Source organism: Phodopus roborovskii, unplaced genomic scaffold, assembly GCF_943737965.1.
Source record: "Phodopus roborovskii unplaced genomic scaffold, PHOROB, whole genome shotgun sequence".
Lineage (NCBI taxonomy): Eukaryota > Metazoa > Chordata > Mammalia > Rodentia > Cricetidae > Phodopus > Phodopus roborovskii.
Genome location: NW_026126571.1, coordinates 27,776,900 through 27,843,363, shown reverse-complemented (window position 1 = coordinate 27,843,363; position 66,464 = coordinate 27,776,900). Strand labels below are relative to the sequence as shown.

The 66,464-nt window shown below is 46.6% G+C and overlaps 1 protein-coding gene across 1 annotated transcript; it reads right to left on the bottom strand.

The window, feature by feature from the left end:
• Positions 1–23,125: 23,125 nt before the first annotated feature.
• On the bottom strand, positions 23,126–29,332 carry Cnpy1 (canopy FGF signaling regulator 1). Its single transcript, XM_051203162.1, has 3 exons — positions 29,078–29,332; positions 27,254–27,350; positions 23,126–23,517 (listed from the first exon to the last, which is right to left on the bottom strand). Exons 1-3 carry the CDS (start codon positions 29,225–29,227, stop codon positions 23,480–23,482), a joined length of 285 nt encoding a protein of 94 aa, XP_051059119.1. The 5' UTR covers positions 29,228–29,332; the 3' UTR covers positions 23,126–23,479.
• Between the last annotated feature and the right edge of the window lie 37,132 nt (positions 29,333–66,464).

The following is a 66,464-nucleotide window of genomic DNA, read 5'->3' as shown; positions in this document are numbered from 1 at the left end:
TCTGCCTTGAGTTGTGGTTACTTGGGGTGAAGTTTGTAATGAGGCCAACCTCGAACCAAGCACAGAAAGGGGAACCTCACATCTGCAGGCCCCAAACCAAGTTGCATGACTGAAGGTCACCTCCAACCCTTGTTTGTGGGTGGCAGTCTGTGCACACCCCTTGCATCTTGTGGCTCTTCCCATCTTCCCACAGAACGAATAGGCTATTCAATACAGAAAGCTCTAACTAACCTTTTTCAGTTAATTGATGTTCCTATAGCTAAAAGCATAACAGGCTTTGATTACATGCTAACTAGAATGAAGCATAATCCTGAGTTAATTATGTGGAGATAATTTTATAATTATATCATTCTGTTTAAGAAGCAATGTGTTGTTAACTTCCAATTTTAACAGAAGTGATATTCAAAAGAAAACAACCATAAGCCTGTAGCTATCAAAAGGCCTCTTGGGCTGGCTGTGCCTTGGCTAACAGTAAGCTGTGGTGACTTGTCAGAGAAAGTGGAAATCACAGAAGATGCTTGTCTGAGCAGAGTAAAGCCCAGCATTGCCCTTGCCTGCTCCCCAATGCTCACAGCTTGGATGTGCAAGTGATGCCCAAAGGGCTGGCGAGTCCTAGGGAAGTCAAGCCTTTGAGGTTCTCCAGTGGGATATCGGTAGATTATGAGCATGGCTTGAAGGTCAATGCCCAGGCACCCCATAAGTTGTCTATTTCCATTTGTTGCAGAGAGTAGCTGCCACAAACTCTAAGGCCAGGCTGATGGGTACTCTACCTGAGATATTTCTCTTCCTCCTGCATACCCTATGTTACTACCCTTCAACTATACTGGAAGAGGTTTCTGGTGTCATTGGAGGAAGGTGACTGTATCAGGTGTCACTCCGGGGTGATGTGGGGCCTCCTCTGATGACTGTGTAGCCTTCCTAACAGCCCTGCGGGATATGTGGTAGAATGCCACAATATGGTTAATGTCACTTGTGAGTAAGAAAAACTAGAAAATACTTGCTGGGAGATATGTGTTAGCTGAAGGTTTGTGTGAGGAAAGCCCAGCTAGCCCCTGCTCCCAATGCTGAACTGCCCACTTTGTTTCTAGTGTGTGTGTGTGTGTGTGTGTGTGTGAGAGAGAGAGAGAGAGAGAGAGAGAGAGAGAGAGAGAGAGGACCTGACTTAGTTGATTTTTTTTCTTTCAAGGTGATCAAAGACCAATTAGACTCAAGGAATTTTCCTTAGCTGACTGCACTTTCTAATCAGGGGGTAGCTGGGGGGAATCTCACTCCACATGTATGTGGAGAGAGCCTTCTCGTATGCTGAGATGGCAATGCCACTTGGACATGAAAATAGCTTATAGTGAAAAAAAGTAAAGCTAACATGCAGGAGTCACATTCCCAAGAAGCTCTTGCACCTTGCACCCAAGGCCCTGTGGCTCCAGAATGGACATAATATCTACCTCCTGGGGCTGGTAGAAGTCACAGACACCCTTCCACAGGTAAGAACAGCTATGGGGCCAAAGCTAGGACCACTCATTGCTTCCACTCTATGAAGATTTGCACCCTGTCCCAAAACCCTCCCTTCCCCCAATCGGGATATTTTCATTCGTACTTTTTAAAGAAATGCTTCCTGGTCAAACTTGAATATGCAATGAGGTGCTGGAGCTTTGTGGCGGAAATATAATTAAACTGGTGAAAGATGTAAAAGATGGAGAATAGGGATGACATCAGGCTGATTTCACACTTGGCAGTCGGATAGCCGGGCCCAAGCCGCTCTTGCCACGCAAGGCAGATCAAAGTGCCCTGCCACCACTAAAAAGGCAAAAGGAGACTTAAGTATGCTAATCCCCAGGACAAATATATTTTAATCTTGTTAGAATACAAGTTAATGCTGCACTGCAGTGGCTGAACTTGGTCAGGCAGTAGAGACCCATTTTTATTTTAGCTATCAGTAAGATGGACCTTTTAGTTTTATTCATCAGTAATAAAAGTCCATTTATAAAAGGAACCCCTCTTTGGACTGTGTTACCCCACTTTAAGCCTCCCTGGCCATCGGCAGGGATTCTGGAGGCCCTGGATGGGCCTGGTCCTTAAATGGGATCACCTCTCCGTAGTCTTTCTGCAGAGGGTCCTGACAGCTCAGCTCATTTGGTGGGAGAGAAACAGGGAAACTCTGAAATTAATTAAAAGATCCTCCTAAGCCATTCGTTTCCCTTTAGGCCCGTGGTTTGACAACCAGGCCAGTTCCTTCTCTCAGCCCTCTCACTTTAATTTTTACAACGTCAATTTTCATTACTATTAATTATTTGCTGAGCTCCAACTGTATATTTGGTGTGGCCTGATTAGTAGGAAGCTCTCAGGTTTAACCTTCCAGTGATGGTGAATGTGAAGGTGTGTGTGTATGTGTGTGTGTGTGTGTGTGTGTGAACTCCCAGTCACACAAAACAGAAAAAGATCACTTGTAATGCTCCCTTTGAAATACAACCATGGGTAGAATACTGTACAGAGTCACAAATGTATCTGAACAGCTGCCTGTGAGCCAGAGCGTGTGTGTGTGTGTGTGTGTGTGTGTGTGTGTGTGTGTGTGTGTGTGTGTGCAGTGCCCTGCGCAGCTGAGCTGTGAGGTCACCGAAGGTTAAACTGCCCTGCAGAACCTGCCTGCTGAATATTGCTGATGGCAGCCGTCTAAAAGGCAATTTCTGTCTCTCTGCTCCAGGGTGTGTTAGAATTCCATCCGCCTCAGGCAGAAACCTGGCTTCCCTGACTGGGAGCATCTCCTCCCCACACCCTACAGCTGCCTGGGCCCCCAGCATTGTAGTCGGGCTGGCAAAGCTGAGGCGCACAGTCTCCAGGACCTGGTGTAAAGGGGCTATTAAGCTGCAGGGAGCAGTATCTCCCCCACCCATCCCACGCGTGTACAAAGCACAGGATTACCTAAACACTGCACTGAATGGCAGAATTCAAAGTCTTCAGGAGGGAAGCTAAAGGAAGCTAAGCAATCAGCAAGCAGAGAACCGGAAGAGCAGCCCACAGTCCTAGTCCTGTCTGTATCCTCAAACCCGCAAGCATTCTGTCACCTTTAAAGACACCTTAATGCTTCCTTCCTGTGTCTGCTCCCCAAGCCAGGATTTTCAGACACTTTTCACATCCTTCTGATTTATTTGCTGTTTATGTGCTGGGGTTGAAACGCAGAGCATCATACATGCTAAGTAAGTGCTGTATCACTGAGCTACAGCCTAGCCCTTTCTGTCTTAAATAATAATACCTAAAATGTAGTGAGTTCCTGCTATGTGCTAGGCTATTCACTCACTGGGACCACTATAACAGAGCTACAGGCTATGAAACTTAAAGACCAAAAATTCATGTCCTAGGTCTGGAAGTGGAGTGGAGGTCAGCCTCTCTTCCTGTCTTCTGCTGTTACTGACAGTCCTCTGTGTCCTTGGCCATGAGACACACTGCTCTAGGCTATGTATAATTATGTGGCCACATAACCTTGTACCTAGTGTGTCTCCTTCATATAAGGACACCTTCTTAGGACACCAGTCAGCCCATTTCTAACCTCCCCTAGTTTGATCACATCATTCACTAACCACACTTCCAAATAAAGTCATATTTTCGGGTTCATGAATGTGGAGGACAATATTGTGCCTAGGGAGGCCAGGACCAAGCACCTCCTGGAGATTTTTCCCTTCTCACAGTACATTCTGATGTTATTCCCATCCTGTCCCATGAGGGTGACTGAGCTAGGAGGTGGGAACTTATCTGGTTAGCCGACGTGAAGCCATCTGCTGTGACATCACTCAGACTCTGTCTGGGGTGTGGGGAGGAGTTGTTATGTCACCAGTGACATGTACGGACCCAGCTACTCTGCATACATGAGTCCTGCCAGAGACATTGTCCTGGATCTTCCAGAAAACAACCAGTGCCCTTAACTGCCAAGCCATCTCTTCAGCCTTCATTTAGCACCATTTTTTTTTCATCTTGTGAGGATAATAAAATGTTGAGAAGACAAGGCAATGCGGTACTGTTCCCGTGTGCCTGTCCAGGTGACTAGTTAAAATCTAGCTATGTCCCTGTACAAGGCTGTGCCCACTCCAAGGAAGAAATGTGTTCCTCTACCCTGCACTAAAGTTCCTCTCACTCACCAAGGCTTGTCTCAGCTGTGACCGCCCAAAGGGGAGACTTTCTCTAATTTGCACAGAACTATTCAGGATGCCAGAGAAGACTAGCAGAGCTCAGAAGGGAAGGCAGAGAAGATGCAGCTCTGCACTGAAGAGACGTGAAGGCCAGTCCCTTCTTACTGAAGGCAGAACCAAGTCAAATCAAAAGCGAAAAAAAAAATTAAAAGTTGTGATGGATGCTGGAGAGACAGCTCAGTGTTTAAGAGTGTTTGCTGCTCTTGCAGAGGACCTCAGTTGGGTTCCCAGCACCCATATCAAGGTGCTCACAACTACCTATTATGCTAGCTCTAGGGAATCCTATACCACTTCTGGCCTCTGTGGGCACCTGCACGTATGTGCTCATAATCACAGACACAGATGTGTGCACACATACACACACAAACACACATGCCTGTGTGTTTGTAATTGTAAAGCTTAAACAAGGCAGCGGTGGTGCACACCTTTAATCCCAGCACTCCTGGAGGCAGAGGCAGGCAGATCTCTGTGAGTTTAAGGCCATCCTTAGTTCTAGGATATCTAAGACTCCACATAGAAAAACCATGTCTCGAAAAACAAAACGAAAGCTTTAAAAAGATGTATATGTCAGCAGTTGTTAATAACAGTTATTTTTACAGAAAGAGTATGTATAAATATTTATAATAGGGTGTGTGCACTTGTGTGTGTTCCCTTCTTCCCACCTCCACTTTTGAGACAGGTCTCATGTAGCTCTGGCTGACCTGGAACTTGCTGTGTAGGTCAGGTTGGCCTCAAACTCAGGAGATCCTCCTGCCTCTGCCTCCTTAGTGCTGGGATGAAAACTGTACGTCACCATGCCCACCATGTTCCTCCTTCTCAATATTGTTTTGTTATTTAGCCCAGGCTGACTCTGAACTTAAGATTCCTGTCTCAGCCTCCTGAGTGCTGCAATTACAAGGGTATGTCACCATGTCTAGTTATGTGTGTGTACATATACACCTACACATATATGTGTAAAAGCTCTTTGTAGTACTGAATGTTATATGTGTGCTTGCATAAATGTACACACACACACACACACACACACACACACACACACGCGCGCGCTCCCACATGCTCTTTATAGTACTGAGCACTGTAGAACACTATTCTGTGAGCAAAGAAGCCACTGTCTTTGTCATATTATCTGTGCTCACTTGCAAGAGCCCATCAGGGTCATGCTTGTTCACGGTCAACATTCTCACAGGGGAGGTGAGGGGGTTCAGTGGACCCTCACCTGATAGTTCTGCTCCTCCTTTTTGCCATTTGAGTGCCATTCTGCCCTGACTGCACATGTCTCAGAGTCTGAGAACATGTAGGGGTCTGTAACAGGAGACGCCACTACACAGCCACAAGGAAGCCATCTTCCACACTGGTGTCCTTGCCCACCCACATTCCCGTTAGCACCCCCTCACCCACACTCTGTAATGCCAATAACTATATTGGTTCCCCAGGGAGAGCTTTGGGGAACCCTGCTTTGCTTTGGTTGGTTGTTTCCCCAGGGAAGGAACCCTGGACCAAGACCAGAGCATGCAGTCCGCATGCAGCTATGCTCCAACTCTGGGGCAGTTACCCCTCCGTCCTTACCTTGCCCTGGAATGAAGTTTATTGAGGCGACCGATTTCCCTCTTGCCTGTAGACTTGCTCTGGCCACGGTCCTGTATCACCTCTGCTCTAGTTTGCTTTCTGTTGCTGTGATAGAGACCATGACCAAAGGCAGCTTAGGGAGGAAAGGGCAATTTGGCTTACATGTCTGACCACAGTCTATCATAGAGGGAGGGAAATCAGGCCAGGAACCTGGAGGCAGGAACTGAAGCAGAAGCCAGGGAGGAAGGTGGCTTACTGGCTTGTTCGTCATGGTTTGTTCACCTTGCTTTCTTACACCACCCAGGACCACCTGCCCAGGAGTGGCACATGGCACCTCCCATGGTGGGCTGGACACCCCCATTAATGGAGAAGACACCCCCACAGACTTGCCTTCAGGCAATGTGATGAAGACAGTTCCTCAGCTGATAATTCCCTTGTTCCAGTGTCCTGTGTCAAGTTAACAAAAAACTAAGCAGCATTCTGTGCGTGCGTGCGTGCGTGCGTGTGTGTGTGTGTGTGTGTGTGTGTGTGTGCGCGCGTGTGCGCGCGTGTGCGTGCGTGTGTGTGTGTGTGTGTGTGTGTGTTGGTAACCAGTGTAGGATAGAGAGGATGCTTGGGTGGCCCAGATGCTGTGATGATGACTGTGACACACACTTTGGCCTGCCTGTAGATGGGTTGCCGAGGTTTCACCTACCACTGTAGCAGCTGCTATCCCTCATCCTCAGCTCTGAGGACACTGGGAGGCAGTGAGCCCTCCTTTAAAACTCACTTTTTGATGCATCTGGGTTTCGGAGGGTTTGAAATGATCACATGACATGGCTGTTGCTGCCACGAACATGCCACGCTGTGGCTGCTTATGCAAGACCTGAACACAGATAAGAAAGGTGTGAATGTAGGAGGAAGGCTGACTGGGAGGCAGAAGGGAGTGGGAATCGGAGGGAGATGAGCAAAGATAAAGGGAGCAAATTTGATGACAATGCACTTGATACAAACATGAAGCTTACAAAAAATTGAAATAATGAGAAATAAGCACCCCGTGTGAGCTTGATGCTTGCTATTTTGAATATTCTGATTTCTCCTTAAACTTGGCTCCTGATGTTGGATGCAGCTACGAGGACACTCTGGCAGATTTCCCATCATCCTTCTCTGCTGAAGACAGTGGGTTCTCTTGGCTGTTCTATGAGTTAGAAGAGCCGGATGCTGGGGTCTCAGCCCTGCACTGCTGAGCGAAGGTCAGAGAGATGTGAACTGCCAGGATCAGGACCTAGAGCCGTGTCCAGGAAGGTCCAGGAGTTGATCCTTCTGGGTCATTTCAAGACAAAAGAGAGCTTTGTCCTACATGTGTCACCCACACTGAAGCTGAGATTCCTTGGCTTCTTTGAAGCCCAGGCTGAAATGAAGGGTGAGGTCTCCTTGCCACTTTTTATGACCGTTCTTGTCACGCAGGCGCCACTCACGCCAGGACATTGATTTCCCGCCTCTCCCTACGCTGTTCTGGGACCAGTGGCATCTGCCATCTCTTCTTTCTTCAACGCATGTGTTTTTCCTTCAGTGAGGACTTCTGTTTGTGACATCTTCCCAGTGAGGGAGGCTAAAGGCAGCTCCTTCTGTGGAGCTGGGGCTAGGCCAAAAGGCATCCTACAGATGGGCTCTGTTCTGCGAGTCTTGCTCAAACTCACAGGTCTCTTAGGAAGAGACCCGACAGGGAGGTGACTCCTGTCTTCCCTCATGTAGCCTTTTGCATCTAGTGATTATATCCATGGGGGAACCAAGGATGTGGGATGTTGTGACAAAGATTATCTCTCCCCTCCACCAGCCCAGCCCAGCCCATCAACATGCAGTATGGACAGCCCTCCTGTGACATCAGTAGGAATGCATGGTGAGGACAAACGTGGCTGTGCTACCCAGAAATCCTTCCCAGGACATTCAGCCTCTAGAACTCACATAGAACTGGAGCATCTCCCTGGGGGTCAAGATTAGATACATCTCTAGATACCTAAATACATCACCCTCCCACAATGTGCTGCCCCACTATGCCACCATCCACCTAGTAGAAGAGGGTGATCTGCAACGTGAATTCACCCAGACATTCATATGATCTAGGCCACACTGTGCCACGGATTTGCTAGAAGAGGCCAACTCTATCTGAGGAGCTGTTTGGATGCTGTTGTATAAGGCCTGGGCAACAGGGACTGGCTGAGGCAGGACAGATTGCCAACCAACCAAGCCTTGTTTGCTTTCTGGGACATAGCCACCTAACGAGCTGACTGTTCATACATGGACCTACCCTGGCCTTGAGTATAGGTAATATCTGGCCTATGAGCCTTGGAAAAATCACACGTTACAGAGGGAGAGAAGCTTGGGAGCTTCTGGAATACCTGCTGGGACACAGAAAGCCCTCCCCAGAGCAGAGCCTGGAAGACAGGCTGAGCGTCCCCTTCTTGAGAGGCAGATAAAAGGGGGTCAGATGGTGATCAGATGTGTCTTAAGGACCCTGTGGTGTGGGCTGCACTCAGGCTAAGAAGTGAGGTCCACAGAGAACCAGTAAGCCAGCCTGGGCACCCTCAGTATTCTGTGCCTGAGCTGGTGGCCAGTTGCACAATTGGATGGGCTGTGTGCAGACTGGCCACCAGGAGAGCCACTTCTTGCAGACTTCAGAACGAGGCCACACAATGAAGCTGGTGGCTGTGTCTGGCATGGCCCAGGTGGTTGACAATGACTGCCATACTGTCAGGGTCTCCTTTGTTATTACTGCCACCATTAGAGCCCCAGATAAATTTCGAAAAGTGTAAAGCCTCTCTGCCTCATAGCCTGCACCTGAGTTTGGGCTCAATTTAAATGAAACTGCCAATCTGTGACATTTGTCTAACCAGCACTCTACCCTCTGTGACTGTGTCTGGGACTTGCCTTGGTGTTAGGAAGCCAATGGGTCAGTGCCTATCCTGAGGCTGACTACCTCTCTCCAGAAGGCTCCCCGGTTCTTACCAAAACCCAAGCCACACTCTCCTGTTCCCCAAATTATGATTTCTCAGAATAACTCACATAGGCCTCCAGCTCAGGATACAAAGTAGAGGAGACCAGAGTCCCTATCTATTTACAAAATTCTTCTGGACAGATGCTGGCTCTGTTCCTGGTGTGCCCACCACTGAGGTTCAAGGACACGTTATTGTCACTTAGCAAAGGTACTTAGTGACCTTTACAAAATTAATTTCTTGGCTGCTGCTGTGAATTCCCAGGAGATGTGTTCCTATATCAGGCCACCATCCCCAAGCTAAAGCTACTGGGGGAAGGGCTGAGCATGGGGTTGGGGTGGGGAGAGAGAATCTCCCCAGTGAGCTGCTGAATCTCTGAGAAGCAATACACACATCTGTTCACCACCCTTCACTGGTCCTCACCTGCTGGCAGTGAGGCTGAGAGGGGCACCAGCATCAGAATCCGAAAAAGAGCTGTGTGACTCCAGGAGAGTTCCTTATCCTATCTGTGCCTATTTTCCCGTAGGAAAACAGGAGGAGTATTCATGTTAGGGGTGTGTGTGTTGGGGGGTCAGAAGACAAACTCGGGTGACCTTGTTCAGACACATTCCCCTTTTTTATTTTTTTTTTTAAAGACAAGGCTCCAAACTCACCAAGTAGGCTAGTTTGGCTAGCTAATGAGCCCAAAGGATGCCCCTGTCTCCACCTCCCCAGGGGGATGTGTCACATGCCCAGCTTGGGTTCTGTGGGTTCTGGGGATTGAATGCTGGTCTTTGGGCTTGTACAACATGCACTTTACCCACTGAGCCATCTTCCAGACCTCATTTTGCATTGCTACAACAAATACTTGAGAAAAATAAGTTAAAAGAAGTATTTATTTAAGCTCATGGTTTATAAGGCCACAGTCCTGGCTCTATCGATTCTGGTAAGGCATGGGTCTTGTAATTCATGGTGCCAGAAGTACGTGGAAGGAGAGGCTACTTTTTACCTTATGGTAGACAAGAAGCAGATTGTGGTGGGAGACCTCCTTCCACCCACAGACCATCCCCATACCCCCATTCACGCCTCTGTTCCCTCAGATGTGCAGGAGGGTAATGGTGCCTGTAGGGGAGACTATAGTAGTGTTCTCTCTCTCTCTGTGTGTATGTGTGTGTGTGGTGTATATGTGTATGTGTATGTATGTGTGGTGGGGTGTGTGGGTGTGGGTGTGTGGTGTGTGCGCGTGCCTGCATACATGTGGAGGCTGGAAACAGACATACTGTTCCCTTTATAATGCTCCCCTTGCTTTTTGAGACTGAATATCAGCTTGTCTGCTTTCCCATCACTGGAGTTACAGGCCTGAGACTGTTTTTTATACAGATGCTGGAATCTGAACCCGGGTTCTTGTTACATAGCAACCATTTCACTGACTGAGCCATCTCCCCAGCCCTTAGAGTAAGGTATTTCCTTAAAACGCCTCAGACAGCCCCATCCAGTCTCCTGTCACCTTTGCCCTCCCGAGAGCCCTGAGCACATCTCTGGAACTGCCACTGCACAGGGACTCACTCCCCTTCCCCAGAAGACTCTCCTGCAGCCTTCCCTGCCCTGGACTAAGGGGGCATCATCTGCCATCTGCACCCCCTACCCACCCAAGTCTCTGCACACACACTGCCAGGACTTTGGTCCTTTCTCTAACACTCAGGGTGAAGGACCCATCTCCACTGGAGCTTCAGTTTGCTTCCCAGGACTTCAGTCTGATGTGTCATACAATGCCTGTGACGTAGAGGTCAGTAAGGGGTCAGGCCCCTTACGCACATTCACCTGTGCGGATCTGCTGGGCTGCGACTCTCTGCGGAGAGGTCTGTTCCAGGAAGCCCCACACCGGGGGCGGTGTTTGTATAGGAATTGGCCTTGAGCAAGGTATGCTGGTCATTAAGGTGAACTGTCATCTTTTCTGAAAACCAACCTTTCTGTCCAGGCACATGATGCTGTGAGGAGTGGTGGATGGTCTGTGGCTCTGACTGGTATCACTAAGGCTCCTACCCACCTGGACAAAATCCCCACACTGTCAACAAGTGCTCACCCATCTAGGCTTCCTGCCACACGATCCAGCTGCTTTGGGTCCTACCCTGGGTCCTATCCCTCTGAGGCCTGCGCGGCATCCCCCCAGATACACACCTAGGCCCCCTCTGAGATCTTCCTGTGTGATAGATCCTTTCATTTTCAATAGCCTTGTTGCTATCCTTCCTCCCTGCTGTTCCTCCTGGAAACCCAACGGGTGCCTGTCCCCTCCCTGATGAGGGAGGGCATAGGTGTGGCTGCCTGGACAGTGCAGGCTACACCCTTTGGAACTGTCCTGGACCCCCAATGCTCCCCAGACATGTCCCTCCTTCTGATGACCCACCTTTTCCATCCATCCCACATCCACTGACTCTGCCCATCTCTGGTTCTCCCTCACTCACAGAGGTGTTGGGCTCCTCCTCCCCTCCAGAATCAGGCCAGCCAGACCTGAGAAGGATCCTCCCCATGTTTGTGCTAAGAGCCCCCAAGGTCTTGGGTCAGCTCCTTGGTTTGGGTAAGGAGTCCCAGAGGCATCAGAACACCAACCTTGTAGTTCCTTTGTGGTAAGTGTTCAGCAGCTTGGGATGGACTTTCTCCTGCCCCTCTACTAGCATTGGAACAGGCCAGTCCTGGGAGGGATTTAAGGATAGATTCCTGAGGAGGGATTCTGGCACTTATGCAAAGCATGCAGGGGTGGAGCAACTTACTGGAACATCCTGAGATTCTAAACACACACATCCATGCTTAGGATCCTCTTGCCAGGGACAGGTCTTGCATCGTTGAAATGGCAGAGCTTGGGGACCCCCTGCCCCCCACTGTCTTGGCAAACTCCGGAGAAGTCCCTTGAAACCATGGGTGGATGAGGGTCTGCATCGGTAGAAGTGGCTGTAAGGTGAGGAGGGGGCACTTCTGGGCTTCAGGACAGCCATTTAGTGGACTGGAATACCAGATAACCTAAGGTGACATATGAAAGCTGGGATGGAGAATGGCTTATCGGATGACACCCAGAGCCACGGGCTGTATGAGGTCAGGGCCAGAGGCCTGCTTCTGGGGACCATAGCAGCAGATGGAAGAAGCATGGTGACTGAATTCGGAACAGGAGACAGAGTGGGGCTCTTTGGCTGTTGTCTCTGGGCTTGGCTGTGCCCTGCTCCTCAGCTGGGGAGAGGCCGTGTCAGGTGCCCCTTCTCATTTGCTCAGGGAGTAGCATGGGACACTGGGCACCCTGGCAATGAGCGAGGACAGGGGTTTGTGCTGTGTCAATGGTGTTCAGAGCTCCACGGTCCTGGATGGTTGGGACACTGAGGGCCGGTGTGGGGCGGACTCTGTGGGGTAGGGAGCTGAAAGCTCAGGGTTCCGTTCCCACACCTTGACAAGCTGCACCGTCAGTACTCATGGCTAAGACATCCTCAGGGAGGAGGAAGAGGTGCCTGCTCACAGGGGCTGTGCAGGACCCTGGGAAGAGCCAGTGCTGAATGGCGGCTGGCCTGCATGCATGGTTGAGTCTTCTGTGTACTGTGTGTGACTTTAACAGAGGAAACGCCACTGCCCAAAGAGAAAGGGAGGCCATCTCTGGAAGTAGTTGCACCCGCTCTCACTGTTCTCTGCTCCCCCCCCCCCGCCCCACTCTCCACCTGCATGCTTAGTGGTGACAGTAAGGCTCAGGACAGCAGTTCCAAGGTAGGAAAAGGCTAGGACATCCATGCTGGGGAAGAGCGGGGAGGCAGTCTGACCGTAAAGGATGGTTACACCAGTTGAGCAGAGGCCAACATTCTCCCATTTGCCTGGGATCAAGCAAACCACTCTTCATCCGGACATTGGCACCTGGCATCTGTGTTCTGTCCATCCTCAGATCCAGGTGTCACCAATGGCAAAGGAGGTGTTGCTCCATGTATCTGAAGCTCTCAGTTGTCCCTTGGGCCTGTCCAGCTTTACAGTCGTGGGGGCTCAGTACCTGGGACTCTGAAATAATCTTCCTTTGTCTCCTGGGAGTCCCAAGCTGCTCCTTATTGCCCCTTCTCCAAGGAGGGGAAGCTGAGGCAGAGGCTGAGCTATAGACACGGAGCCCCCCCCCCCCTCAGCACCCCGCCGCCATGTCTGCGGTTGCCATGGCGGTCTTCAGGCATCTGGCACTCACAGGAAACAGGGCTGTGGACTCTGTGCAGAGGCCAGAATGGCTAAGGTGAAAGACAGAGATTGCTTTAAGTGAGCAAACAGTGTAGAGAACGCTGCAGAAACAAAAGCCTGCAGAGGGGGAGCAAGACTGGGAGCAGTGAGGACCAAGCAGCAGGAACCGGGAGGCTAAAACACTTGTAGACGGGGTTCCAGGGACTGGGTGTGAACCCCACTAAAGGATGCAACGGCGTGATATAGGGGGCAGAGGTGGGAGGACAGGGTGCCAGAGCTGAGGGGGAACACAGGAGAAGTCAGAGTGTGACGGGCAGTTCGTACAATCTACACAGATGAGTAAGGGCTAGTCTCAGAAAACCCACCATTGGCAGGTCAATACCTGCTCAGGGAGAGTCAAATACTGCTCCTGGAGGAGCAAGGGGCAATGCAGAGAGAGGGACAGTCCAGTGGGACACAAAGAGTAGGGCGCAGGTGAAGGTGCAGCACTCTGAGCTTCGGGTGTCCCATGGGCTTACTGTCCTCACTCTAAAATGGCCACACATCTGGGGGAAGCGATGAAGACGCCATCTTATCGCTGGTAGGAAGATGGAGAGTAACAGAGTCACATACAGTAGGGCCACAGCAAGTGTCCTCTGGGAACAGGAGAGCCGTGGAAGTGGCTTGGGAAGGAAGTCTCACACTACAAAGGCTGCGGAACATAATGCTGGGACTATGGGGAGGGCTCTCCTAGAAACGGTGAGAGCCTTGCCAGGTTGCCCATACCAGCACCACAGAAACTGGGCATGGTGCTGCATGCTTGGGAGGAGGAGGCAGGAGGCTCAGAAATTCAAGGTCATCCTTGGCTACATACAGTTAAGTAATTGGTTGAGGGAGTAACTCTCACGGGCAGCCATTTGTTTTTGCAGACCTTTCTAGAAATGTATAGTCTTAAAATCTGTGTTTTAGGAGCCTGCTTTCTTCAAATCCTTTTTTCAGAATATTGGTTAGAACATTTTTTTTTCTTTTTGAGAACAGTGGCTAACATATGACTCCAGGGCCCAGGGTCACACTTCCCTTTGCACCTGACTGGAGCCCACTGTTCACTGGTTAGAAATATAATTTTCTTTCCCAGCTGGCTGCTGGCCCGAGTCCTTCCTTCCAGTAATCCATTTCTTATTTATTGCCCTCTCCAAAAGGAGCACTGTGGGCCAGACTTCCACAGCTTCTAAGTCCCAGTAATTAGACAGGTCTGTGTGCGGTGTGGATGCTATAGTATCCGTTATTCTTGGGTTTCCTAAGTCTTTCTAGAACAGTGCATTTTACCAGCAGTCTTTGTCAGGGCAGCAAGGGTATTGTTAATTCCATTAGCGGCTTTTGGGAGCAGTATCTCTGCACCCCTGTTTGTTTTAGGATGGGCAGCTCCTCAGATCTCATCCAAGGACTTTCTTTGTGCAGCGGACAGTGCATAACACAGAAACTGAACTGGTCACAGCACAGGGGGTTAAGGGACTGTGGAGAACTCAGCCACTGTATCGCCACTTCCTCTCAAGTCAGGGACCATTGTAGGAGATGAGACTGAGAGATTGTAGGAACCAGATAGATACTGGGGAGGACTTGAATGAAACGGTGTCTTCTGACCATCACAGAACTGCTGCATTCATGACCGGTCAATATTTCAGTGTGGAGGGGAGAGGGCCTCCCCAGCTGCCACCCCCTAGCTGAGGAGCTATCAACAGTTGATGGCTTCTGGGTGACAGCAATATTCTTTAAGAGTGTGTCCCCCCTGATAAGTGGCCCATTCTCTAGGAGATGGTCCCACACGCAGGAATGTATGGGCAGCACCGATTGGATTCAATGGGCTATTTAAAAAAAAGAAGAAGAAAAAGACAAGGATTTGGAAAGGATAAGGAGGTATGGGATGGATCTAGAAGGAGGTAGGGAGAGAGATGGGAGTAATTATGACCAAGTCACATTGTATGCAAGTATGAAATTCTCCAAGAATTAATACAAATGTATTTTAAAATGAAAACTAAAACAAGATGCAAAGCTCAGGGAGAAGTCTACGGATGGTGTGCAGATAGAAGCCTGGCTTGCTGTGTTAGCCTGGACAGTGACAGATGGCCTCTCTATGCCAGGGCATCACATAGGATTGCTAACCTCTAATAATTCAGAACGAGGCTCTTAACGTAGGTGGTCTTTTCTAATTGCTCTCTGACGGATCCAAACAGCCTTTTTCATGTGAAGGGTATCAGGCAGAGGAAGGAATCATAACACCTGTGACTATGATCAGGTTTCTTCATGTCCCATTGCAGATGTCCCGGAAGGTCATTTTTATTCAACTCCAGTTAGAAGTTTGTTAACAGATGGTGGCTAGATCTTGTTCTGAGGTATGGGAGTAGAGAACGTCAAGGAAGGGCTTCTCCATGCTGCCATGAGGAACCTTAGTATTCAAAAGGGTTGAGAAGATTGGGTGTAAGGGACTGCTGAACAGCAGAGGGAGGTTTGCCAAAGGGATGGTAGGTTCTCTGCTGCAGAGAAGGAGAGAAGCCAGTTCAAAGGAAAGTGCTACCATGTAAGCAGAAAATCAATAAGAGAGAGACATCATTTTATTCAGACTGGTCTATCCCTGTGTCACCAGGTCATATAGAGTCCCAGTGACTGTAGCCCTTCTGCATGTTCCAACCAATCATGGAGGGCTACAAGTGGCATTATCTACAGATCATGTCATCATCTTTAAGAGAGATGTCACCTGATCTGTTTTAATGAGTGTTAGTTGTACTGCAGACTCCCTTGTGTTCTCAAGGAAAACCACAGAGCCAACACGATGACTCCTGATGTCTCAGTGTGGGTATTCTGACATCAACAAGTGTTAGGGACTCCAAAGTTGCACTGCATTTACAGGGCTGGGACCCTAGAGGTGAGGTATGTGGGACCCCAGGTCTGGAGTCTCTTTCAAAGGACACCCAGCTTTGACTGTGGCTGCTTGTCTTGCTCCAGACCCTGGACTCTGTGTCCACGAGATGATTTTCGGGATTTTTCCACACAACGTTGTCACAGGGATTAATTGGGGGTGGTGCCATGGAAGAATGTGAATACCTGTAGGTGCTCAGACCCACCTGATGGGGGCTCAGGGCCCAGTGGCAGAGCTGGGCTACCAAGGGTTCCTTGTCCTTGGGCTGAGGACAGATTTCCCAAACAAGAGAGGATTTGTCTGGGATCATCTTACATGGGTGCTCCACACTTACAGGGTACCAGGTACACTTGGGGGACTAGAATGACATCATGGTTTGACCTCAGGCTGGGTCTCCTGAGAGCTTTCTAGAAAATGAGGACCCCAAACAGGACAGCAGGACCTCACCTGCCACACACTTCCAGGAAGTCTCTTCCTTTACAATGACATCTGGGAGAACTTGCTGAAAATCTGGGAACAAAACATTAATCCCTTCATTGTTCATAAGAAGAAAATATTGAAAGCGACCAAAGTGAATGAAGTAAGTATGTCAGAGCCATTGACGTTTGCATTGTAGATGGCACTGAGAATGAATTTACATGCCCTGAAGAAACGGTAAGAAATGCAAATCTAATTCACATGAGCACACACGTGTGCCTTCATCTACAAGAACATGGTGGAACATTCTTCTGGGTTGTGGGATTTAGCAACAATTTTTTTTTCTTCTGTTCAAAATCAGCATTTTCTAAATACACATATCACTTCTACAAAAATAGGTGTCTGCTTTTATATTTTTCATCTTGTTTGGTCTGGTTCTATTCATGGTTTTTTTTTTCTTTTTTGAGGAAGGGTTTCAGTCTCATATTTGAAATACTGCTGCTTCAGCTTCCTGAGTGCTGGGATTAGAAGTATGCACCATCATGCCTGGTGCTTAGTCTAAGTTTCTTTGTGTTTAAGATTTTGTTATTACTTTTTAAATTTTGGGTTTATTTTATTTTATGTGTATGAATGTTTTGCCTGCAAGTGTGTATGTGCACTATGTGTGTGCCCAGTGCTGGTGGGGTTGGGGGTGATGTCACATTCCCTGGAACTGGAGTTTCATATGGTTGCAAGCCATCATGTAGGTTCTGGGAACTGAACTCAGGTCCTGCAAACTCATTCCCCATGGTGAACACTCTCATGCAAGGCCTCAAGAAGGACAAAATGACCAGAGGCCAATTGGTTACAGGTCACAGACATGGACAGCAGACAAGCTCATGTCCTCCCCACTACAAGGCTGCCAGAGTCTTAAATCAGCAATGAAACTACCTTCATCGCAAGTGGCAGAAAGGGATTTCAGTTTGGAATTCAAGCAGTGCCCATTCTGTACCTATGGGCCACCAGGAGTACAGCCTATGGGACAGCCAGCCCTGTGGGTGTTCCCTGCAGAGGCCTGGAACACAATGCTCCTCATATCCTGCATCTGGTGTTGGAGAAGCCTGTCACAGAGCTCAGAGGCAAGCATGTGCCTTGGCTCCTCAGCCAGTATGAAGCACATCAAAGACAAGGCCCGAATAAGGCATTCAGGGTAAAAGAAGGGGTTGGGGTGCCTCTCTTCAGTTGTAGCCCATGATTTTTCTGGTTCCCACCCTGCTCCTTACCAGAACCCAAGATGCCAAGGGTTCATCATCTCCCTGTCCTGGTGCTCTTCCCTCATCCCTACTGCTTGCCCCTGGCCAGGAACCAGGGTTTCCTCTGAAGACTCATCATGGCATTCCAGCTGGCCTCTGCCTTCCTCTTCTATCTGTCACATCCACAACAGATCTGGATCAAAACCAATTCAGGGAAGTTCCACCATTGCTGGGTAGCTCCCCATGACCCCGCTCCTGCCTGCCATCACCAGCCACAGCAAGGCTGGCATGCTTGGGTTAACCAGGAGGCTCCTGACCCCTGGAGATCTTTTCTCATCCTGGACCTGGCATGGGCCTGGATGTCTTTGTGATCAAGGAGCTGTTGGGACAAATGGTACATTTTATATTTTGGATGGTGGGCAGATGAAGTTTGTATGTGTTGCGGGTTGGATGATGAGGGGAGATGCAGCTATTCTGAAGCAGCCACCACCCACCATGAATATCGAGGTCCCAAGGTGAGCTTTCTAACACCTTGAGATGCTGAGCCCCTTCACCGCTAGCTTCTGTAGGGTAGGTTACACTCACAATTTTCATGAGACACCTTTCTTTAGATGTGGCATAGTGAAGCTTGGATTTACAGTCCAGCCAATGAGAGTTGCCAGAGCTGTATGCTGGGCATTCGAGGTATAAATCAATGAGAAAGTAATGGGAAGGGACCCAGCCCCCAGCTCATCATTCATCACTCAGATAAGGCTTTGTCTAAGCCACACTGTTCCCATGGGATCCTTATTGACTGCCCAGGATAGCCCCTGCTCAAGGTCATAGGCTGCTCAAAGGGGCTGAGGGTTGGTGAAGGAATCCAGATGGGCCAGACAGCAAAGGGGCTGACCTCACTCCCTGCCTGCTGTCCCAGCTCTGCCTGTCATTGGTCTTGGCTCTGTGCTGTGGGCAGGGCTGTGACAGATCTCTGGGTATCCTGACTTCTTGCCCTGACAGTGGACTAGAGCTGCTAGCTATAGGAGGCAATGTCCTTGTGTGGGAATCAATCGATGGGAACTATAAAGAAAGAATGGGGGTGGGGCGGAGCAAGACACAGAACCATGTCATTTAGTCCCCATCCCCACCCTCATCCTGAGCTGCTGTGTCTTTGCTTAAGAGTGGGAGTGTCTGCACCCAGCCACTCATTCCTTCCATCCAGCCTTGTGCTGTTCATCGCAAGAAGGATTTCTCCATCTCACTAGTGGGTACCCACAAGAAGCTTGAGCCTCCTTGTTGGCTAAGAGAGAAGCACCACTGACCCGTGATCAGACATGGCTTCAGCCCTAGTCCAGGCCAGGTATGGCTTCCCAGGCTAGTACTCCATCACCATTAGGGAAATGATGGTGCTAACTGACCATCTTTTTTGCCCACCATTAGGGAGTGTTACTTTAAAAAGCACACATTCACACTGGACCCATTAATCTTAGGACATTCATAGTTAATTGGGCTTTGATTACATTTAAGGCAGTTGAAGCATCTGTTTTTTATTTTAATTATCTGATATCCTGCATAGGACCCACATTCGTATCAGAGTTCCCAATCTTAATAGACCTTTTGTTAAATAGGACCAGATAGTCTATCTCCTAGTGTTGTGCTTTCTTCATAACCCCGGGGTAGGGAAATTCTTCAGCAGTGTCTTTTGGTGAAGAACAACAAAGCCAGAAAGATGACTCCCCGGAGATTGGTGATTGGAATCTGTTACCACAGTGTCACTTTGGGATCAGTCTCCCTTTATCAGCTGACTTCAATGTGCTGTGGAGAAATTCCCACTCATTCTGAAGCTGCTGTGAGGCAATGCTTCACAGAAAACATCAGGAGGACATTCGACTGCTTGAGGTGACAGCCTTGCTATCATGAAGTTTAAAGTTAGCATCAATATTTTAATTTTTGCCTTAGAGGAGCTGAGTCCCAGCCATGCTCAATTCACTGGCATTCGGCTTCTAGTGCCCACGTGCAGAGCGTTCATTCCTCAGACTCGGAGAGATGGACCTTCCCTAGAGGACAGGTCAGGTCCCTCAGCAGCTCTTTGGGAAGGAGTGTGCAGCACCCGGGCTCTGTCTTTTCCACTCAGTCACTTACACTGCTGGGCAGATTTCTGCTTTGTTCTGCGTTTGGATGACACAACAGACCTGACAGAATGTTTTAGATCTGTGTTTTGTGATCCTGGCACATTACAAGATTCTACCTTCCACAGAACTTTTGTTTTTCAGCAAGTTAGTATTTGAAAATATTTTTGCAGTTACCTTACTGTTGTGAGATGGAATCATTTCTGTTGTAATTTCAACTTTTTCTCTTTCAGAAATGATTTTAAAGGTAATTCTTCAAGCATAGAAATGCTGTATTTCTGTAAGGAGTTAAATAAATTTCTAGAAAAAAAGCTCCAACTGCATTTCTCATGTCCAAATTTTATTTACCTTCTGGTGTGTTTTGTATCTAGTTTTTTCTACTTATGTATTTATCTGCCCATCAACTCACCTATTTGAATATGCATCTATCCACCTACCTACTCACTGACCTATACATCCGTCCGTCCATCCATCCATCCACCCCACCCACAAGTATCTACCTACCACCCATCCTTCTACTCACTTCTGGACTTTTTCAGAGAATCAGGAGGGGAGTTGAGTCTGTCTGACACTTCCAACTCCGTTACCACACACTTTCCTTCTGAAGCAATAGGAAGTAGATCAACTATCATTACACAAACACTATCACCATCATCTTTCCCACAGGCAGATAATGACAAAGTCCTACCATAGCCCCTGTTCCATACATGTTCAGGACAGGGCAGTAATCACTTCACGGGACAATGCCATTCCCAGCATCTCTTCCTAGGTGACTCTCTGGCACATTTCAGTTTTATTTATTACATTCAGTCTTTTCTATTTATCCCTTTCCTTGCTCTACAAGCAAATAAACTTATAAAGAGAATGATATTGCAACCAGAAAGTCATAATAAAAACACACTGCTCTCTCACAAGTATACTTTTATTACAATAATTTAATGTACTTCTTCACTGTGTCTAGGTACCAAATGGTGCTACATGCTGATTTACCTTTAACATATATATATATATATACATATATATATTATATATATATTCATACACATAATATATATATGAGTATATATAATATATATACTCATACTCATACTCATAATATATGTATATATATTATGAGTATGAGTGACCTGTCTTCATGCACACACACAAGAAGAGGGATCCCATTACAGATGGTTGTAAGCCACCATTTGGTTGCTGGGAATTGAACTCAGGACCTCTGGAAGAGCAGCCAGTGCCCTCAACCACTGAGCCATCATTTCAGTCCAGGCCTTTAACATTCCTAAGTCTACAATTAGCTCACAAGTTTGCATCAAACTTAAAAACAGACCATACAAGCATAAAAGACTGACTGTCCCCCAATGTTCCACCAAAATCTCTTTTAAGACTGATACATAGTTTAAACTTTTCTTGTTACATCTAACTATGCAAGTAAGAATAAAGAGAAAGCAAGTTGAGAAACATGTCTGAGCTCCTGCTTTGACTATGTCCTAGGACTTGTCTAAGGAAATATTGATGTTTCCTGTTGGGACTTGGGCTCAGTTCTACTCTGTACCCTCTAGTGTAATGGGTTTGTCAGTCTTGGCTTGTTCTTAGCAAATAGTGACCTGCAGAACAAATAGGAAAATCTTGTCTTGCCCAGTTTGGTTTGTGGATTTTAAGGATCCAGGCTCAGTTGAGGCTTTCATGGAGCCCCTAATACCATGTCTCCTCTTCTTGCCTTTTATTATTCACCCTCTCTCCCTAGGAGTTTTATTTTTATTATTTATTTATTTATTTATTGGCCCCCCAATCTAGCTTGATTTTTGTCAACTCTAAGAAACTTTCATCATGTAGCGTAGTTTTGTTGTTGTTGTTATTATTATATTTTGCTTGTTTTTAGTGGTAGTAGTGGGTTCTCCCCAGCCTTTCATCTTATTTTGCATTTGGTGTCATTTTAAAGGTAGGAGAGTGGCCACCTAACACAGCTTCTCTTTCCTACTACTATTCCCCAGCAAAGCAGGCACCTCAGAGGAAGCAAGCAGAGACACCCAGGGCTCTGGGTAATTCTCAGTTGAACCGATGTTTAATCAGCGACTCAGTAAGCTACAGGCATTCACATGAGCGCAACAAGCTTGATATGGGAAAGAATTATGAAAAAATGAGACCTAAGATACCAAAACCATTGTAAGATCCAAGATCCTGTTTGGTGAGAAATCCAAGAAAAATTGGAAAGGAAGAGTCTGTCTATACATCTGCATAAAGACCCTGCAGATGAACATTAGCCTGATAACGGGAAGTCTCTTTAGACTCACCTTCTCAGCCTGTGCCCATGAAGGCGAACTTTAAGAAATGGCATTCTAGTGTGCATTTACCAAGAAAGTCCAAATAAGAAAATGTTAAAAAGACTTCTATCTCAAAGGCCAAGTTAATCTTACAGGTTACAGAATAAGATACAGGGACAAGAATGACCCCTCCCCCCTTTGTGACATCTCCAACTATAGCTTAGGCTATGCTTTAAATAACATTTTCAGTGTTACAATTTGAGCACAGTATCACAGGGTTACAGAGAGTCTCTAACACCTCCAGCCACAGACACACCACAAAAGCACACTTTCTCAGATTCCCAGATAAACAATTAAGACTTAAAACTAGGGGGATGGGAAAAATAGAAATCTCTTCCCTTTATTTTGGTAAATTTTTGCAAATGTAAGGATTATTCTGGCCGAGGAGCCCAGTGAATAACCTGAATAGTATACTTTCTGGATGGTTTTATAAACAACCACTTAAGCTCTTCCAGTACAAAATTTGCCCGTTACCCAAGCAAGTCTCCCTGACAATGATGACAATTTCATTAATTAAACAGGTGTATCCTGTACCCTCACATGCTGAATAATTAAAGTTCAATTCTACTGAATGCAAATTTAGCAGAGACAATGAGAACACGAAGGAATGACTGTTACTACATTTCATTACAGTAAATGTGGTAGAGGTGAATTTCTTTCCACATCCAAAAACAAATACATAAAGTCCCATAGACGAGTGAGAAATCAGCCAGTAGGAAAATCTACACACTATGACTGGTGAGGGAAAAACAAACCAAGAGAGATTCAAGCAAGACAAAAACATGTTCAGCGCTATATCTTTTGAAACCCACTACAAGGTAACGTTTGGAAGCAACTGGACCTCACAGTACAATTAGGAAAGACAACATGATGGCCATTCGTGGTGGCACTAGCTAGTCACTCTCTTTTAGCTATTCTACTGAATTTTGGCGGAGGGAGGGGGTTGAGACAGGGTCTCTGTGTAGCCCTGGCTGTCCTGGAACTCTCTCTATACATCAGGCTGACCTCAAACTCACAGTGATCCACCTGCCTCTGCCTCCAAAGTGCTGGGATTTAAAGGCATTCACCACTACTACCTGGCATATTCTACTGAATCTTAGGGATAAAGTTCTAAAATTTAAGAGTCTCCAGATCTGTAAGTCCCATTCCTGACTGAGAAGAGTGGCTTTACAAGCACCATACAGAACCTCCCAGAATAACCACAGCATTAGTGGCAACTGAATGGAATGAATTTGTGGTCAATCAACTATTTGAGAACTCAAACCAAGTTCTTTCCAAACAGTAAACCATATATGGAAGTGTCAGACACATTTGCTTTGAAACACTTGTACCCACTCTTAAATCCCTACTGACTTCAAGAAACGGTTTCACCTTTTTTCCCTCAGCAAAATTTAATGCTCTATTGCCAACCCAGCTTCCATCCAAATATGCAAAGGGGTGTTCAATTTTATAAACTTCTTTTCGCCTAAGAGAAGACTTGGGTTTGTCATGATGCCAAGTCAGAGATTTTCAAACCAATATCACGCATGAGACAAGTACAGCAGACACGAGATCAAATTCCTTATCACAGTAGTCACACGACGTGAAGTGCACAGTGGCCTTTGAGGCTGTGACCCCACTCCTCACTCTTATGGTTCAGGATGATTGATTGGAGTGCCACACAGATCTGGAAAAAGAGTAAGAGAGTCACTAATGAGTAAATGCCAGGCAACTGAGTCGTTTTTTCTCCACAGAAAGCCCATACTGGTGGCAGCGCATTTTAAAACTTATGAAACAAATGTATGTACATGAAAAAGTAGAAAGGAAGACATATCCAACACCACCCTGGATCCTGAGTCCAGTTTCCAGAATGATTCACAGGCCAACCCAACTGTTCTCATACCATCTTTCAGTCTTTTTGGACCAAGCGTCTCTCGAGGTCCCCCATAAATGCAGGAGCATGTAAGGATGTTTTACAGTGAGAATGGGTGAGGAACTTGGGAGGCACTAGCTATTTTGATTCATATTGCTTTAGCTATGTAATTTATTTGAATGTGCTAGCCTTTGAGAGTAATGAGTTTTCATGGGTTAGAATCCAAGTTTCCCCTCTTGGGTTGAGAAGTCAGATGAAATTGAAGATACTTGTCCGTTTAAATGTCAGCTGGCCATTTCTAGACACTTGCTAATCTTACACCATGAGTTCTGTTAAGATGCTTCTAAGTGTTGTGATTGGATATTAGCACAGAGTGATTATTATAGAATACACTATGTTTCTACTTAGACCCTTACATCTCCAGGGCACCAGCGTAGCCATTCACTTACAACCCACAGCCCCATGTGCTCTACCTTGTATGGACACGGTTGTATTTTGAGTCACATTATATATCATATCATGGCGTTAGTCATTCTGATTTCAAGATATCAAAGTGACCCTCTGGGGATGCAGGTGTAGTGGGCCACAGAAGACACCATTTGGAAAATCTAGTGAAGTTACCTTTTTTTCTCTTTTGTCTATGAAAAAAGAAATGTGGGGAATAAGCCTAGTTTGTGTTGTACGCCATGAGTAGAGTGCTCAGTGACCTTTCTTCTACCCAGTGCATGACGACTCAGTGGCACCCACAGATCCAGGTAGCGCCCTCCCTCACTGAGATCTTCCCCATGCATTAGGTGACACCAGCGTTTATGAGGCTGTCACTGCTGTGCCACTTCATAATGCAAACATGGCCACCCTGTGACATGAACAGGTCTTCTCCATCACTCCCCATTTATGTCTGTGCGTGAGGGTGAATGACTGAGCCTTCGCACATTGGAGAGTCAGACTGTGCCCTCATCTGATCTTCTCCAGAGAAAGAGACAATCTAGACAAAGCAAGGAAAAGCAAAACCCATACATACATTGTGTATGTTTGACGTGGAAAGCAAGCTTCCAGCAAACTCTAGAAACATCTATTTTCTAAACAGTTATTTATGTCCCTATGAGCAATAGGTGAGTGTTTCCTAGTTTTCAGGATGGTATGGTATATGTGGTACAGTCCCCCACCCCCACATACACACATACACACTGAGCCATATATAGGATCCAGCCTTGCGAGAGACGCGGTTTACATGGCTGAGACAAGGCCACAGCAAAGCTGTTGTCTAACACAAGACACACTGTGTCTCTGAAATATAGCTGGCACCCTGATCAGGTAGAAAGGCCACTGCACTGTGTTGTAGATGACACTTTAAGGCATCATGAGTTTTTCTGTGACACAAAAGAGTCACCTTTTATGGCCATCCCATGTGTTAAATCACAGCACTCCTTTGTTAGTCATGCATTCACTAAAATTTATTTTCTAATTTGGTTTTCTTGAGACAGAGCCCTGTAACCTAGGTTATCTCTGTGGTGTGTGTGTGTGTGTGTGTGTGTGTGTGTGTGTGTGTGTGTGTGACACTCCCTGTGTGTATGCTGGAGGTCAGGCAATTGTACATTAACATATATTACATATAAGATGCTATCTTGAGAATGGGGGAACACCTATTGCTTTTAGGGAGACAAATAATATTTAGAGAATAGATAACTCTAAAGCTAGAGATTTGGTTGATAGCTCGGTATTTGTGTCACTGGGTGCTGTTTTAACTTTTTTTGGCAATAATTTATGTCAGTCTGAACGAGCAGTCTACCTTGCTCTCATGGTGTTAGCCTGCTTTAGTTGCAGGACTAAGGGTGCTCAGTCTCTGTTAAACACTAAGTTACCCCCAGTTTTTGCCTTAGGTATAAGCTGTTGTATTCATCACAAGCTTAGTGAAGAAGCCCAGCCCTGAAGGGCTCTATCTTCCATGCCGCCCGGGCGGAGCAGCCGCATTTGACTCTGTACAGCCCAGCTACTGGCTGGAAAGAGTTGAAAAACCATCAAATGCAGTTGTCTGGTGTTCTTTTTTACATTAGCAGCCGCCCTGCATGTCTCTTAGGTTTATACTCCATGCTTGTATTTTCCTTTTTATTTCCAACTGCTCCCATATAGAAAATGAAGAGAGGGTGCTAGCATTACTGACATGGAGTCAGGTTGCTGAATCTGGGAGCAGTCTTCCCCTCAGAATCTCAATTCAGAGGCAGTGACTGCCAGAGACAGTGACTGACATTCAGGTCTTTCTGGAATGCCTGGGTGTTCATGTAGTCATTTCTGGTGTCCATCATACAGCTATGGCTGGTTCAGTTGTTTACAAGGAAAACTAGCAGACAGATTTCAAACCCTGCTCATCATATGTTTACTAATATCTAACATACACCTAACACAACTGAACTGATTGAAAAAACCCAGAAAGTCTTTGTTTGGTAAGTATGGCTATGAACTTGTGTGAATTTCACAATTTTGTAATTATATAAACAATGTAAAATGTCTCAGGCTACATTTTACTCTCTACATTTTACTGGATTTTTCTACAAGTTCCCACTGGAATGGAATTTTAAATAGAAAGCAACCTTATTGTCCGCTCAGAGTGAGAAAACTTAAACGATCTTGTTAGTGGGTATGTGACCCTCTTATCTAGAAATTTCTAATGACATCAACATATAACTACAATCACATAGTAATATTCCTTTAAAGGCAGGTACCACATTTGATATATCAGTGGCATGTATATACTCTCTATGAACACCTGCTGAATTGGATCTCAAGCATTGGCATGGCTAGAACACTACACTGGTTTAAGCCACTGTCGTCATATAAACCCACTCATTTTCTTCCTAAAGATACCTGAGAAGCCCTACTCAATGGACTAATTCTGTTCTCTCTGCATAAACATGAGTCAAAATTAGGACACAGGTATGCCCAAGCAGACTGAGGTGGGGGGCTGGCCATCACAGAATCCACTGTGGCATACAGCAGATAACAAACATTCTGCTCATTTTTTCTAGCTTCTAAGTGGGCATACATGTGTCTAAACTATGAAGCAAGTATTATTTAAACATGTTGAGACAGAAAAAATTAAACTTTTTAGATGTAGATACTCAGAGGAAAGAACTGAAAAAAATTTTTTTGACATAACCCAAACAAGCAAAAATTTTTCATGCCTTGTCTTTCAAAATAAAAATCCCACCTTCTGTTGTTGGAACACATCTCTTCCTGGGCCAGGATAGAAAAATGTAACATCTAGGACTTTAAAATTAAAGTCAATGGCTTTGAGGTTACCCAACTCTGAAAATCAGTGGATTTCTGCCCACTCTCTTGGAAAAACCAGAGATGGAGAGTCAGCAGGGGAGGCTCCTGCCTGGGTTTCTGTTGCTCTGCTTTCTGGCACAGGGGCCCTATCTCCAGCTTGTGTGGGAGCTGAGCCTGGCTGGCAGGGAGGAAGCCTGGCTTGGCTGTAGATGATCTGTGCAGTGCGAGGCAGAGTGAGAGCGGTGAGCAAGGCTGGAAGCACGTGTTACATCAGACACAGTACCTGATTTTTCACTGCACAGCATGTCAGCTAGATGGTGTGCCTCCTGGGCGATAAGTGCGAATATCTCATCCTCATACTTTTCAATGATGGCTTCGCACTGCAGAAACACAATGGCAACACGTGTGAGCAGAGGCACATGGGCAGGACCCCTTATTAGCACAGGCTTAGCGACATTTTAGTAGTGGAACACAGAAAAGCATGTAACCAAGGAAGTTCATTTTCCTTGGCCCCTCTGGTTTGATACATCATTGCACAAGAGTAACCCTCCTCCAGGAATGCTAATTGTATCATTTTCCTACGACTTCACTTGTTGGAAGACCTCAGAGGAGGTGGGAGAGGAGAAGGGAGAAGGAAGGAAAATGGCTGGCTATGTTTGTTTCTATTCCTAAAGTCTGGAGTGCAATAGACAAGAAGGAACCCAAAGCTTTCCTTTCCCATTTCCTTCAACATTTTAAAGACCACATCTCCTGGAAATGATTAAACCAGTTTCCTTACAATTTAACAGAAAAATCCACTTTGTAATTTGAAAATTGGAAACAATTGAGACTTCTCAGCCATCATAACAATGGCACCTGCTAGATTAGCTGCAGAGCACTGTGCTGGCCTTGCAATCATTTAGGAATGAGCTCAAATCCTGGCTTTGCTTCCCAAAGCAAATACAAAAATAAAAATAAAACAAGTTGACACTTCAGGCAGGAGGAAGCACAAATTTGCCATGAGATCTGAAGGTGTTAAATTCTGCCTGGAGTGTGTCTTTCCCACCAAAACTACCAGGAGGCCTTTTTTGGAACTGTGGGTTACTGATGGCCATCCACTGGAGACTTGTAAACCATCTCTGAGTTCATTAAGCGAGACTCTAAGAATTTTAGATGGCATTTAAAAATATTTAAATTCCTCTATAATGTGTTTATTTAAAACCTGTGAAAGACAAACACACTCACATCACCATTCAGGTTCCATGGGGCTTTTAGTCCTGAATTATGGCCCTCACTTTTTAATTAAAATGAAAGCTTCAAATGTCAGCTACAGCCTCATGTTGGGGCTGCAGCAAGCCTGACATTTTGGCCACTGTGTGAACTTAATACATTTTAAAAACAATCCTGCCCATCACTGTGTGGTTCAATAGCATTAAGTAAAGGGAAATACATTGCAATGTATTCTTCCAGGCACACCCTAGGAAGCCAGAGACCAATTTCTTTTTTCTTTTCTTTCTTTTTTTTTTTTTCTTTTGTAAAATCAACTTTATACTGAAAGAAATGTGGGATTGTGCTCTTGACCCCAGACCTTGGTGTAGCCTAGCCTCAGCTACAAAACTTAAATTAACTGGAGGAAAACGCTGTCTTTGAGAAGCCTGTGGGGGTCGGGGGAGAGCATGTTAGGGCTACCACTCCAACATTTAGCTATAAATATTTGAAAACAACTCTTGGCTTCCATTGGGATTTCAGCCTAGAAACCACAACCCCTGCACTTCCTGAGGTGAAAACCCAGACCCAATCCCTTTGAAACAAGACAGGCTGAGGTCACCCCACACTGGCAGAATGTCCTGATAAACAATGGGCAAATCGTGTTCATGTCACCAGGGCAGGACACACAGGGCACCTTCCATAAAAATCCCTTCAGTCTTCCCACTGATCTCTGAAGGATGCAGGATCCCCAGGTGTCTCACAAGCCAAGTCACTAAGCGTTAAGACTTAAGCAGTAGGGCTGCACAGGACACTAGGGCATGTGAATGTGCCTGACTGATTGTCCACTGTTCATCAACAGCTCAAGAGTAGCCACAGGCAGAAAAAGGATACCCCAACAGACTCTTAGAAGGGGGCTTACCGCGAATTTCAAAGGTTTGAAGGCATCAGAATAAAAGAAGAACTTTTTATATTCTTGGTATATTTTGTCTCCCTTTCTAGGAGCGTATCTCCTGAAATACTTCTGCTTGGTCACTGGGTCATCTTCCAGCTGGTAATCGTTCATTCGCATACACACTTTATCCAATAGGTCCACGAGGAACGCCTCAGACTGGGCCAGGGGAACCTATAAGAAGAACAGAACCAGCCAGAACACTTGCCTACTCACACCCAAGTCCATTGAATGCGTGGAAGAACGGCTTTCCCAATGGAAGCAGCTGCACCGTTCTTTATGTAGCTTAAAGCGAGCGTAAATTCTAGCAAGAAAATAATATGCTTGACAGTGGGCAGTAAGAAACTGAACAATGTAGAAACTATACTTATAGATGTCATATTAAAAAGTTGTTGAGTAGAGGCTTTAGCACAGAAAATGGGAGGAGACGGGCGTCGAGAACGCAACAGTTTGTGGGGAAGCCACGCTTCTGCCCATCCCAAGTCGCTCTGCCCTCCTTGTCTTCCGGGCATCTCGGCGGCTGTGCAGGGTCTATGCCGAGGTGGTCGTAGGTGGTAGGACTCGGGGTGCCCCTCACAGGCCCGACTCTGGGAACAGCTGGCGTGCATCCCGGGCACCCCTCTCCCTCCGGGACCTGCCGGGCTCTGTGCCACCACCTCCGCCCCGGGCGCGGGTCAAAGAGCACCCCGCGCCCTTGGAAACCGAGACAAAACCTCGTGCAGCGTCTAGACGGGTCAAGGTGCAGGAGGCCTGGTCCCCGCGGCTTCTTCCGGAAGGGGCGTGGAGCCGCCAAGGGCGCCCGGCCGGGCCCGCGGCTTTGCGCGCTTTCTCGCTCTCCACCCTCTGCTGATCAAAGAAGGAAGTTTGCATGACAACCGCGCTGAAAGGGGCTGCATGACAAATGAACTCGGTTTCTGCAGTGTTGATATATCCAGCCCCCTTTGTCCCCTTTCACACGCAGTGTGAACCCTTCCGGTGCCAACGACTGCGCGACATTCACAGGCGCGCTCGGGGCGCACAAAGGGTCCCGGCGCTTCCCCGCCATCTGGCCGCAAAGCCGATCCGCAATTAACATGAAAGCGCGGGCGGCGTGGCCCGCGAGGAACACCCCCGGATCGCCGCTGCCCCCAGCGTCCACCAGGAACCGACCCTGGAAGTACGCTTTACGCAGAGCGCAGGAGCGGCGCGCCAGGACCGCGCCGGTCACCGCCCAGCACCTGCTGCGGCCCAGGTGAACCTCGGGCCACCAGGAACTCTCAAGGCCCTGATTTCGCAAGAGCAATTAATTAAATACGTCTGCGAACTAAAATGAAAATACTCCGCAGCAGGTATCAAGTTCTTGTCTCCAAATTCAATATATATATATATATATATATATATATATATATATATATATATATATTTCTTCAACGGCACTTTCAACCACAACTGGCATTTAATTTAAGCTTTTCAAACTTTGTAAGTTGCAACAAAGAGATTCACAGGTTTACTGACTCAACTGAAAATCGAATAACTGATGGACACTTCGGTAAACTTGGCCTGGAGTGGGCGGGGGGGGGGGGACACTGGGAAAAGCAAGAGATCGCAAAGGCGAATTCTTACGTTAATGACTCAAAGCTGGCCATTAACACAACGATGGTCTGCGTTTTCAGGGATGTCAGTGTGTCTTTTCTTAACTGATACATATAAATGGAAGTTTCTAGTTGTTCACAAAGAAGGATTTTAAGTCACAACGAGGGTGGGATCGTTTATTAAAAAGAAACAAAAACCTAATAACAACCAGGAAATTCAATGTCTCCTTCCCTCCCCCATCAGAAAATCAAGCAGACTCTCTGCGTGGGGGTGGGGAAGGGAGGGCCTTGGGCAGGAGGGCCCAGAGTGGGGAAGAGGGCCCTGGGAAACTCAGTCCTGTTACCAGGCCAAGACTGTCCTCACACACTAAGCGTTTCTAGTCGCTTCCCTAGAAACTGTTCTGTTTTTCTTCCCTTTTAAAATTGACCTAATACTCTGAGCTGTGTGCAGAAGACTGCTGAGCCTTACAAGTCTGGGGCAAAATCATGAAAGCCTTCTACTCATTACTTTCGAGAGCTTTTACTTTTACAAACGTTTGCTGGGTTGCACTTTTTGAAAATAGTCCTCCACTTTAAAGCCGGCAGTAGACGTAACAGTACGTTGTGTTTAAAGTATAACCTTACACCTTTGGATATGGAGGCAGCGTGCCCTACTTGAACACAAATAGATTGGTGTGTGTGTGTGTGTGTGTGTGTGTGTGTGTGTGTGAATTTCTACATTTTTTTTTTTTAAAGTTTGAAGATCGACAGCTTTTACATGGCGTTAGCTAGCCCTTTGCAGAAATCTTTAAAACCAGGCACAGTTGCTGGCTGAAGGCTTACTAGATACTATAAGCTTCTCCAGAAAAGGGAAGGCAGCCCTCCCAAAAACAAGGGTGTTGAGGTCATTTTACGGAAGAGTCTTCAAATTCTGATCTGAAAGTCCCAGAGTACCGGATATTGGAAAAATATTTTTAAAAGATGTTTTCATCACAGCTCTTTATACGTGCATTAAAATCTACATTAATATGATTCCACTCAGCTGAACCACCTTTAGTAAATTTAAAGACTGTTCATAAAATAATTGACCTCCCCAAAATTGCTCCGATTCTAAGAATGCATTAGTACTGAGACAAGTGGAATAAGAACCAAGTCTTTCTTTGTACACAGTGAAGGTTTTGAATGGAACTTGTCAATAATGCGACTCCCTTTGTGATCTTCCAGGAACCTCGCCTCTGTCATGCAAGGACTGTCTCAGAGATACTGGCCTCATTAAAATATGAATGGAAAGGGCCGTTGCCGCCACCGCTGTGTCAGAGAACCCGTTCAGGCTTCTCGAACAGTTTTCTTGCTGTTTTATGGGGACTCCTATAGCACGTTAGAAAAGTAAAAATAATCCAGTATCTATCTTTTCCTCACTATCCCAGGGAACCTCAATCAAAGTTAACCTGACATCTCCCAGTTTTGAAGCCCCGCTTCACCTCTAAACCACATGTGGCATATGCAATGTCCAGCTTCCACTTTTCCACTTTAGGCTTCTCCTAACCACTGGCTTGTGAAGTGAGCAGGGGAAAGGGTGTGGGGGTACCAGACCACAACTTTGAAATGGAAGAAAAGTAGCAGAAAGTTCTGGTGTGGGTTTCTCCAGGAGTCAACATCGATGGAGTTTGTTACAGACTACTATGACTACACTTTAATAACAGCCAATTACATCATGCTTCATGTTTTTTCATTACTGTGTCTCTGTTAATCTTGTAGCAAATTTCTTGCTTGATAGCTATCACAAGCAGGCAGGAATACAATTATGTCACCGCACAATGGATGTGGAGACACTAGTTGTGATGTGTCCCCTCTCTGCCATCACAGCCTGACAGTCCCCAATAAACTACATTCATCCTCATGGCTGTTCTGTAGTTTCCCTTCAGACATGAAGGTGGCACTTAACCTGCTTAGTGGCTAATAATTTCTTATTGTTGCAGAGCTTTTCCTTTCTTGAAGGTTGGTTAATGTAGCAATGGTAAGTGCTTTATAGCAAACATTGCATTCAGTTTCATTGCTAACTTTCCATCCATAAAGAATGGAATCACCGCGGATATTAGCTAAAAATCATTATTGAGATGCAAAAAATTACAGCTCCTCACCTTAGGCTTGGATTCAGAAACTCTTGAAAGCTGAGGAGACATATAAATTAGCTTTTATGTTAATTGACTGCTATGAGTTTGTTGTATGACACTCCTCCATATAATATGCAAATTGCTTGACTGTTTTGGTTTTATTAGACAATATGATTACAAATCTGAAGGAATTCATTTTGATGAGAAGTAATAGAAGTTGATGGATTTCCAGTCATATATATGTATGTATGTATGAATTTATGTATGTATGTGTAGGTATGTATCTATGGGGGGGTCACATCCAAACCCAACCCATAAAAGAGTTTTTTGTTTTGTTTTTTGTTTTTTTCCTGGTAGCCTGTATTTAAAGAGCAGCTGGAGCATCACAAATCCTCATCATTGGTATTTCAAGTTTTCACCAACTTCCTGACTGGGCTACAAAGGCCTGCAACTACTACAGTATTCTTGCCTTCAAGAAAAAAGAAAATTCCCATCTGAAAAATGGAAACAAGTTATTCTGATTTGAAAGGCTATTTTTTTGCAAGTATTTTCCATTCTTATCCTTGGAGTATGAGGGTACTGATCAGTATCATGTATTTTCCAGGAGCTAGAAATTAGGGGAATCTCCCCCCCCTCGACTCCAGATATATATATATCCCCCCCCCAGGTTATCTTCAACTTATCAATGACAGAAGAGAATAAAAAAAAATGAATCAAACTGTGGATCAGGACAAATGATCGCTGAATTGAGGGGAGGGCATCTAACACAACTTCTAAAGTTAAAAAATAAGTATTTTTTTCTCTCATTATTAAATATTAAATCGTCACTGCTATTAGGTTTCTCATTTAAAAAATACTCTTCAAGTTCTTTTAAAAACCTATTACATTTTGAATGTATTAAGTAAAATGAAAAGCACAACTACCCATATAAAAATATGGCTACTGTCAAACTTTTGTGAAGTCTTGTAAGCAAAATCTTTGGTACAGTGTCACCATGCGCCTGGCTTTGTCCTGTACTTAGTGCAGTGCTGGAGAGTACAATAGGAGAAAGAGCTTGAACCAGGGTGGTTACAGACCAGAGCAGGACAAGACTGTGGTTGTTGAAGGCTGAGGAAGCCAGAGACCAGCCTGGGCTACATAATAAGTTTCTGGGTAACCTGGACTAGAGTATTCTGTTTCAAAAGATCAAAATTTAAATAGAAATAAAAATAATTCATTTATTTAATTGACAAAGAATTACTAGGACCTATCTACACTGCAGACAAATGCATTTGTCAAATACAAACTTTAAAAAAATAATATTGTTTTATTTTTTGTGTATGGTTGTATGCATGTCTGTGTACCACATGTGTGGCGGCAGAGGGTGAAATTATGAGCTGCTGCATGGGTCCTAGAAAGTGAAGGAGTCCCCTGAAAGGGCAGCCAGTGCTCTTGACTGATAAGCTATCCCTCAAGCCCCAAATACAGATCTTCTTAAAGACTCTTCATAGTTTTGAATTAACACTGAAATAATTTTATTTAACTAGAATATGTCCTTAGTGGGCATCAGCTGGTAATAGTATGGCCATGTCTATGGCATGGCTGCCAGAGACTGCTTAAGCAGTGTTGCTGCCTCCTTGGAGTTTCTCTGTGTCTGGGCAGCCATTCCCAAGTAACTACACGGAGACTTATTGTTAATTGTAAATGCTCAGCCAATAGCTCAGGCTTGTTACTAAGTAACTCTTAACGTTTTAAATTAACCCATATTTCTTATCTACTCTGCCACTTGGCTTGGTACCTTTTCTCAGTACAGCAAGTTAATCTCTTCCTTTCTGAGTCTCCTTGTGACCTCAGACTCCTCCTCTTCTTTGTCCTCTCTTTTTGTCTGCAAGTCACCCTAATCTCTACCTGTTCAGCTATTGGCCAGGCAGCTTCATTATTAATCCAATGACAGTGACATATATTCACACAGTATACAGGAATATTCCACACCCTCTAACCCAGCCTTGTTACTTGTATCTTGTTGCTGCAAATCTCTCTGTGGATGGCCAGCTGTCTGCTAAGCCAGCTCTGCCAAATGTGGTCCAGTGTAGATAGTGTACAGAGGTACAACTGGGAGTCTACTACAGCATTGTTCAACTCTGTCTTTGCATGCCATGGGGACATAGCTAGGAAGTGGTGAGATTGCCTGGTGAAGCCTGGGAAGTCTAAGAAGAAGGTTTGGGATTTGAGTGATGAGTTAAGATATGTTACCTCCACAAGGGGAAAGCAGGTGCATATCTATATCCATAGACATGCCTTACATATACACATGTAGATATATGATACATGCATATACATGTGGTCACAAACATCCAGCACATTTGAATACACACAGACACATTCACATACACACACACTCACTCACACACACACACACACACACACACACACACACACACACACACACACAAATTATGCAGAAAGCACCAGCTGGCCTCTTAGCTGACAATAAACCTGAATGTGCTGTGTGGCTGGCTTCTGGGTGGGGCTAGTGACAACTGCAAGCAGAATGCCTGCTGGGTCCCAACCCTCTACTCATGAGACTGCTGGAGCCTCTCACACTCAGGAGAGTCCCTGATCACCTGGCGTCCACACCCCCATCCTGGTCTCAAGCCCCCAGTTCACGGAGCTCTTTCATATCCCAAGAACAAGCCTGTGTTCTGTGAATGAGTAGCTAATTCCCAGGCTCCAGGTGAGCCTGAGGACATCCAGGAGTGTTGGCACAGGGCCTTTTAACACTCCTTTTTGCTATGTTCCTGTGCCATTCATCTCCCTGTCCAAGGGATTTGGGCATAGCAAGGTTTCTGAGCATTCATTCAGGTCACTAGCATGAGCCCTAATTGCAGTCACATACTTGGTAGGCAAAGACTGAGCAATTGCCAGCCTTTTTTTTTTTTTTTTTTTTTTTTTGCAAAGATCAGTCTTGTATCCTGATAACTGGAGGTCATAGAGAGAAAGCTCATTTCTCTTCTATCTATCTATCTATCTATCTATCTATCTATCTATCCATCACCTATCAATCTATCATCTATGAATCATCTATTAACCTATCATCTATCAGTTTATCATCTATAAATCTATTACCTATATCTCATCTATCTATCAACCATCTATCAAGCTATCATCTATCTACCTATCTATCATCTGTCAATCTATCCATCTATTACCTGTCATCTATCTAGATATCATCTATTTACCTAGTTAGCTAGATAACTATATTTCTTTTTTTATTTTATATATTTTTTATTTAAATTTGAAACAAGCTTGTTTTACATATCAACCCAAGTTCCTGAACCCTCCTGTCCTCCCCAATTCCCCCCATCAACCCCCACCCCACCCCCTTTCTGCTCCCCAGAGAGGGTGAGGCCTTCCATGGGGAGTCTTCAAAGTCTATCATATCATTTGGAACAGGGCCCAGGCCCTCCCCCATGTGTCTAGGCTGAGGGAGTATCCCTCTAAGTGGAATGGGCTTCCAAAGTCCATTTGTATACTAGGGTTAAATACTGGTCCACTACCAGAGGCCCCATAGACTGCCAAGTCCTCACAACTAACACCACACTCAGGGAATCTGCTTTAATCCCAGCAGTTGGGATGACACACCTTTACTTGCACTAGAGAGGAATATAAGTATGAGCTCAGAGCAGTCTGGGCAGTGAGTCTGAGGAGCAGTGCAGTTGGGAGCAGTCTGAGGTTTGGTGCATCACCCCTTGGGTCTGATCTTCAGCTTTAACTAGTATCTGTCTCTGGGTTTTTATTATTTGTGCTGCAAGTTCCCTCTGCCCTGACAGCACTCCTGACCTGCTGTGCACCTTGTTGTCTGGACATGGTCAGTGTTCTGGAGTTCAGCTCCTCACCCGCCTCAACAGCACCTGTTTCTCGTCCCGCCCCCATTAATGGGCAGAGCAGAGCATAGGTGAAGAAGGGAGGGTGTTCTCCCAAATTCAAACCCAGGACCTTAGATCACGACACGTCTATAGATAGGATCTTTGAAAGGGAATCAAGCTGGCATGTCTCCACTGTGTAGGTATGTGTCCTTACAAGAGGAGGAGAAGATTAGAGCCAATTGTGGTGGCACACACCTTTAATTTCAGTCATTCTAAGTAGTTCTCTCTAAGTTCGAGGTCAGCCTGGTCTATATAGTGAGTTCTAGGCCACCCAAGGCTACATAGAGAGACTCTGTCTCAAAAAAATAAAATAAAATAAAATAAAATAAAATAAAATAAAGGGAGATTCAGATACGGGTACCCAGGGGGATGATACAGAGACAGGATAGCATTCATTAACCAGAGGGAAAACAGAGGGGCTAGCCCTGCAGTACCCTCAACTCTGACTTCCTCAGGAAAGCTGACTAGGGTATTATCTGTGGAACTTTGTCATGGGGACACAGCTAAAAACGCATGGATCCTGAAGACCCAGTTCCAACCTTGCTGACTACAATCCAGGCCCAGCACATTGAACATCCTCAAGGGTTAGGCAACAGTGGGCTGCAGAGGCCCCAAACGCAGAGACAGCTAGCTATCCAGGCCAAGTCCTAGGAAGGTGCTACTTGCCTTATGAAGTTCTACCCGCTGTGATCCTCAGTGTATCCTTGTGGGGAAGGGGCTTTGGACTTGAGGATGGCCTAAATACAAAAATCTAGTCAGGCTATTCTTACCCAACTGTGGATAAAATTGCCTGTGACCTTTGGTCTTCCAGCATCATCTTCTGTCAATGGGGCCATAGCGATAAGCATTTTGTGTATCTGATGAAGCATTTGACTAGCCAGGTGCACTGATGAAGGCGGAGTCTTGAGATCCTCTTCTGATAGGGGAAACTATCTTTGAAGTTACACAATTTAATCACACAGATTTCTGGAGAGTGGGTGCCTCTATAGTCTTCACAGACCAGGGAGAAGGAGGGCATGTTATATTCCCTGTATCCTGACCACCATGGCTGTGGGCTAGCTCCAGTCAGCACACAGCCACCCCCTGTACCCCAACGCTCTCGATGGGAGTATCTTCTCCCTCTCCAGCTTCTGGGATGGGTGTCAATCATTGGTTCCCAAGCATGTCCTAGAGCCAGCACCAACACCAGCTCCGGCACCAGCTTTCCTTGAGGCTCTCCGGCACATTAGTCTGTCACAGCAGAAGGGTGGGAGAGGCTGTTACTGTGGGACCTTAAAAATATTGTGCTATGTGTATGTGCATGTTTTCGTGTGTGCATGTACACAAACATGGATACCCACAGAAGACAAAAGAGGGGAGTGGATGCTCTGGGACTGGAGCTGTTCACTCAGTTTAGTGCTGGGAACCGAACTCTGGTCTCTGGAGGAGTAACAACACTCTTAGCTACTGAGCCCAGTCTCCAGTCCCTGATGTGACTTTACATTGTTTTTGTCATGTGATGTATCTGGAAAGAGCAGGCTAGCAGAGCCTGCAAGAAGGGCCATTAGGTCTAGGACCAAGAGGTGCTGAATCCAAGCCTGTCTTTTGGACACACGAAGAAAGATGCCTCAGTTCGGAGACCCAAATGATTCAGAGCAGCCCACATGGAATGCCAGAAACCCTACCGTTCTGTGAGTTTGACTCTGGTGAGACACCATAGCTCCAGTGAGACAACCAATCAAGAACAAAGAGCTTAGGGTGGCGAGATGGCTCAGAGGGCAAAGCACTTACAATGGAAACCTGAAAACCTAAGTTGGATCCCAATCTCATGGTAAAGAGAGAGGTCACTCCTGAAAGTTGTTCTTTGACCTCTATGTATGTATTATAGTATTTGTGTGTGCACGCACGCACGCACGCGCGCGCGCACACACACACACACACACACACACACACACACACTGAAAATAACCAATTTAAATTTCTTTTAGAACTTGGGTGTAGCTGGTAGAAGAGTACTTGCCTGGATGAGCCAGGGCCTGGGTTCTGCCCTCAAAAAGGCAAAGACAAAAGACCGGGGTCATTCACTGATGAGAACAGGAACAGAGGCAGCAGAGGGGGCTCAGACAGTCCCTAGCACCTGTTGTGACATCATTTGTGCTGTTACAGAACTAAACGCTCTTCAGCACTGTTGGATCTCTCTTCATTCCATTCTTTCCCCCTGCAAGTGTCTGGGCTTCTTCAGAGACCACTCAGGGGACATGCTGCACTGGGCCCAGAAGCCCATGTGATTGTTCCTTCTGACTGTCTTCCTGAAAGACTTCTCAGGAGACTCCATCCTTCCAGACTTGAGTTGAGACATGGGTTTGATGTTTAACATTAGGTTGGCATGTCTCCTCCCAGCTCAGAAATTTGTCTCCGAAACACCAGTTCATGACCAGACAGGTTCAATTCTATAGAAAAGAGTGGATGTCACCACCTGGGAGCTGGTGGATGGATTATTTGTGAAGTATAAGGAGTCAACTGGCATACACTGATCCTGGTACTCAGGGGACAGAGGGAGCAGGTCCTTCCCGATGGCTTCTCCCACTCTGGAGAGGAACAGCCACCAGCAGGTCACTGACTGGGACTCCCTAACCCTCCCCCTTTGCTGACTCTCTTTAATCAAGCTGAGAAGGGGAGGGAAAGGAGAAAGAGGAGAGAGAGAAAGAGAGAGAGAGAGAGAGAGAGAGAGAGAGAGAGAGAGAGAGAGAGAGAAAGAGAGAGAGAGAGAGAGAGAATTGGGTATCACTTCCGGTGCTGGCTGGGTGGTAGCATGGCCCCCTGAGGACATGTCTCAACACTTCTGGGAAGTGGTCAGTGGTTACATTTTTGTCATCACACAACTTGTTACCCTATTTAGACGGTGGACTCTTCTTAGTCACAGCTGATTCTTCAGCTTTAATGACCAGTATCTGTTGTCCCAGCAAAACAGAAGTTTAACTTTACTGGTTTATTGTCTCTATTCAAACAATATGTTTTCTGCACTATTTAAGGTTAGCAATCCCAGGTTGCTGGGGTGTTGTGTTGGTTGGTGTTTTGATAACTTGACATAAACTTAGACATATCTGGAAAGAGGGAATTTTAATTGAGAAAATGCCTCCATAAGATTGGCCAGTAGGCAAGTCTGTGGGAGCATTTTATTGATTAATGATTGATGTGGAAGGCCCAGCCCACTGTACGTGGTGACAGCCTGGGGCAGGTGGTCCTTGGAGGTATAAGAAAAGAAACTGAGCAAGTGCAGAAGAACAAGCCAGTAAGCAGCATTCGTCTATGGTGTCTGCTTCAGTTTCTGCCTTGAGTTCCTGCCCTGGCTTCTTTCTGATGAACAATGATGCATAACTGTAAGCTGGAATAAACTCTTTTCTCTCCACATTGCTTTTGGTCATCGTGTTTTATTATAGCAATAGAAACCTAAGACATTCTTAACACTGCATTTGGACAAGTACAATCTCGTGCCAGCTCATACTCCTTCCGGATAACTTCCTCCTGGTGAGAGAGTCATTGTTTGCAGGTGGAATCATGACTGTAAACTCCAAGTGCACCAGATAAGTCTCCATCAGGAGCTCCGTGCTATGGATGATGGAGACAAAGATCAGACACACATCCAATTGCAAGACCAAACCTCTTCCAATGCCAGGGACCAAGGAACAAGGCAGGAAACCCAGTCTGGATAGAGAGCAAACCCAAATGAGCCTAAACACTCCACCTGGTCACTATGTCCTGAGCAGGATAGGCATGGGGTTAGGCAGGAGTCAAGGACATGAATAAAATGAAGTGGCTCCTGTCCCCAGAACCATGATCTGAGCCTGAAATTACACGCTGAGCATGTGGCCTTGAGGGCGGCCTTCTTTGCTGCAGGGTCCCGGCCACAGACTGTTATGGATAGCCCTGAGTTAAGAGTAGCTTTCTGTATGTATAAAATGTGGGAAGGTTTCATGGTGCCATGGAAGAGGCACTTTACAACGGGAAAGCATGCAAAGCTGACATTTCAGCATGTAAGAGTTCTTTTCTGTGGTATTGGGGGTTAAGCCCAGGGCCTCTCACATGCTAGGCAAGAGCTCTCCACAGAGGTACATCTCCAGTCCACTTCAGTACAGTTATGTTCACTTACATACTATCCAAAGCCAAGAGATGCAATGGGGTGTGGCTTGGAGCTGGTGACACAGTCAGTTTGTACAGGTAATGCTACACATTGCTCTAACACTATGTTCCTCTTCAGGTGACTTCACACTCTGCACCAAAACACAGCCCTGTCCCAAGTGTAACATAGCCTTGTCCCATGTGTGGTGTCGTTCTATCTTCCTGCTGCACTCTTCTGGAATGTTCTCCTGGAAAACACACCTGGAGCGCCAAGTACCTGAGAGCCCCAAGTTGCTTATCTGGGCAAGGCCTACAGAGACGTTCCCATCAGACCACAGGCATAGGCCTTTGTACACCAGGAGAAGTGAGAGTAAGTCACTATGTGTATCATGGCCCAAGAAACTAGAGTTATGGTACTGACCACTCACTCCACTGGGTGAACCCTTGAGACCCTTAGTATTTTATCCCACTAGACTCTTCCTGTGCTGAAGTCCCCTGACTGTCTTGGGGTGTGATGGGAACCATTAGGACCAGGTGCCTCAGGAGGTCTCCATCCTAATCATTTAGCTTTCTTTACAGAGGGGAAACAGCCTCTGGAAACAGGTTTCTTGCCCAGGTCACAGGCCTAGTTTATACAGAAAACAAGCCAGGCCAACCAGATGCCAAAGGCCCTGAGCATCAGAGGCCACAGTGGAGAGCAGGTGGTGGAAGACACCAGGTACTTCTGCTCCCTGTTAGCGTCTACACTGCCCTGCACCCTCCCTGGGTTACTCCCACAGCAAGATAGTCCCAGCCATCCCTAGGCACTTATCCTATGGCCACAGCTCTAGAACGACATTTTGTACTTCTTCCAAAACAACTGGTATCCTTGCTTTCCCATAAACAAGCAAACTCAAAGGCAGAGCACATCTTTCCCAGCTGCATATATGCCAGGGCATGGTGGTGCCCATTGTGCTACACAGCTCCTTTTGTCCCTAGGGAGAAACAAGCAATCCTCTAAACGTCTCCCCATTATCCTCCATTCTTCACCCGATTTGTGGATCCCTGCGATTCATATTCAGGGGATAAGGAGCAATTAACAGGACGAGGGATTTATTAAGGATAAGTCATGCCAGACGGTTTTGACAGCTTGTTTTGAGTGTGACAGAATTACCAAATCCGAGGTTAGATGTATTATGTATTTAGATTTAGTGCAGTGTCTAATGCCAAGCTTGTGGGAGCATTCCTGCCAAATGGCAGCAGACAGTCATGTACCATAAACAGACTCAAAGGTCAGAGATAAAGGACACATGCCATGCAGCCACACACCCAGACAGGTCAGGGATGGTGGAGAAGGGAGTAGCATTTCATGAGAAGCCATCAAGGTCAATGTTAAAGTCCGTTCCCCATAGGGACATCATCCAGAGGGAGAGAGCAGGTGTGCTGCTGACCAGTAGGGATGGTGAGAAGCCACAGCCACAGCCCTCATGAGACAATGCTCACCCTAAAGCACATTGCAGGGAAAGTCTGAGCAGCAATGGGGCTGGGTTCAGCTCCCCCCACCTCCCACCCAAGAATACCTTGCAAGAAGGTACAATGGGAGATTAGCTCACTCAGCCCTGTGGAAGCTGTGTAGTGTCCAGGTCATGCAGCTCTTTCTGCCTGGTGGTAGAGTTGTATCTATAAAAACATATACTTAGGTCTTAATGCTTACACCCAGCTGTGCACCTGGCTGAGAAAGGGTCTCAGAGGCATGGTCAAGCTGAGGTCCTGTGTTAGGATGGGTTCTGAAGCCAAGTGATGGGTGCTAGAGTGTACACTCAAGGCTATCGCTTTGTGACCACAGGATTGGATCCAGACGAGGACCCTGCTGAGCAAGGACTAGAAGATGCTGGGCTAGACTTCCTTTCCCTCTGAGTCCTCAAGAGATCCACCCTGCCACCCTCAGCTCTAATCTGGTTCCTGATCTGTGGGAGGAAGGTGCTGCTTATCTTGTTCCCCTTTGCTGTGCAGCCTTGGAAGACAGAGCCTGCTGTGCACAGAGTACCACACACCTCCAGAGTACCACACACCTCTTCCACAAGGTACAAGGCACCGAAAAGCCACAATTTTCCCAGACAGTGATGGGGAAGGGGCTTCTCCTTTCCAGGGCCCCAGAGAAGATTTAGGTCAGCAACACTGAGCCAGTCACACATGCAGGGCTCAATCACAGCTTTTGTTTGTATTTATAAATGAGTGGCACGCATCGCCAGCATTTGGCTAGTTAACCCTAATTCTGTGCTAAGCTATGATAATCTTTCATTCTCTCACTATTTTGTGGCTGTTGATCATTATTATTTTTTATCTGTTCAGGAGTATTGAATCATCTGTTTTCTCGTCCCTGAGGGCAGTAGAGCATCTAGTCTTTCTATATGCCCAAGTAATAATGCCAGGTTTTGTTTCTTAAGCAGAGTCTTTGGTTAATGAGGACACTGTGTCTCTCATACACTGTTACCAGTTTTTATGCTCAGGCTAGTGGTCTGGTCGTGGTAACCCAGCATGTGGGTGGATGTGCAGAGGAGGGTGGGCTGCACTCAGGTCCTTCTCAGACCTACCCTCTGACAGCAGAGCTAGCTGTAAGGCAGAGTCCCTCAGGGACATCAGGGCTCCCTGAGAATGCTCCACTTCACCTTGCCCGTCAAGTGGCACCCCCAGGCTCACAGGTGGGTCTATCACTACACCCAGAGAACCCTGGTTTGATCCCCAGCACCCACATGGCAGCTTACAGTTATCTGTAACTCTGGTCCTAGGGGATCCTCTTCTGGCCTCCCTGGGTACTGTGTACACAAGTATTGCACAGACACATATGCAAGTAAACACTCATACATATAAAGTCAATACATATATTTTTAAGGTAGCAGACACACAGCTTTGAGGGTCAGTTGGGAAGCCAGAGCCTAGCACAGAGGTCTTGCTGTTCACTGGGGAAGAGACAGAGCTGGACCCACGGAACACTGTTAAAAGAACACTTGCCTCATCCGGACAAGGCCCAGGAATAAACCCTACTGCAGACAATAGATTTTTAAATGTATCAGAAGGGCCTTCTAGGCATCCCCTTCCCTGTGGAGTGAGGAGGAGGGAATGGGATGGGAGGGTGGTCAGGGGACATGGGAGGGAGGGCGGGAGGGAGGGAGAGGGAACTGGGATCAATATGTAAAGTAAGAAAAATTAATATATATAAAAAAATAAAACTAAAAAAAAAAAAAAAAAAGACGATACATTCAACATGGACACAACAGGAAGCATAGAAAAGGGGCAGGAACCATGGGAAGAAACCGTTTGCATGACAAAGGCAGGCCCCAAAGCACTGTGAAAGGGGAGGAGTCTGCGTGTGGAGGAGACAGCCCAGGAAGCACGCTGTAGCTGTGGCTCACAGAGATGCTGTCCTTCCAGATGCTTTCACAGCAATAAAGTATAAACGATAATCTGATGGGGAAATGGGAAAAACTACAAATAAGCAAGCAGATGCAGGAACTCCAGACAAAAGAGACTGCTCACTGCCAGACTGGGAAAGGGAATTGAAACAGGAGTTAAATGGCAATTTTTGCCCTTACCATGTAACCAAAGAGAGGATGAATGGTATTTTCCACAACGGACAATAGTAAAACAGCACAGATTCTTTCTCACGTTGCCAGTGGATTACAAAATGATGAAGCCTTGGAGAATTTATCCAGGGACTTGGATGAAAGTTGAAATGTGTATAACCTACACGGTTTGACCCCAAACAACTGAAGAATCTAGAAGCTATTCTACAGAAATCAAGCAAATAAGGCTGGGGGGGGGCTAGCAGTAAAGTGCTTGCTATCAAGTGCAAGGTCGTGCGTGGAGCATCTCAAACACTGAAAAAAATGAGGAAAATTAAAATCACATTAGCAATACACAGGACCTTGAATCCAGGAGGTTTGCTGTAATGGTGCTGTATGGTAAAAATCTGGAAAGAACCAGAATGTACACCTGCAAGGGAAGGGTCTGAGTTACTGAAACACATTAGGAAGACTTCTGTAGACTGGGGAAGGTGGCCTGTCTCATGGCCACTACCACCACATCCCACACTGTAACACTCCACAAGCCATGAGCCTTACATTTGCCTCACTCTCTCCTGGAAATCAAAAGTCCAAGATCAAGGCTTGGAGGCTCCATTCCTAGTGATGGAGCTGTGTCCACAAACAACAATGTCAGCTCTGCCGTGTCTTCTTATCAGGCTGGGGTCCTAAATAAGACTCCTTTAGCCACAGTCCCTCCCTTTACAGGACCTGCCTCTAACTACAGTCATAGAGGGAGGGGGAGCTTTGTCATATGAACTCGGGGTAACATTATTAGGCCTGTCCCAAGAGGAAAGTATGCATGCTTAACAATATAGTTGACATTTCTACATTCTTCAGTGGATAAAAATATATTATATTATATATTCTTACTACAGTTGAAAATGACCAAAGCCAAGAAACACTGAACATCTGTCTGCATGTATGTATTTGCTTGAGACTGGAGACAGCTGGAAAGATGTTGATGTCTGAGAGGGTGGGTGGTCTAGAATGCAGTGGAGGGAATTCACAGAATTTCTCCATGTATAGCTGATTTCCCTTGTTAACAGAAGAATACCGGATGCCCCCAAACCACAGATAATGCTAAATCCTGTTGTTTGCTACATGTATATTACACATATGTGTGAAGTTTAGGCCAGGTGAGATGGCTCAGCAACTGCTGCCAAACCAGATGACCTGAGTTCAATCCCCAAGCCCCACATGGGGGAAGGAGAGAACCAACTCCTACATACAGTTGTCCTCTAGTCTGTGTACACACACACACACACACACACACACACACACACACACACACACACTAAATTTTTAAAGTTTAATTTCTTTAGCACCCAAGTACTATTTGACAGCTGAAAATGAACACACTCCCATTCCATAAGCTCAGTATAGGGAATTACCAAGTTGGAGAATGCAAAGAGCAATCAGAAGTGGGTGCTGTGCCACACCTGGAATCCCACTACTTGGGGAAGTGAGGTTGGAGGATCAAAAACTCAAGGCCAGCCTTGGCTATACAAGAAAACACCTCTAAAACCAAAATGACCTTGGTGGGATGACTCATAACATCTCAACATTCAACAGGCTGAGGCAGAGGACTGCCACAATTTCAAGACAGCCTGGGTTTCATAATGGATTCAAGGCTAGATTGGGCTACAAAGAAAAATCCCACTGCAAACAAATACAAAAACAAAAACAAACCAAAAACAAACAAACAAAAACAAAAAAAAATAGGAGTCAAGATTAAGCAGAAACTAGGCATTTTGCTTACAGAAATTTCAAAAACTACGGAATTTAAAAGATAGCTCTTAAGGTAATTCCTCATGATTTTGACTTGAAAAAGATGTCTTAGTTAGGGTTTCCACTGCTGTGGTAAAACTCTAGGGTCAAAAGCAGTTTAAGGAGGAAAGAGTTTATTTCATCTTACAGCTTGTAGTCCATCATCCAAGGAAGTCAGGGCAGGAACCTGGAGGCAGGAATTGGTGCAGAGGCCATGGAGGAGCGAAACTCAAAGCTTGCTCCTCATGGTTTGCTCAGATTGCTTTCTTATAGAACCTAGGACCACGAGCCCAGGGGTGACTCCACCTGCAGTGGGCCCTCTTGCATCAATCATCAACAAAGAAAAAGCTCCACGGGACCAATTTAGTAACAACATCTTCTCAGTTGAGGTTCCTTCTTCCCAAATGACTCAAGCTGGCATGAAACTTGCCAGTATAATATACTGAACAGTCAAATAACTAAGACCCAGTCAAACCAGTTTGCTAAATATCAGTGTTTGAAAATGAAATTGTTTTGAGTTTTCCTCAAATTATAAACCCTAGGTACATATTGTCTTTACAATATGTCAGGAAATACTTCTCCCTGAATTATCTTCTGGAATTTTCTCTCTATTAATTTTGGTCCTCAGTATGACAACAGGAATCTGAAATTTTTATAGTTGAAAGTATGGATATGGGGGATTATTCCATCTGCAATTAATATCACCATGTACTATTGTAACTTTTAAATGTTTTGTTTTTAATTAATATTTTAAAATTTTTCCTTTAGGGCTATAACATGGGGGTGAGGGGCAGATATGGAGGGCCTGGGATGTAAGTGGGATTGGGTTGCATGATGTGAAATCCCAAAGACACAATAAAAAATTATCTTAAAAAATATCAATGAAGAAACACTTGAAAATCCAAAATAGAAGAACAGCTTGGTATTGGCACAAAAATAGTCAGGTAGACCAATGGAATCAAATTGAAAATCCTGATATTAACCCACACACCTACAAACACTTGATTTCTGACAAAACAGCTAAAATTATACAATGGAAAGAGGAAAGCATCTTCAACAAATAGTGCTGACATATACTTCTGCAGATAGACCCATGTCTATTGTCATGCACAAAACTTAAGTCCAAATGGATCAAAGACCTCAACATAAATCTAGCCACACTGAACCTCTTAGAAGAGAAAGTAGGAGGTACCCTTGAGTGAATTGGTACAGGAGATAGCTTCTTGAACATAACTCCAGTAGCACAGACACTGAGATCGAAAATTAATAAATGGGACCTCCTCAAACTGAGAAGCTCTGTAAGGCAAAGGACACAATTGACAAAACCAAAGGCAGCCCACAGACCGGAAGAAGATCTTCACCAACCCCACATCTGACAGAGGGTTGATCTCCAAAATATACAAAGAACTCAAGAAGCAAGTCACCAAAACACCAAATGATCCAATTTAAAAATAGGTTACAGAACTGAATAGAGAATTCTCAATAGAGGAATCCAAAATGGCTGGAAGACACTTAAGAAAGTGCTCAACATCCTTAGCCATAATGGAAATGCGAACCAAGGCAATTCTGAGATACCATCTTACTCCTGTCAAAATGGCTAAAATGGGAAACACCAAGACAGTTTATGCTGGAGAGGATGTGGAGAAAGGGGAACACTCCTCCACTGCTGGTGGGAGTGCAAACTCATACAGCCATTTTGGAGATCAGTATGGCGGTTCCTCAGGAAAATGAGAATCAATCTACCACAAGATCTGGCAATTCCATTCTTAGGCATATACCCAAAAGATGCACATTCATGCAACAAAAACATCTAGCTAGAACCTGGAAGCAACCTAGATGCTCCACAACAGAAGAATGGATAAAGAAGATGTGGTACATTTACACAATGGAATACTACTTAGCAGAAAAAAACCAGTAGAATCTTGAAATTCCAAGGCAAATGATGGAACTAGAAGAAACCATCCTGAATGAGGTAACCTACTCACAAAAAGATGAACATGGTATGTACTCACTCATATATGGATTTTAGACATAGAGCAAAGGATCACCAGCCTACAGTTCATACCACCAGAGAAGCTAAGATACAAGGAGGACCCTAAGAGAGATACACAAGGTCCCCCACAGAAGAGAAAAGGGACAAGATCTCCTGAGTATAATGGGAGCTGGGGGGGGTAGTGAGTGGAAAGGGAGTTAGGAAAAAGAGAAGGGGAGAAGAGGAGGGGAGAGGAGAACATGTGGGATCCAGGAAGATTGAGTCAGGGGAGGAATAGAGGACAGCAAGAAAAGAGATACCATAATAGAGGGAGCCATTTGAAGAGAAAATTGACACTAGGGAAATGTCCAGAGACCTATAAGGATGAGTGAGCCCAACTAACAATCAGCAATAGTGGAGAGGCTACCTTAAATGCCCTTCCCTGATAATGAGATTGATAACTACCTCATTTGTCATCCTAGAGCCTTCATCCAGTAGCTGATGGAAACAGAAGCAGACACCCACAGCTAAACACTGAGCCAAACTCCTGGAATCCAGTTTCAGAGAGGGAGAAATGATGACCAAAGGGGATCAAGACCAGGCTTCTGAAACCCACAGAGACAGCTGACCTGAACAAGGGGGAGCTCATGGATCCCAGACTGATAGCTGGGAAATCAGCATAGGACCAACTTAGACCTCCTGAACATGGGTCTCAGTTAGAAGGCCTTGGCAATCTAAGGGACCTCTGACAGTGGAACCAGGATGTATCTCTGGTGCATGAAAGGACTTTGGGAGCACATTCCCCATGGAGGAATACTCCCTTAGCCTAGAGACAGGAGGGAGGGCCTAGGCCCTACCCCTAAATGACTTGACAGATTTTAATGATCCCTCCTGGAAGGCCTCACTCTCTCTGTGGAGTGTGTGTGGGGGTATGGGAGGGCAGGAGGGAGAGGGAACTGGGATAGATATGTAAAATAAGAAAAGAGTAATAAAAAAGAAATTAATTAATTAAAAAAGAAAAGAAAATCCAAAATAGAGCCAACTTTGAATCCAGCACTGGGAAGCAAAGATAGGTGGATCCCTGAGTCTGAAGTGAGCCTTGTCTACAGAAAAAGTTCCTGAACAGCCAAGGGCTATAGGGAGAAACCCTGTCACAAAACAAAACAAACAAATAAACAAAAACCCCAAAACAAAACTACAACAACAACACACACATACACACACACACACACACACACACACACAAAGAAAAAAAGAAAAAAAAATCAGAAGCAGAGTCATTACACATAGAATACATCCTGGACACTTCTTAGAGCCAATTCAGGATCCTCTGACCCAGGACCTATGGAGATATCCTGGGTGCCCCAGGAGACCGTGCTATTCAGTTCCCATAACTGTGGAAAAACACAGTGATGAACTTAGGAGGAACTGGGTGTGGTGGTGTACAACTTTAACCACAGCACTTGGAAACAGGGTACCTGGTCTCTTTGAGTTCAAGGCCAGCCTGAACTACATAGGAAGTTCTAGCCATCCAAGGCTACACAATGAGACTCAGTCTCAAATACAAACAAACAGACTTGCAAGGGAAACATTTAATACTAGCGGCTCAGGGCTTCAGAGACTCCAGTCCATGGCCAGTTAGTGCTACTGCTTCAGGGCCTGTGGGAAGGCAGCACTCTGGGCCGTGTACATACATGGTAAAGGAAACTGTTTATCTCGTGGGCATCAGGAAACAAAGACAGAAAGGCATGTAAGAACACCCCTTAATGACCTAGCTTCCTACTCCTAGACCTCACTTTCCAACATCTCCATGACTACCCAACAGTGCCACAGTATGAGGACCAAACCTCAACTTGTCCCTGCCACAGCAGAGACCCAGCTGTCTAGATATGCCCTTGGATGCCTCCAGCAGGAGTGGTCCTTCCTCTGAAGTGTAAGGCTCCTTGAGACTATTGTGCCTGGGAGATAGCTTCATTATTGGTACAGCAGCCCTCTGAAACACTAGGGATGGCCCTAATTGAGCATTTCTATGGAGAAAGGAGAATGGAATGTCCCATAATGCCTGAACTCAGATAGTTTCAGTGCAGCTAATGGTCATCCCTTCTGATATCTTTGAAAAGTCTAGAAGTCAGGGTATGGGAAAGGCCCAAGGAGCCTAATTATTTTTTCACTTTGCTTAAGCAATGGGCAGGAGAATAAGACCCTATTTGATACAAATTTATAAATCTCTTCATTGAAGTCTTAGTCACACCACTTTCCTTTAATTGCTTTAAATGTGTTTTATTGGATTGGCAAGAAGCCGCCTAAGGGCCAGGGCCAGGCAGCTGTCTCCAGCAGCTTGGTCCCCACAGTTCTGACAGCGCCACTCAGATATCACTCTTCTTTCTTGGTGGCACATTAGGGAATCACCAAATGGGGCTAGCTAATGTCCTGGGAAGAAGCCACACTGGAGTCATCTCTCAGTTCATTAGAGGGACAGGAAGTTCTAATCTGGTAGGAGTGGAGAGGAAGCAGGACACACACAACACATACTTCTGACCATGAGTGCCACCCCACCCTTCCAGGCTGCAGCATGCCATCTCTTCATCCCCACAGAGTACCACGTGGTGTGCTTTCTATTAAAGGCCACCTTGCCTTTAAAAGTTTCCCCTTTATCAAAGGCCTGATAACACCCAGATGTTCTACCTATGAGAACACCTCTGGGTGCTAGCATTGAGAATTGCAAAGGGAATGTGAGCACGTGACCAGGGAGCAATGGGCTCCTGATCTGCCGAAAATCCTTATTGGAAATGTTTCAAACTGTGTTTTACGTGTTCCTCGTGGCATAGGCAGCTTGACCTCAGACAACCAGTGCCTCACAGTCTCACTCCAGGTCTCAAGAAAATAGATGTTTTCTGGGCTGCCCACAACAAACCACCACAAATGAGGAGACTACGTACAGGAGGAATTCATTCTTTCTTAGTCCCCAAGGCCAGAAATCCAAAACCAAGGCATCAGCAGTCTATGTCTCTCTCAGGGCTACTGGGGAGGTCAACTCTTGGCTGCTCCAGCTTTGGGTTTTGTCGATGATGCCTGGTGTGTAGACTTGATGCTCCAACCTTGCCCTCTGTCTCCCAAGGGTCTCTGTGTCATCTTCTCACAAGGCTTCTGTCTGGATTCGGGTTCACCTTACCCCAGACAGCCTCATCTGTACTGATGGCCTTTACCAAAATGCCATTTTCACTAATAGCAAAAGCCATGCCTAATAAGCACACCAAGGTTCCTAGTTGAGGTGATTCAGGTTGAACTGGCAGTAGTCAGAGCACCCTGCCTGATCCTAGCTTCATTACATATGTGTCTGTGTGTCTGTCCTTCCTTCATTTCCTTGTCATCCCAAACAGGGTTCAGGGATATTGATGAAGCTAGGACTGTGCCTTGCGTCTGTGAGGCTGATCCCTGTGCCTCATGTCTGCTGAGGTGCTGTCCAGGTGGACAGAGTCCAGTGCTGTTCTACCCAGCACCTCACAGAGTCTGCTGGAGGCGGCCCTGTACCTCACAGGTCACTGAAGAGCCTCTTCAACCTCTTCCCACCAGAAACCAGCAGACCCATCCTCTCCAGCAGCAGAATCCAAAGCGTCATGAGCTGTTGATGCTAGGACGATTGGAAACAGGAGGACTTGTGTTTCATGGCTCTGAGGATCAGAGATTTTGATTACAACATGGGGTTCTCCCTACCTAGAACTCCATGGACTTTGCTCACGCTAAATTCTGTGTTCTGTACTGAATCTTGACACAGAGCCGGTGTGCCCGTTCACTCTAGGGCACACCTGGCACTTCATGAGGTCTCTGCTGGCCTCAGGTGCTGCTGAGGATGGCTCCTCTCTATCACCAAACTAGATAGACTTTCATTTTACACACACTCTCTCTGTCTCTCTCAAATACACATACACATGCATGCACACACACCACAACATGTGTGTGGAGGTCAGAGGACAACTTGAAGGAGTTCTTACCCACCTTTATGTGGATTCCAGGGACTGAACTCAGGTCATCAGGCTTGGTGACAAAGCCTTTACCCACTGAGCCATTTTACCTGCCATGGGCAGACCTTTTAAAAGGGAAAAAGTTAGCTTCATCCTATGCATAAATGCTGGATAATCAATCTTCTTTCTATGCTGAACGTTTTTTGTTGTGGAAATGAAATTTCAGAGAGTCAGGTCTATATTTGCCACAAAGCTTTGTTACTTAACCCTAACAATAATTCTAGGACTTCTTCACCTCAGATTGTGTGCACTAAACAGCAATTAGACTAGTCATGGCATTCAAATTTGGGAAGGCAAGACAAGGAACTTAGGAGTTTAAAAGAAAAGAATACAGGCTGGTAAAATGTCTCAGCAAGTCAAGGCACTTGCCCAGCAAGACCCTGGCCACCTGAGTTGATCCTTAGAAACTAGAGTGCTGGCTTCCACATGTCCACATCCTACCCCCAACACATATGCACTACTGGGTGATGACAATGATGATGATGACATTGACGATGACAATGTGTAGGAGGCTTGAGATCCTGAGCTCTTGCAGCCAGGGCAGCATGCTGGGGCTGGGGTTGAAACACTAGCTTACTCTCTTCACTGGCCTGATTTCCATCTGCCTTCTTTCATCAGGCCCTCCTGCTTGCTCTAAGCATAGGATGTCAGCACTTCCCCCACAGATGGGAGTATAGAGCAGGGCAGAGTGGGCATTGAGCGGGGATAATTCCTTATTTGTGCTTCTGCTTCCTGAGAGCTGCTCTGTTGACCCTTTGGGAGCTCTGGCCTCTTTCAGACACGTCCAATCACACAGGCAGACAGTGAACAGGAAATCCCTGCAGGAATATCAGGCTCTAGAGGGCAGGCCCCGGGCCAGGGCTCTGCAGAGAGAGGATTCTTTTGCCTCATCACTTCCCCTGAGGGACATATGGCTGGGTCTTGTGACAACCACATCCCAGAATGCCCAAGAACAACAGAAGAACCTAGCCAAGGATAGGCTTCTCAGTGTGGTTTGGTTCTAGCCGCTATGTGTGTCCAGAGCCGTGTGAGATCCAAAGAAAAGTTATGTCTCTAAAGAATGTTTATGGCAGGTTGAAGGGCCAAGAATAAGTGGCACAGGGATGGCCACCTAATGCACACAATGTGACAGGTGACTCAGAAGCTCTGTCTCCAGGTGGCTTCCCTTGCCTGCTGAAGCTATCCTGCAAACTCAGGAAGTTCCACACAGGAAGCCTGGGGCAGAGGACGTGGGAGAAGGAAAGAGCCAGGTACCCCACAGGGCCTGACATTTTTAGCAGGCCAACAAATGAGCCTGCCTTTAGTCTTAGAGTGTGCCATTCTCAAAAGGGGGAAGGTTTGGGCCATTTTCAAGGTGGAGCAGAGTTACTGTAAGGGTTCAAGAGAGGACGTGGCGGGGTCTACAAAATCAAAGAGCACAAAGTGCGGAAATGAGCATCTTTAACCAAAAAACACTATCTGGGGATTAGGGAGTTTTCTTAGAGGAGTTCATAATTACCTCTTTCTGGTGGTAACGTCCCTCCTCACTTCAAATGGCCAGATTTTGGGATCTGGCTGCCCCTGCGTTGTCTCAATGTCCATGAGGAGAATTAAGACACTTCTTTTTTATTCCATGTCCCTCCCCATACCCATGGAAAGTCACAAATGTTAAATTCCCTTGGTTTAGGGAGGGGGGAGCTTGTTAGCCCTTTGAGATGATCAGGGAATCTGAGAGGCCTTGGGAGAAAGATCCACCTACTGGCTCTTCCTGGAACAGCACAAGTGCCCCAGGACCGTGCTGTGGGACACAATTCTGTGTGTCCTGCCCAGTAAGCAGAAAAGGTGACTTATATTCCTTTCCCAGTCCTGAGATATCAAGAGTGTCAGCCAAGGAGTCACCATTGTAGCCAGGATACAGTGACACACCATCCTCAGTGATGCTCAGCCTGTCTCTGCTTTAAGAGGCAAATAGAAAGCCTGTGCTTTTGATGGTCATACACTTATTCACATGTGGCATAGACACATACACATGTGCACACAGATATATGTGCAGACATAAAGATATATATATATATATGTGTGTGTGTGTACATATTTATTTTTTCACATGTGCACAGACATATGTGCACATGCATGCACATACATACAATTGAGCATACATACGTGTGCATATTCAGTCTTGGATAACTCATTGCCCAGAATCCTTGCTCTCACCAATTTTTGTTCTCATAATGGCCTGCCTGGTGGCTTCAGGCTTGCCAGTAAGAAGCTGACCAGCAAGGGAGCCTGGCTGCTGGGACACAGGCTAAGCCTGTTCCCATCTCATTGCACAGTCCAACTGCACTGACCTTGAGGCAGCCAAGGGCCTAGGCACTTTAGAGGTCACCTCTGTGGGATAGCAAGGGCTTGGCATGGAGACTTGCAAGTGATAGGACTCTAGGACCAGGTGTGGAAGGTGACAGACACAGGGCTGTAGGCACAGTGTCAGTAGGAACTTGATGGTCCTAAGCCACAGAGGCCAGCTGAGCAATGAAAGCTGCAGCCTCCGCCTCTTCAGGTATTCTCTGGAGGTGAACATAGACTCTGCCAGGGGCGTGGGAGGATGAGGAGGCCTGGGGCAGCCCTAGCTGATGAGGGTGCCAGGCTGACCTAAGCAAAGGGATTGGAAGTGAATTCCTTGTATTTTTATCAGGCATCACAGACACAGGGTATGGGTACTACTGCCAATCAGTCAGTAAGTATACCTGTTAGGTCTGGCCCACCACCCTCCTGCACATCTGGGCCACTGCAGTGGATTGGAGGAGATTTTCTGCTGCTGCTCCTATTCCTAGTGTGACTGTATTGGAGGAGAGGGGACTGATGTTTCTCTAAACATCTGCTTGAGGGGGGCAACAAAAACCTGCAATTCCTATAGCCAAGATGCAAATAAAAGCCCCATTATCTCTGGCATGAGGAAGGCACTCAAGGTAGTGATAGAGAGGCTCTCCTGGGGGGCTAAATAACAGCACAAACCCTGAGGGCAATTTTGCTGCCTCCCTGCAGTCCACCCTCTCTTTCCTGCCAACTGATGCCCATTTTTGCTCCTTAAGGTTAGTGCATATGGAGGTGACCTTTGGCTCTTGCACTCCCCTGATGTCAGGTGGAGCACAGCCCCACTGAGACTCAAGCACAACCACTTGAACTGTCCACCTGTCTTTCTCTTCCTTCACTGTCCTGTGAGCATCTGGCTCATCCTGGAGATGTCTATCACACCAGGCCTCTGTTATTTGAAGAGAACAGTTGTGGAATGAGGAGATAGGCAGGCTTTTATTTGGGTTTGGGGTTGTTCCTGTTTTTGCTTTGTTTTTGAAAATCCAGTGACCAAGGCATAGCTCCAAGGCAGATATCCTGAAACTGAGCTCACTGTCCTGTTTAGGGCAGGCTGCTACCTCCTGACTCATCTTCCCCATGGGCAGTGACAGAGACCCCTAGGGTCTATGGGTGCTGCTGGGTAAAGTGTGCCACCTCATGCACTCCTGTGCCCTTCTGCTTATGGAGTGCTGTATTTGCATTGGGACCTGCCTGGGCAGCCTTTGGGGCAGAAATGGCTGGCTGAGACCTGAATTTGCTCCCTGACATACATAGAAAGAATTGACTCCTGCAAGATGTCCTCTGACCTGTACAAACATGCCATGTACATTATCTCTAGTTCCTGGCAATCAAGCAAACATATAATTTTAAAAATTTAAAATGTTTTCTATATAAACCAAGCCAAGGGAACATAAGCTTTACAATAAAATTCAGTACAACATTATCAAATAAATTCTTTTAAAAATTTGTGCACAGCCCAAGTTATAACGTTTTGGAGACTGCAGAGTATTCATCTATTCACCACCAACCTAGCCATCCATCCATCCATCCATGCATCCATCCATTTACCCACCTATCCATTCATTTATCCATCTACCCAATCTATTCACTCATTATCCATTTACTTATCCATCCATTCATCCATTCATCCATTAATTGATCCATTTACTGATCCTTCCATCCATCTGCCCATCAGTGTTTGCCCTTTGTGAGGTGAGCAGGAGGTACTGAGTCAGGAAAGGGGATAAACTATCTCTTATTCCTGGCTACAAAGAGCCCTGCCCATGCCATAGTAGGTGGCTAAGAGGTATAGTTATCTTGATTCAGAGTAATGGAAAGGAAAGAGGTACCTGATATCAGGGAAGGCTCCACTCTCTGTGTTCTTCATGGGACTCCCACAGACTAAGGACAGCCCATGCAACTGGCCTCCAAGTCCCCTGAACTCCACACTAGCAGAGGGTGACAGAGTGGGCACTATCTTCCAGCTTCACTCTGTGCTTAGACAGACTAGCACCTCAGCCTTGGCTTAGGTCTGGGTATCTCTGAGAGGGTCATAGCAGGTTCCACACCCATGGGCTCTAGTTGGTCTAGGTGTGAGGGTGAGGGTTTCTTGACTGAGGTGGAAGGGGTTGGGGGGTGGAAAGTGGGCTGTGACTTCCCACTATCATAAAGGGGCATGATAAAACATTGTTCCTCTTGCCATAACACTAATGTCCACCAAACTGTCTGTCCTCTCCCTAAGCCCCCACTCCAGAGGTCTGCTGTGGCCTTCTACAGCATGGCACTCACACTAGTCTCCATCACATGTGGGAACCAGAGTGCAGACCTCTGTGGCTGGCAAGAATCTTTCATGTGGTCTACAGTCCTCAGTCTGGGCATCAACTTATAGAGGCTTTGAGTCCAGCTCCAAGGATACAGCCATTGGTGCCTGGAGCCAGGGTGGGTCCTGCATGTGGGTGCCCACTCCAGACTCTGTATAAAAGTACAGTTCTCTAAACACAAAGCCATGACCACCAGAGCCTCTGCACTCAGAGAGGCCTGGAATTTTCTGCATATACAGACAGGAATGGGTGTGACATTCAGTTAATGGTTTTCTCAAACAAAGTATCTTCAGGCATTCTTCCATGCTGGGGACAGCCACCTGCTTTAGTGGACTTTCAATTTTTAGACTTGGCCTACTTTTTATATTAACACTTTATATAAAATAACACAGCATAGGCTTCTTGTTTTCTAGAAGATGCTTTCCAGCATTGATAGCCTATCTATCTAACAGCTGCTGAAGTTCCTAACGGGCTGAACTTCCACTTGTCTCTGTGTTTGGTGTAGATAGGGCACTTTGAAGTTACTTTGTGCCCTGGCAAATCAGAAGCACTCTTTGGACCAAGACTGCCCAGGTGAGTCAAGCAGGAGAGGGAAATTGTAAATTTAATTCCTTCTTGGCATTAGATGCCCAGGAAGGTGCAGCGTTCATACACAGACAGCCCTTGGTGAAGTCACTGCAGGATGTTTCAGGAGGGTGGGGAGGAAGATGCTCAGGTCACTTCATCCAACTCCTTAAGCAGGTGTGTGTCTGGGTTTTCCACAATGGTCAGTATCACAGGGTCTGTTTTTGTCTTCAAGGTCATTTCTGGATTTAGAAATTGTTTAAGGGCTGGAATACTGTGACTCTCAACCAACAGCCACCCATTTCCTTCCATGCTCTTAGCCATGCTCTCTTTCCTTGCTCTTCCATGGGACAGCATTTGCCTCTTTAACTTTCCTCAGTTGCCCCGATTAATCCATAAAAAGATCCATTCTACAGATCCAGGTAATCTAATGGTGGATCAGTCAACCCTCACTCAAGTTACTAAAACATGAAAATTGCTTTTGAAGCAATACTGCCGGCATGTGACCACATTCACACACGAACACACACATGCACATGCACATGCACACGTACACACACACACACACACACACACACACACACACACACACACATCCCTCCATACAGGCCTGGGCTCTTCCCCTTCCCTCTCTCTGTGTGTGAACACCACATCAGGATGGTGATGATGTGCAGATAGATACCTTCCATGTTTGCTTTAGCAGAGGACAAGATAGCAATAATCCAACTCCTGTGGCTGTTCAGCTGTACCATGGAGGCAGCTATTCTAAATTCCAGAGTTCACTATCTGTGCCTGGAAGGAGTGGTGTCTCCTACAATCTCTGACCTCTCCTCAGGCTGCTGACCCATTGCCTACAGGTCAAGTCCACTCTCCCTTGCAGCACCTGCCACTGTGGACCCTTGGGGCAAGCCCTCTTTGAGTACTTTTGAAGGAGGATCTTTCTTTTCCCTGAGCCATGGGCCTGCCTATCCAAAGAAGAGCTTGCATCCTATCCTGTTCCCCCTCCACACTGGAAAGCTGTAGAACCAGGAAGGAGGAGGGGTGGATTGCCCAAGAGGGGGTTGCAGAGCCTATGAGTGTCTGCCCTGTCACCTCCCTGGGCCCCCTGCTGGTCTTGCCCAAGAACCATGGACTTGCTATTTTTTATTCTGATGAACAACGGGCCGAAATGTCTTCCAACTTGATAAAACACAAAATTTAGGTGCTGAGAGAGATACTTCAATTTCAAGCTTAAAGATTACTTTGGGTCCCCCAGGACTCAGAAGCAATTTAGAGCTGACACCCTGAACAAGAGCAAGGTTAGAAGATTAAGACCAACTGCTGTTTGGATAAATGGCTGGTAATTGCCCATATCCGCAATTATATACTGGCACATAATTCCTTTTCCGCTACCTTTTTCCTCTCCTGTGTCCCGTCAGGCCTGATTCGGTAGGAGCCCACCTTGGTTTTCTTCTGTCGAGCCTTGTTGATGTCATATTCCACCTCGTCCATCAGGGCCCGGCATGCTAAAAGAGACAGATAGTGTGGTCAGGGGAAGGGAGTACAATGGCTGGAGGAAGCGCCTGATGCGCCCGTGGGCACATAGCTCCTGCCACCACAGATGTGCATGAAGTCTGGCTGAAAGACAGCGGATTCCTGTTCTGTAGTGCCCAAAGACAGCTGGACCAAGACCGGGTTCTGTATGTCTTTTTTGTGCACTAGTCTTTTCCTTTTATTTATTAAAAAAAGATTTGTTTCTATTTCATGTGTATAAGTGTATGTCTGCACCATGTACATGCCTGATGTGCATGGAGGCCATCAGACTGAATGAGCTACTGGGTGCTGGGAACCACACCTAGGTCCTGTATTGTCTTCTGTCTGGTCCAGTTGAGGAAAGAAATCCTTGCTAAACTGAAGCAAAGATTTTCCTCCTGCATTTAGGAAACTGTCTTTCCTCATAATAGCTGGAACCAAACTCAGGTCCTCTGCAGGAGCGGCAAATGCTTTTAACTACTGGAACATCTCTCCAGCCCCGCTCTTCTGGTCTTTCAAACTGTGTTTTCCCTTGCACGGAGATAGCACTGTGGTAACTGAAGGCAGCTGCTGGTACCAGCAGCTCATCAGGTACCCCAGGGCGCCTCTGGTGGCGCTGCTTTGACCTAAATAGCCACCTACATCACAGGAAATCACTGTTCAAAGTTGTTCCTGCTCTTAAAAGTCCATCTCTATGAACTCTGAGACATGCTTCCTATGGGGCTATCTGGATGATTGATTTATCCCACCTAAATCTCTCTTCCTTCCTCTCAGGTGCTCATCATCCAGCTTGAGATAGATGAGCCGTTACCTTGATAAAACCTCTGGTCTCTCTACACCAACCTTCTCAGTGGTACCAGAAGCCAACTCTGGATTCTGTGTCCCTATCTATCTATGGATAAGAGGTCAGTAGAACCACAGCATTTTGGGGACACTGAAGAAACTCAACAGGGAAAACTCAGGTCCCAAGTAATTTGTGCAAGACATAGCTGCATGCCAGTCTAGATGGCTCACCAGGCTGAGCGACCCAGAAGCTGCCTATTTCACCCTGGATCTCTACCCTAGAGTCTCCTTGCTGGGGCACTGTAACCTCACACACCCAGGACTAGCTTTCGGCACTGGACATGGATGTTGCCCTGTGGCTAATTCTGGAGCTTTCCTCTCTGTGGGCTAGGCTGGGTGGGACAGAGCCACTTCCCTGGAACTAAGGCATTAGTGTCATGCGAGCCCGGCTGCCATCTTGAGCCTGCTGATGACAGCCAGGTCAGAATGGGCTGCTGCCAGTCATTATTACCATTACTGGACCAGTGTACAGCCATACCACCAAATCTCAGAAGCTAAACAGGGCCGGGCCTGGTTAGTACTTGGATGAGAGACTATTACTGGATGGTAAATTTTGTGCAGTTAGCCTGGGAACAACTGGGGTTTCTCCTCAACCGTGGTCCATGGGGATGGAGGGTTTGCTTGGCCATGATTCAGTTGGTACTATGCTGACATGACCTGTGAGGCTGAGGCTTCCCTGGACTATCATCACACTCCTCAGGCCATGGAATGCAAGCATCCCTTCCATTGATTCAGGCTGGCTCTATAGATGTTTGTCCTGGAAACTCCCAGAAGGGCCAGCTCACCTTTGGTCCTTCTTTTCTTAGTACTAGAGTGAGGACGCTGGCTGGAGCTGGTCTCAGGCAGTCAGAAGGACACAGTAAGATGTCCCGTGAGGAACTGTGAGGCCAGCGCCTCCCAGTGGGCTTGCATATCCCTATCCTGAATAGCCAAGGAGAAGAGAAGGCATTCGTGAAAGGTAGCAAAAGAGCAGGGGGAACAGGGATGATAGACCCGGTGAGGGATGGCTTTGCACTTCCCTGTCCCTCTCTAGAAGGACTGTGTGTGTCTGGAACCTTTCCAGCCAGCAAGCCTCAGGTCATGGTCAGCCTCCCTGGCAAAGCAGGGCAGGAATCCTGACTGTTGGGGCCATGGGACCACAGTGGTGTCTGTTGTGGGCTGCAGGGTTGTCACTGGGCAAATGTCCCTCTCTTAGCCCATTCTGCTCCTCTTCCTTCCCTCCCAGGGACTAACCAGGGTGCTTCTCCTCTGTGGGATCTACTCCCTAACCTACCCTAGGGTTTTAGGATCTCAGCATTGCTTCTGCATCTAGGTTTGAGAAGAAGCCCATAGGCCCAGCCAGCCTGGGGCTGGGGCATCGAGGGGCTACCCAGAAGGCTATGGCCCCCGGGGGGAGGACCCACAGCCATGGTTGGGGGAGTTTCTCAGGGCCAAGAAGACACCATTAGCTTCTGGAAGGGACAGGATGGGTGGGAGGGTTACCTCCAGCACTGCCATACCATCCCTGACCTCCCCAAGGAGGAGCAGCTCTTTGAGAAAAGATCATTTTAAATTTCTGCCCCAGGTCACAGAACATGTTAAAGGAGAGTCACATCAGCGACCTGGGCTCCATATTTCAAGTCCAGCATTAATTTAAATGTTAATCTGAAATCTGCACATAAGCCACTGGAGTTTAGAGTTTATTAATGCAGCCGGCAGGAGAGGAGCCTCATGGGGGCACTGGCGGGTCACATTGCCTGCCACAGGGCAAGCCCCCCGCCCAGCTGGGTCTCCCCACCCTTTCCACACTGCAGTTCCTTTTCTCTCCCTGCCTTCCTCATTCTCTCTCAGAGGAAGATTTGAAAATGGGGACAGGAAATTCAGGTGACTCCTGGTATGTAGTTGACAGGCCATCTCCAGACATCTACAAGAGCAGACCCTATCTATGCATCACGTCCCAACACCAGCGTGACACATAGCCCAGACTGGACACCACAGGAGAATTTATACAATAAGAATAGGGAGGGAGGCACTGTCACTCAAGGGCTGCTTGCTCTTTGGGCTGTACCTTTGTGGAAGCAGAGGGAGCTGATGTTTGACACTGACTACCTTCAAGATACAAAGGAGTCACTGAGCATAAATCATAGCCCTACCTGGCAAGAGTGCACATTTCCTGTGAGTTCAATCCCAGTAGAGAAGCCAGATAGTGAGAGGCATCCCCGGGCACCACCGGTACCCACAGACACCTGGTCCATCTGGAGATAGGACCCATGGAACTTCCTGCAGCCCTCTAAGACAAGGCGCATGGGTTGAGGTGGCTAGTAACCTCTGCATGGTCAATTACTTTTTCTTTTTTTGTTGTTTTTTATTTGTTTGTTTGTTTTGTTTTTGAGACAGGGTTTCTCTCCTAGAACTAGCTCTGTAGACCAGGGTGGCCTCAGACTTACAGAGATCCACCTTCCTCTTCCTCCTAAGTACTGGGAGGCGCCACCAATGCCCACTGCAATCAATTACTTTTACTTTTAAGTTGACATGTAATATCCCAACAAGAAATTGTACTTCTAGCTCTATTCCTCTGCAGACATTTAAAAGATGGGTGGTCTAGCCTGGGCTCAACCTCTGTGCCAACAGATACCCAAGCACCTTCACTTAGACTGAAATTGCATCTCACTGAGTTAAGGATCACAGTTCAGAATGCACACACTTGGAGTGAGAAAAGCCACTGTCTTAGAGTTTTATTGCTGTGAAGAGACACCAAGACCATGGTAATTTTTGTAAAGGGAAACATTGAATTAGGACTGGCTTACAGTTCAGAGGTTTAGTCCATTATTGTCATGTCAGAAAGCATGGCAGCATACAGGCAGACATGGTGCTGAAGAAGGAGCTGAAAGTTCTACATCTTGATCCACAGGCAGTAAGAAGAGATATGAGCTACTGAGCCTGGGCTTGAGCTTCTGAGACCTCAAAGCCCTCCCCCACCACACCACCACATATGCCTTCTGAAAAGGTTATACCTGCTCCAACAAGGCCACGCCCACTCCTCGTGGGTTAAACATTTAAACACATGAGTCTATGGGGGACATTCCTACTCAAACCAGCACAGCCACCGTCACTCCTTCGTTCATGGGCTGACTGGTAGCAGAGCTTGGCATCTTTCAGAAAGGAGGAATTACGTATCAGGAGAGTGGGGTGGATGGCACAGGCCAGAAAACGGGATCCACACAGACTCAGTCTCTCTTCCACCTAGGGGTATTGAGGTGTCTGTCTTGGTAGTCCTGGGGCTAGCTCTACCTGTGACCTGCCTTGATTTACATGGTAGACTGGTACTGTACAAAGTGTGAGGCCCAAGAATCCCCCAAATCCCTCTGAGCCTCACCACAGCACTCTTAGAGGGCTCTAGCCATCATGTAAGGACTCATACTGGTTATCTCCTGGTGAAAGGTTGCATGGGAATGAGGTAAGTGAGAGCCAGTGCCAGGGCCCCAGCCATGCAGGACTACCACAGGCACAGGCACACACAGGCGCAGAGGACACTGCGGAAGAGACGGTGGCAGTGAGCTGATATCTAATGTCTGAGATTGGGATGGGTCACACAGGACAGGCACGTGGGTACCCATCTAGAACAGGAGAAGACCCTAAAAAGCCACAGAGCCCTGAGAATCAGGCATCACTGACTTGTAGAGTCAGGGGAATTTTATGTGGAAATACCAGGGTGGGAAGGTACAAGCCAAGACGGAGGGACAAGAAAAACAAAACAAACAAAACGAATACCAGGAGAGGAGCCCAGATCCCTGGGGAGAGAAAAGAACTATGTGCTGTGTGCTGAGGTGGCAGGGCGGGCAGGACAAGGGAAGAGTGACCAGGCTGCTGATTTTACTGACACTTTAGATTTGTATGTTTTCCAGATCACTGAGGCCATGGTCAGGGAGATGAAGGACGGAGGGTCTGGGTGTATACAGGCAAGGAGCTGACGGGCTGCTGCAACGGTCCAGGTGAGAGATGACTATAGCTTCAGTTATAGCCATGGCAAAAATGCTAAGAACTTAGTGAAGATGAGAACACACCGGGAGATAAAGAGCAAGACCTCTGGTGATAGGGGAATGCTCAGGGAGGGGCACTCACACTGCCTGCCTCCCAGGTACCATGGCTGCCCACTTTCTTCCATTAGTGAACACTGCTCTAACAGCATTCTGACCAGCTACAGCTATGGGATGGGTGTGCATCATATCCATGGGGATGGGATGTGAAGGGGAAAGCTGCTGGAGGTCTTCTGGAAGCTTTTCTTTACAAAACTGAGGCCTGTGGGAACATCTCAGAGCCAGGGCAGCACAGGGAGAAAGCAAAAGCTGGAGTTCTGGAGACACATCTGAAACCTTTGTGGGCTCCTGACTCCCTGGGTTTAACCCATCCCCCTGGTGTTAAAGGCATTTTGATCAGAATGATGCTATTGGAGCCTGTGGCTGTCAGTGGTACAGTAGTGTTCTAGGACTCTTGCAAACACAACAGATGGGGCTTTGACAACAGAGGTCTCTCTCATGGCTCTGGAGGCTGACAGTGAGATGAGGGTGTCAGGGACAAGCAATGCCTCCCAGGGCTTCCCTTCCCAGCAGCCTAACAGCAGGGTGTCTCTCCATGGCCACCCCTGTGTGTATACATGTCATACGCACTGCACTGGGCACCAGTCATATTGGGTAAGCCCCACAGATCTAGCCTTGTGTTTAAAGGGCCTGTCTCCCAAAACAGGTAGTTACGGTTGTATCATATGGATGGAGAGGGGCACAATTCTACCCCAACAGGCAATAAGAAGGAAAACCACCTTTAGAGTTAGGAAGTCCATAGGCTAGCTATTCTCTGTGATTTTCCACAGCTCCTCAGTGCCTGTCTAGTCCACACTTTGGCAATGTTCTTGGTTTTCTCTGCAGGATACTAGGTATATCCATAGTTCCAGGCCTCAGATTCTCAGACCCCTGCATCTGGGTCTCCCAAACCTGTCGACTTGTCATTTAAAGGAATATGTTCCACTTCTAACTACCTGCTGTCTTGGACAGAGCCATCTTGTGGCCTGGCTTCACCTTGTCCCCTGCATGGAAACAGTCAGGATGCCTGACTGAGGCAGGTTGTGACCCACCCTCCAGGGTTAGGGAAGGCCTGGCCCCTCCTCCAAAGCTCTTGACTGCTCATTAGCTGAACAAGATCAGGGCTCAGCTAGCAAGTACATGTCTAGCCAGAGAGCAGCATCCCACTCTGTAAGGGTCGGGCACTGGGCAGAGAGTCAGGAGGCAGCAGGTGAGGGGGGGGGGTTGCAAAGATGAGGCTCCACCAGCTGGTACAGACAAAACTGAAGCCTGGGGCTCCTGCAAGTAGCAGCAGGCCTTGCATCCCCCATCCCATCACCACGGCAACCCGGCCGAGGGAGGGGCTCCCCACTGAGTTTTAACCCAAATTATATTTTCCAGGTCTAAAATCAGAGCCACTGTAAAGGAAGAACTCATTTTCACAACTTTAAGATGCCTTGGCTGAGAGGCAAAAATGAGGGATGGATGATGGGAAGGACAGAAAACCTACTGGATTCTGCTTTAAAATGGACTGCACAGAGCCAGAATGCTTCTCCCCCTGCTTCTAGGAAGACATGAGATCTGTTAGGGTGTGGAGGTCACTTTTTTGGGGAATTGTCTAGCTTCACTGCCAGTCTGTTTACCACAAGCCACAACCATCTTCAATGTTTAAGATGAAGGCCCCATGTTCCTAAGGACACAGAGAACTATGACTAGACAATGCTGTTTGCTTTGGTAGCAATATGGATAGATGCACGGTTGGAACACTTTGGGTGCTAACATCAAAGAAAGCCATCACAGCCAGCCTTCAGGTATATGGAAATGTACTGAGCCCAGCCAGATAACATCACACAGACTTTGTTTCCATACACTTTCATTGGTGAGTCTTAGTTTGAGGGACTTGACTCCATGTTCCCTGCATGCTGAATCCTTTCTGCATAATACTGATTATTTTAAGAAGTCTGGACCTGGATGTGATCTGGACCTGTGCATGCATGTGATCCCAAGCTCAAACGGGCCTCATGAGATGATGCATACCACCCTCCAAAGAACCAATGGGTGGGGGGAAGGGAGTGAAGGAGGGGGAAGGGGAGAATAGAAAAAAGCAAGGCTGGATATTGCTTTGCTGTTTCACAAGGTACAGGCAGGTGCTATGGTGTTATTTCCCATCCCATGGGTCCTGCGGGTCCTCCAAGTGCTATGGGTCTATGTCAGGGAAAAGAAACCATTATGTGATTAGAGGTGCTCTGGGGAGGCTACACCGTGACACTCCTGGGGGAGCTGCAACAACAGCAGCTGTCGATCTTGCATATTCTCTGTAAACTGCTCAGCACCCTAGGTGAGTCTCATGGTCTGTGTCTCACTCTGTGAGGGTCAAAGGTGTAAAAGCTAGTTGACCTTAAGATAGCTATCATCTTCTCTGAGTCCCCTCTGAAACATGTGAGCAGGTGGCTGATGGGCAAGTGGAACCTCTTCCAGGTGGAGCCACAAAGGGCTCTTAAACTCAGAACCTCTTCTGAGAGTTCTTTGAGACTCCAACCACAACCACATTTCCAGAGAAAGGGTCTGGTGCAACCCAGGAATGGTGGTGCATGGTGCATGCCTATAATCCTCAGGAGGCTGAAGTAGGGCTGTTAATGTCAGTTGGAGGTCACCCTGGGCTACACAGTGAGGTCAAGGTTAGCCTAAAGTACATAACAAGAACTTGTCTCAAAACAATAAGACAAGATAGTCTAGTTGTGCCAGGCAGTGGTGGCCCACATTT

Coding starts and splice junctions, on each gene's coding strand:
- Cnpy1 (XM_051203162.1), bottom strand. CDS start 29,227: ATGCGAATGAACGATTACCAGCTGGAAGATGACCCAGTGACCAAGCAG. Junction 27,351..29,077: donor TCAAACCTTTGAAATTCGCG/GTAAGCCCCCTT, acceptor GTGTTTCTGCAG/TGCGAAGCCATCATTGAAAA. Junction 23,518..27,253: donor GCTGTGCAGTGAAAAATCAG/GTACTGTGTCTG, acceptor CTCTTTTTCCAG/ATCTGTGTGGCACTCCAATC.